Source organism: Citrus clementina, unplaced genomic scaffold (genome assembly GCF_000493195.1).
Source record: "Citrus clementina cultivar Clemenules unplaced genomic scaffold, Citrus_clementina_v1.0 scaffold_5, whole genome shotgun sequence".
NCBI classification, from domain to species: domain Eukaryota; kingdom Viridiplantae; phylum Streptophyta; class Magnoliopsida; order Sapindales; family Rutaceae; genus Citrus; species Citrus x clementina.
Genome location: NW_006262201.1, coordinates 32,017,442 through 32,089,530, shown reverse-complemented (window position 1 = coordinate 32,089,530; position 72,089 = coordinate 32,017,442). Strand labels below are relative to the sequence as shown.

Below are 72,089 nucleotides of genomic sequence, written 5' to 3'. Positions count from 1 at the left end.
ACCAAACAGAGCCTAGGTGCCTGGTGAAAATACCTGTCAAGTTGGCAGCGCGGCAAGTTTAAATTCATGGGAATTTTATTCCATTTGGCAACACTGTAACACCCTAGGCGAATCCCACATCGGCAAAGCACGTGAGAGATACTGGGTATATAAGGTGTGTCAACACCTTAATTGGTAAGACGCGTTTTGGGGTGTATGGGGACCCCAGAAACAAATCCGTGCGGGCCTTATTAAGGCCCAAAGCGGACAATATATTGTCAGGTCTAGATTGGGTCATGACAAACACGCTCGATATTTTTAGAAGATAATTATTACACATTACACAGTACGACAACTCTAGAATTCTGTGGAGTTCGATATGAATAGCTGAATCCGCAGCCAAATCAATAACCAAATGACACAAGTTTTGCTTGCCTATTCCAGTCAATTTGATTTTCTCCCAGATTGCCTTCAATCACAAATACCTATTTCCTAAATAGTAACATAACTTTAATCCTGTGGGCTTAGATCATAATCACTTCTGTATAGCATATGTCTAGGCTCGGTTTTATATTTCCTGTTTAGCCTCCAACGGCTAGCTCATTACTTGTATCCATGATTCAATAAAATTAAAGCAATTTCAGTACCAATATTAATTTCTTTAGATATTAAATTCTCTTATACATATATATGAGTCGTCTTGTTTTAATGGGGACGTCTTGATTTAATAAACTGAAGAGACAAGTGAAAAAAATTAAATAAATAGACTCCCATATGTTTTCCTTACCTTTTAAGTAACGACTCAAGATGGTAAAAGCATGCAAATGATTGATGGGCCAATTTAAGGCTAATTTTGGACAGAAAATGATTAGCTTTGAGGCCTTGGCCCAACTAGGACCAGCAATAGAATGATCTTCCGCGCAGTGAAATTGGCCTTACTTCAATTGTCACTAGTCAGCAGTCACGTAGAATTTTTTTTTTTTTTTTTTCTTTCATATAATATAAGATTTTTCATTCTGTTTAAACCAATCCAGTGCACAATTTTAAAGTGTCTCGACATTGGTAGATTAGGGCTTGCTTTTATATGCGGTATAGTTCCCCTATTCCACCTACACACACTGATACACACACACATATATATATCTGTCTATATTGTTTTAATTCCCAGTAACACAAACCCTTTTCGTCATAATAAGTGATTTGTTCAGTTTATTGTCTCAATATGTTGCGGAAATCACTCCAAAGCATTTAAGGGGATTATTTACTGCACTCAATTAATTAATCGGGTACGTACTTTATTTTATTGAAGGTCTTCTTTTAACATATTTTGTTAAAGATTCATAGTCCCTTTTCAATTAGGTGACTAAATGCTGAGTCCATTTTCACAGTTATTGAAGGGATTCTGACTAAAGTTGTTTCTTTTCTATAGGCATATGGTTCTCTTGTCAACTGGGGCAGCTTGGCCGTCATAGGTCATAATTCTACATAGTGATCTCCACTGTGTTATTGTTTTAATACACAAATTAAATGGTTTTATATGTGAATTTAATTTTGTAGGAGTTATATTACTGCACTGGTATAATAATAACACAACTGCCGGGACTATTTTTCATTCCAAGGTCCTCCAGGTGGCTGGCTGGTAAACTAGTAATATAATATTTTCATTTTTTTTTATTTTTCTGTCTTTAATTTTCAGGATTATACAGACTTCCCTCAGCAGATGTCAGGAAATGGATTTCTGAAATTGTTCCAGCGGAAATATGTTCATTCACTCATTGGGAGACTTAGAGATTATTTATCCATTATCCTGTGGTCAGTTAAAATCTTTTATATGCCTTTCCTGACTATCTGGAGGTGTCTGTGACTTTCTCTCCCATGAAAGTGCTATTTTTTATCTTTAGGCCAGTTAAATTTTTTTATATGCCTTTCCCGACTTATATAAACATTTCATTGGAAAAAGTTAAAAAAAAAAAAAAAATTTCAGGTTGGAGTTTGGACTCAATGTATTCCAAAGATTTGTAGGTGTCTGTGAATTTCTGTCTAATCATTTTAATAATTCCTATAATTGATGAAAATTAAAGAAACGAACAAGTTATTTAGACGTATGAAACTCTTATTATTAATTAAACTCAAATGACCATGGATGAAAAGTGTATTGAAAACTAGTCGAGCTACACTAATTGCCAGAATAAATTATTTTAACATGTAGTACCAACATGTTTTTCCATTATTGATTTGACAAAGGGTTATGATTAAATAGAATTTAGGCAAAATCTTGGTCCAGCTCCACCGTGCACTTTGCAGGCACATAAATTAATTTTGTAGAGGGTTCGTAAAACAAACAATGGTCCACGGAAACAAACTGTCTTTGAATTTTTGGACAACTGAAAATTGTCAACGAGGATACACACTTGAAAGAGTAATCTCATTAATAGAGCAAAATTTAGAATCTGATGAAAAGAATGGACCAGAACTAGCAACCATTCGGCCAACAGAAAATGCAGGCTGGGTTGGTGGAGGAAGTGTTATTGTATCACTCGCCAACATTACAACCACAGATGACATGCTAGGTCTGCGGGCTGGGTCTTCCTGACCGCACAACAATCCAATATGTATATATTTCAGAAGTTCAGCGCCCACGCATGACTGCTTGAGTACTGGATCCATCAGCTCCAGAGCTTCTCCTTTACACCATAATTTCCATGTCTGAAATGTCGCGAACAAAGATTAGTATCCTATCATTAATCATCGAGAAATCATTCTTCCAAATGAGTGATAAAGATAGTTGCATACATGCATGTTCTCAAGTATGAACTAGTTCAAACGGTAAAATCTTTTGAGTCAAAAGAAGAGATCTTTCAATTACCAATCATGTTAAGACTAAACTAAAAAAAGGCCGCATACATAAGTAAGGAGGCTGTGACCGTCCTCCGAAAGATAAAATCCACTGTTCCTTTTTCCACTTATAATCTCTAGAAGAAGAACTCCGAAACTAAAAACATCTGATTTTATTGAAAATACTCCTTCCATTGCGTATTCGGGTGCCATATATCCACTGTTGGAAATAAATGTCAAATAAATAAATGAAGTCAATCAACGCACATTATTTTAGATAAATTCTCAGTACTTAGTATGTGGTAAAATAGATTTGTACTTACTATGTTCCAACAACTCTATTAGTATTAGCTTCATTTTGATTGCCGCCAAAGATTCTTGCCATTCCAAAGTCTGATATCTTGGGGTTCATCTCATGATCCAACAAGATATTACTAGTTTTAAGATCTCGATGAATAACCCTGAGTCGAGAATCCTCGTGCAAATACAAAAGGCCTCGAGCAATTCCATTAATGATGCATATGCGTCTTTTCCAATCCAATTGTGCACCCCTAGTTGAATCTGAAAACCAAGGGAAAAGCACAATATGCACTTGAGTACTTTTTTTGTCATGCTTAATCTTTAAGGCGAGAAAGAAATAGAAAAAGTTATTGATTCGTGAAATTTTAATTTTATGTTGATTGATTTGATCATGTGTTGAGGAAAATTCTAAGACTCTTATCGATAATTATCTGTGGGATACAACTGAAAAAATAATTATTTATATCATATACTATTATAAATGTAAAGATGATATAAAATCTTTAAAAACTCAACACATATTAGATCAAGCTTTGGATCTAGATTCATTACTTGTGCTTGTTAGCTACTTCCCACAGACAATACATACCATAATAAATGCGTGTAATTGAAAGGCTTCATATGACATAAAATCAACCCAAAATCCTGCTCACAAGTTAGGAATCTAGAAGGGAAATATGGTGCACCAAGATCATTAATTTAAGCTTTTATCCCAGCGTCACGAATATGGCAAAGCACCTGAACCTAACGTCACGAATCCGTTTTATTTGCAGAACTTAGCTACCAGCGGCATGTGAAAATAAATGTAACCAAGACTGAACTAGATTTAGAAAGTTTTAAGAGGCAAACCAAAAAGGAAGAGATCAAGGCTTTTGTTGGGCATATATTCATAGATGAGCAGCAGTTCATTTCCATCTAAACAGCATCCCAGTAGTCTCACAAGATTTTTATGTTGTAATTTGGCGATTAAAGTAACTTCATTCTTGAACTCTTGTCGCCCTTGGCCGGATGATCTTGAGAGTCTCTTTACTGCAATTTCCTTCCCGTCCGCTAATATACCCTGGACGCAAATTTATATTGTTAACAAAACAAAAATCTAAATCGCTGGTTTGAGTTACATTCGATCAATACTTCCCATATCAAAATTCATTTGGTCAATATACTTTTTTTCAGTTGTTTTCCCTGAAAGTGAGCAATATGCAAATTCATGATTGTTGGTGAAATACAGATACACATTATAAGAATCTAATAAAAGCGTTGAATGCATGGGGAATGGAGAAGATTTGTCCACAACTCAAAGCACCTGGTCTGACAACCAGTTGTCATGAACTCACATGATAGAACTCAAATCTTACAAAACCGTTGTTAAGCGTAGGATATCTTGGGGTTGATGTTGTGCGCGCGAAATGCGGAATCAAGCGCACCAAAAAAATTACTGAAAAATAAAGGACACAAGAATTTACGTGGTTCGGTAATTAAACCTACATCCACGGAGGCAAGAAAGAATAATTGTTTATTTAACAATTAATAGAATACAATATTTGAGTAACGAATCTCACTTCCTAGAAACCCAAATATACCTAGTACTCTCACACTCTGCAGGAAAGATAAATTCCCCAGACACACTTCTCTCACTTCTCTCAAAAGCTTAGAAACTTATAAGCTTAACAATTTTGGGATGATTTCAAATGAATGAAATCCTTAGCTATTTATAGGAGAAATGAATTACTATGCAAAGAATAAAATAATTAAAAATATAATTTTTAATTATTATTATTTTCCAAATCCATCCCCTTTGTCCATTCTTTCTTTTCGGCTTGAAAAATCTCTACAATTGTTGGTGTAACCAACAATTTGTTGAATCGTGCTACCAACCTTGAAATTGGCAAGCTCTTCTTTGACTTTTCAACAATTCTCCACCTCGGCGAAGATTTGTTCAAATCTGAGCCGACTGACAGCACGGAATTAACCACAGGGCCTTGAGTCAGAGGACACGCTCTAACACTCATGGCATTACTGGTTTAATTGCTTAAATAAATTAAAGCAAAGTACCTTGTACACAGGGCCGAAACCACCTTCTCCAAGCTTATTTTCATGAGAGAAATGGTTTGTAGCCTCGAGTGCTTGACCTAATGGGAAGATTGGGAACTCTTGATGAGATCCCTCTTGCGCCTCTCCACCTAATGTATCGTTTGACTCGTCGTCCCCAATTCTACCTTCTCTCGTATAAAGTTCTTGTTTTTTTATTGCTTTCTTCGCTGCAAGACATATTAACTTTACTTTCTTTTTGGGGAAAAAAATAGATGAAAATGTTTCATTCTCTTGTCGCAAGTATAATTTTCCGATAATTTCATATTAGTTTTGGAACGACGTTGAAATCTGAACCTCAGGAATTATTCATTTTGGGGAAATTGATCAAATTTCCTTGCTGTTTTAAATTAATAAATTAATTAATCATTTTTCTTTTGCTTTAAAGTTAATCAAAACCCTTCTGTCATTGAAAAAATATCAGCTATCAATTTCTTTCTTTATTACTGTTTTATCCCTGTGAACTCCTACTTTGTTCAGCAAAAATTTCTAAGGCTTTTTTTTTTTTTGAAAAAAAATTGATGGATTTTGCAACAGTGGTGGTGAAATGATTTGGATCGATAAACAGTAGGAGAGTTTAGATCACTTTCTGTAACAATATTATTTTGTAGAGACAATAGGAATTGAGAGGCGCAAAATGTCAAAAACAAATTCTCCTTTTTTTTATATAACATATTTGTGAAAAGACAAAACAACCTTTGGAAAAATTCATTATTACCTTTATTTCTTCTCCTCCTGCACCAAAAAAAAGAACCCAACAGTATGAATAGAGTAATTGTTGGTATAATTGTGCCAATTGCAATCCATGTTGCTTTCTTTCCTTTGCCTCCTAGATACCAAAACCACATACTTGTTATTTTATTTTATTTTATCCTTCTGAAGTATTTAAAATTAGTAATGCAATAACTACAGATTTAAAGAGTGGCTATCTATCGAATTTGATTTATCTTAAACCAGGGATTGTATTACATTCTCACAAAAGAGTTCGAATAATTTTAACGAACTTAATTTAAAGGATAGTTATCAAATTTGATGTTAATTTCTAACGTGAAGAATGAAATTCAAAATTAGTTTACCTTTAGAGCTTGTTACAGAACTAGGAGACGGCGGAGAAAAAACCGTAGGCGGCAGTGTCCCGATCGACATATCATTATAAAACTGGTACAGCTCATATCGGAAGTTGCAACTGGGATACTGTTGAAAAGTCAGAAGCCAATGCCAACTTTGCAACAGCTAGCATGCAAACTTTGGAGAAGCAAAATCAAATTGAATTTGTAAGCCGAAAAGAAAGAATGGAAAAAGGGGATGGATTGAAAATAATAATAATAATTTATTATATTTTCAATTATTTTATTCTTTGCATAGTAATTCATTTCTCCTATAAGTAGCTAAGTATTTCATTCATTTGAAATCATCCCAAAATTGTTAAGCTTATAAGTTTCTAAGCTTTTGAGAGAAGTGAGAGAAGTGTGTCTGGGGAATTCATCTTTCCTACAGAGTGTGAGAGTACTTAGTATATTTGGGTTTCTGGGAAGTGAGATTCATTACTCAAATATTGTACTCTATTAATTGTTAAATAAACAATTATTCTTTCTTGCCTCCGTGGATGTAGGTTTAATTACCGAACCACGTAAATTCTTGTGTCCTTTATTTTTCAGTAATTATTTGGTGCGCTTGATTCCGCATTCCGCGCACAACAGATACATCACTCTTCCTCCTATCTTAATGCTACAGCATCCGTTCAAGGGTGAAATAGCTAAACGAAGACAGCTGCTACAGTCATCTCTTGACAAGTCCGGCGTGCACTGAACGAGGCTGTATAGCGTTTGAGAGGCTGTATAATTTTTCTTTACGGTCGCAAACATTTTGGTAGTACTTAGAGCCTGATTGACTGCTTCGTTCATCGAATTCCACACGAACTGGTCAAATGATCGACTTGGAGAATTTTCTACATTCCATTGGGAGAGTCTGACCGAGATGTCCAGGACTGAAAAGAAAGAAATGTTCAAATAACGTAAAAGGCACTCTTCGTACCCAATTGTATTCTCCTTTCCGGAAGGACAGAGTTGGGCTGTATCTGAGGTAGCAACACTGACACAATTTTGGCAGGTTTCCGCACCGAAATCACCACGGCAGAGAAAGAGACCGTAGACCTTGTTGGGTTCATGGCCTGTAGTAGTGTTGTAGAATCCTTTGGAGAATTTGTCGCTGCTGCCGGGGGTGGCGTTAGACCGAAGATTAGAGAGCAGGAGATTGAGGTTGGATTGGTAAGCGCTGTTTGGAGTAAAATTTGTGCTGGGGCAATTATGATAAATGTAAGTAGGCTTATCATCCGCCTTTGTGAGGCTGATTTGAACGCTTAGCGCGGTGACAAACACGAGGATCACATTCATATTCGTCTTGCGGATAGATCAATTTATTTATTTTATTATATCACCGGCCAGTTCTTTTCCTTTTTCTTTTCACTCCGGTTGCTTTGTTTTGTTTCTCTAATGTTCCTAGTCATAATTATCTGACACCTAAGAAATTTGACACGGGGATGAAGATGCGAAGGAGACTCCGATACCCAAAAGTCAATAAGTTAAGTCCTCGCGTTTCTGTGCGCGCGTGGAAAAAGAAATGAAGAATATCTCGGTCCTATTTACGGGAAGTTGGAAGAACTCTGGTGACTCATTTATTTTAATAATAATAAAAATATAGAAAAAAAGGAGAGGGAATAATAGAGGCTTCATTTCTCCTCTTTGTCACCCCATTCTTCAATTAGAAGTGAAGCGTTGAGTGAGAGAATTAAATTATTTTTTAATAAGCTTTTGAGTGATTAGTGGATAAAGGATTGAGTGTATGGGTAGTTGTTGTTGTAAAAATACTAATGCTATTAGTGTCAATGTGCAAGTGTACACAAAAAGTAATAAAGTAATAAAGTAATGAGTATTCAAGATCGTCTACACAGGAATTGATGTTATTAGATTTGCTACAGCAATCTCAACAGTGCAGATTTTGTGCTAAATTAAAATAAAACACTTAGTGAAACTATTATACTAATTAAAATAAAAGCACAATAAATAAAATGCAACAAAATAAATTATCACGTCAAACTCAAGAATAAAACCAATGAGAATATAGAGTAGTTGAGTAAATAAACTCTCTTTATGGTATTGACTATTTTTCTAATGTTTGACTCGATTGCTGCAGCATTTGCTACAGCATTGGGTAGAATCCTTATGTATCATCAGCCGTCGCATGTTGGATATCTTATATCTATATGCAACCTAAGAATGATCAGTTGTTATGCCAACATAAGATATAGCATTACACGCTTAAGTTCTATTTACCCTACAAAGTGAATCCCTATGTCTAGTTCATCACTAATTTTAGATTAAGCATGACCCTTTTGGGATAAGTTAAACTCAATCCATGAAACTCAATCTAAAACCAAGTATTGCTCTGATATGTTCCACTAAGATATGCTCTTTTGCGGCTATCTCCTAACTTGTATCATTAAATGGGCGATCAACCGAAATGATGAATAAAAATAAATACTATTAAAACAAACTGCTACAGCAAACATGCAGCAACACATATATTCAGTCAATAAACCATTAAGATTGTTTATCACTCAACCACAAATAAATTTAGTTCATGGTTTGCAAAAGAAAAATAAAGAATAAAGTTTCAGCCATGAAACACATCCTCATGAGTAAATAGAAAATACGAAAACAAGAGAAGGATAAGAAGGATTGAGCTCCCAATTGATCTCTGCAATTTTTTCTCTTGTATAGCCCTTAATCTCTCTCTTGAATCTTATTTTTCTTTTGTTTCTTTGTGCTTTTCTCCTTGGGTGATGGCCTTCTCTTTTCCTTATGATGTATGCTTCTTTTATAGTTGAAAATTAGGGTAAACAGAAGCCTAGGTCGCGCATAAGTCAGATTAGGAAACTGCAGAACGCAATTCTGCAATTATCCCATACAAAATTTTTTCTGTCGTTGTTCTAGGATTGCTACAGCAATATCTACAGCAACTGCACTGTTCCAGATTTATTTCAACTCTTTTGTAGCCATGTTCTTTCCTTATTTTTGCAAGCTTATTACATAACATTCCTTCCATGAATTATAAGCTTCTGAAAACCTACAATTATGCACACAATTTGAGTAAAAATTACTTTAAATCGAGCAAAACTTATTAAGATTGACTAAAATGATTATTTATGCAAAATGTAACAAAAAATGCAATAGAAACACAATTTTACTCTCTAAGTAGTATTGATTTAAGTTTAAAAGTGTCATGATAACTCTCATTTCATAGAGTTATCACACCCCTAAACTTAAACCATTATTTGTCCTCAAGTAATGACAATAACACTAACACTTCAATCACACAATCATTCAATAAATAACTTAGCTCTGTCATCAAATTTGTAAGGATTCTTCAACCCTTAGATCACATTCTTAATCATGCAAAATAGCCATAGTAGTTTAGTTCTAGACTTAGGCTTCATTCTATCCAGAGTGTGTGTGTGCCACTTTGATCAAGTTCCAGAGGTGCTACAGTATTACACAGACATATAATTTAAAGATAGAACACAAATATATTCACACATGAGGGAGTAGAATTCACAAATAAACTCAAACTGTGCTACAATAATTATACTTTTTTTTTTTCAGTTAAACCCTTCAATGCAACATTGAGCTTTCATGTGAGTGCCCATCACTTGTAATGACGACACCTAATTACTTACTCAAAGTACATGTCAGAGTTGCTGCAACAACACATCCAGGATGTTATATCTAAGTCTTACCTTTGGACGCCTTTGACTCAAGGCTGAACATGGGGCTAATGAACAGACCAGGTTACTCAGTATCCTAGGCAGCGGACCTCTTTATTTTCCATTCCTTCATCACCATTTTTTTTTACCTTTTTTTTAATTTTTTTATATATAATTGTTGCAGCACTGCTCATAGCTCTTGTTGCCTTTGGACTCAAGTTTGCATATGGGGTGCATACTCAACCCTAGTTACTCAGCAACTTAAACCATTGGAGCAGAATTTATTTCATAACAAGCACAGTTCAACAAAAAATTTCCCTCAAACTTGAGATATTTTCTACTCTTTTTTTTGTTTTCCTGGCTCTGCTACAACATTCTCATAAAACTCAACCAAACTCTAAGTGTCAGGACATAATTTCAACTTCCATCTATAATTATCTCTACTTGTCATTCTCATAAATATTAAATAACACTCAATTTATCTTCATTAGGTTTTCAAATCCATACACAAATATTAGATAACAGAGCTTCACACAACACACAACACAAACATAAACACATGTACTTAAAAACACAACCCCTCCAAACTTGAGTGGTGTTGTGCCCTCACGAGCACACAAAACAAAACCACATGAACCAGACATGCATACACTAAATAAAAGGACATGCAGAATGAATTAGAAAATTAAAACTAAATGAAAGAAAAGTTTTGCAAAAAGAAGTAAAATAAACTAGCGGGTAAGGGTACTTCCTTATTGCTGGAAGCACTGCTACAACATAGGATGTAAAGGGTCACTTTTTCTTTGATATACTTCTCAAACGCTCCTTATCATAAAATCTTATCAATCCATTTGCTACTGTAAAAGCAAGAAATGCCTCTGTTGTTTGAGAATCTTCTGTTATATATCATGCAGTAAATGATGCTGCAACAATTCATTCATGCTTTTTTTTTTTGCATTTTTTGGTTTTTTTTTTTTTTTTTTTTTTTACATGCTGCAATTTAACACAAAGACATAAAACAATAGATGCACACTTAAAATAACAACAAGAAAAATTCAATAATTTAAAAACTAAATTTAATGCTTTAAAGATTTAAAACAACTTCCCTTATTGGGTTGCCTCCCAATTAGCGCTTGATTTTAAGTCTTTCAGCCTGACCTTTCTTGTTTCCTCAACCTGGATCCTTCAAGAACCGATCCTTCCTTAGGTTGTTCACATCATCTCCCATATAGTGCTTCACTCTTGGCCCATTAACCTTGAATTCTTGTTGGTCTGGAGTGAATTCCCTTTGCTGGATTTGCCCGTCAATTTTGAAGGGTTGCTTCTCCCCTGACCATGCTATGTTAGCTGCTCCATGATCTTCATCATCGAGTTCTTTAATTGTTATAGTATTGATTTCTTTCTTATTGCAGCAACTGTGTAATCTTTCTATTACAACAAGGTTCACAACACTTATAAAATTACAATCTTCAATCTCATTGGGACTCTTCATGGCATCCAGCACATTGAATGTAACTTGCTGGTCATTCACCCTCATGGTTAATTCTCCTTTTGGAACATCAATTAAAGTCTTTCTCGTGGCTAAGAAAGGTCTCCCTAGAATGATTGGCACTTATTTGTCTGCCTCAAAGTCTAGCACAATGAAATCCACTGGAAAAATAAATTTATCCATCTTCACCAACACATCTTCAATCTTTCCTTCTGGATATGCATGAGATCTGTCAGCTGAAATACTAACTAGGCAATCCAAGAGGGGGGTGAATTGAGATTTTAAAATTTAAGCTAAGAAAACCACACAACAATCCAATCTAATGCCTTAATAAATTCGAAAACAATAAATTCAATGAAAGCACAATAATAAATGAGTAAGGGAAGAGAAAGCAAACTCAAGGATTTTTACGTGGTTCGGCAATCCCCGCCTACGTCCACGCCTCCAAGCACACCGGGCTTGAGGATTTCACTATCCGAGCCTTTCCAAGGCTTCAAACGTTTACAATTAACTTCCAAGGTGTCAATGAACCTTCACAACAAGAGATTATCCCTAATCTCTTAACCCAAGTGTATCCCAACACTTACAATCTTTTAACTTAATTTTACAAAAAGGATTACAAATGAATCTCTCTTACACAATGTGTTTGATCACAAGTGAAAGCTCACTGTGGGAATGAATGTGATGAATACAATGATTTAAAGCTCAATGAAAGTTGTATTCTCAATATTTTGCTCAATGATGATCGTTGGAATTCTTCTTGTTTGAATTTGAATGAGCTTATTTATAGATGGAGCTGAAAACTAGCCGTTATTGACTTTCTGCACACTGTTGGATCGCCGTTAACTAGATGTCGGATCGCCGTTTGACTGGTCAATATGACCGTTGGGCTGATTTTCAAATTGTCGGATCGCCGTTATCTAAATGTCGGATCACCGTTTAGGTGCATAGGCTAATCTTCAGTTCTGTTCGATATCGGCGAGCCGTTTATCAAAATTGTCGGATCGCCGTTTAGGTCCAGAGGCTAATCTTCAATTCTGTTAGATGTTGGCGAGCCGTTATCAAGATGTCGGATCGCCGTTTTCTACAGCGACTGCTATAGTGAATTATTTTGTAAAATAATAGTTTGAGCCCAAAACTTTATATAACTGTACTATAGCCCAAAACGTTATACATTTAGCAAATAAGTCCAATTTCAGAATTTCTAAATAATGCTTACTATTCCCAAAACTTTCTGAAATTATTATATAGCCCAAAATGCTATGAATACTTTTCAAATAAATCATTCTCCAAAATTTCAAGTAATACTTGTTGATTTCAAAGTTTTCAAAACTCTTTCAATTAAACCATAAACTTGAAAAACAAATAATTTCATAAAATCATTTTTCCATTAAATATAAAACCTTTAAAATGTGATAATAATGATTTATTTAAAATAATTTGATCTTTTAAAAACTTAATCATTCTTAATCTTGTTTGTTATCATCAAAATCAACATTATGGATACATATATGCTAACAATCTCCCCCTTTTTGATGATGACAAACCTTGAATGTATTTAAAGAATGATTCCACAAATTGCTTCCCCAAAATATAATCTTCTCTTACAATTTGCCAAGTAACTAAATTAACAAATTTAAATACATGCATTTTTCTCCCCCTTCATCATCAAAAAGAAAACTTAATTGGCAAAGAAAAAGAGTAGCAAATTTTTATAAATTTAAAAACATGTATTCTTCTCCCCCTTCATTATCAAAACGAAAACTTAAAGGAAAAGAATAAAAGTAGCAAATTTGTTACCCATGTTGTCCGAGTAGAAATTTTGATAGAATTTTCCCTTAACAACAAGCATCACTTCAAATACAAGTTTAGTAATATTACTCCCAAATTATTATAAATCATGATACAAGCCAACTTCCTACACAAATCATCACACAAAAATATCATGAACCATTATTCCATCAATTACCAAGTCAACAACTGATAACATCAATTTATCATATAAAACACCCATGTAATCAAATCATCATCATATCTCAAAATCATCAAGTCCTCACCATAATCACATATCAATTATCAAAACAATTACTCAAAATGCATATTATTCTCCTCCTTTTGACAACATCGAAATGATATATTATTTTGTCTCCCCCTTTGGACAACAAAAAAGTTCAAAATGCATATTATCCAAAATCATATTATATGCTCCCCCTAAATATATGGCCAATTTAAAATTTTAATCGAAATAATTTTATCCAAAAATATATCATATTTATCTCCCACTTCATCGTAAAAAAGAAAAGATAGATAGATGCAATCGAAACAAGATCATCAAAAATAATTCGATGACGATATTACCCATTTTGTGAGAGCAAAACTTTCGGCAAAGTCTCTCCTTAAAAATGAACAAATCCTCAAATACACAACATGGTTAAAAATACTTCCATATAAGCTTAAACAATTATAACAAACCAACAACTCCATCAATTCATCAAGCAACACACATATAATCATCAATCATCAAAATCATCAAGAAATCAATTTTAATAGTATTAATAACATTATTAGAGATATTAATAAATTTCATCATCCTAAGTTCATGCCGAATTTTTGAAAATTGTTCTTCGCAAAGAGTTTTTATTTGTTTACCAAATTAGCATGCAAAAGTTATAAGAACATATTATCAAATATCCAAGCTCCATAATTATTAATCACATTTTAGAAATCAAGACAATTAAACTTATCAAAGATCTAATGTGACATTTCAATATAACTTAAAAAATCTTATATACTTTTTCGATATCATTTAAAACAAGTAAGGCATATTCAACAATGCATCAATAAAGTACAAAAAATGCATTCATTCACTAATCATAGATTGCATAAGATCAAAGCTTCATTAAATACAATGTAATCATCAATGCACATTCTTTATCATCAAAACTTAAGTAAAACATAAGTACATAATGACAATATAAGATCATCAAAATCAACATAGCTATTAAGAAAAGCCATCATTATAAGTAAGAACAAGTGATCAAATTCATAAGTGCAATAAGTCATTTTTGCGAATTTTATAAATAATATAACACAATTAATGGCATATGAATTCACACATACATAAGAGATGGACAATGATAATAGACAATTAAGAAGATGAAATCAAAGACCATACAATCATCAAAATCAAACAAAGACATCATGATAAATCACTCAATGTTATACAAAATGATAATTCCATCATGTAAACATACAAGCATACTTTCACAAATTCATTTATCATGATTCATTCAACAAAATTAATATGGCAAGAATTGTTACCAAAACAATTAAATCATCTTGCCTCATCTTTTTCTCCTAGATCATACTCAAGTGATTATCCTCACAAGATTTCATCAAGGAACTTCTCCACCATTCCTTGATTGTGGTACCTACAAAGAAAATAGTCACGTTGTGTCCTTTGGTACCCAAAATACTATTGGGTCCTTGAGTGTTAGCAATGGTTCCTTTTGGAACCCAAACACATTTTACTCCATAATATACTTTTCTTTTAATAGGACAACCAAACTTCATGTGACCGTTTTGATTACAATAATGACATACAACTTGATTGTTAATAGATGTACTCTTCACAAAGTAATTCTTATAATACTTTTGTTTCAAATTTGGCTTATAACCAAGTCGTCTTTTATCAAACACACATTTTTGTGAATTAATCAAGTTATCCAACATCTTTTATCCATTTGTAAATTTTAAAACAATCTCATTTAACTCATTGATCTTCTTCTTAAGCATTTCATTTTCCTTTTTCAAGTCATCTATGTGATATTCTAGATGCTCATGTGAAGTGCTAGGTTTCTCATTTGATAATGCAACTCTATCATGCAATATTTTATTCTCTAATTCTAGGCATGTAATCTTTGCACATAGAGATTCATTTTCATTTTTGAGCTCTACCATTTTCTTTTTAAAACATGCATTCTTTTTACCAATTTTCATCCACTCATCATGCAATTCTTTAAAAGCATCATGTAATTCATCATAAGTAGGAAGATCATTTACCTCATCAAGTTCATCATCCGATTCATCTCCAATTGCCATAAGAGCTAGATTTGTCATTTCTTGATGCTCTTCATCATCACTTGTTTCCTCCTCGCTATCATCCCATGTGGCTACCATTGCTTTCTTCTTGAGCTTGTTGAGAAGAGGGCATTCCGATCTTATATGGCCAGGTTTCTTGCACTCATAACATTTGATTACTTCCTTATTCTCTTTTCGGTTCTTGAGGTCTCTAAATTTTCTTCGCTCACTGGATTTCTTAAAAAATTTTCTGAACTTCCTAGCCAGCATATCCATCTCCTCCTCATCCAGCTCGCTTTCCTCATCACTCTCATATTTCGAGGCTTTGAGATCAATGCTTTTCTTCTTCTCCTCATTGCCTTTTTCGGCTGCCAAGTCTTCCTCATAAGAAATAAGAGAACCAACTAAATCATCAATAGGTAAGATATTTAAATCTTTGGCTTCCTCAATGGCCGTCCTTTTTGGTCTCCATTCCTTAGGTAGCGACCTAATAATTTTCTTAACTTTCTCGCTATTTGAAAAAGTCTTTCCTAGGGCTCCTAGAGTGTTCACTATGTCCGTAAATCTAGTATACATAGAATACACACTCTCATTTTGTTCCATTTGGAACAATTCATATTGCCGAGTGTAACTACTAATTTTAGACTCTTTTACTTGATTCGTGCCTTCATAAACAACTTCAAGTTTGTGTAAAATTTCATCAGCACTCTCACAACTAGATACTCTATGAAATTCTTCCTTATCTAGTGCACAAAACAAGGCATTCATAGCTTTGGAATTTAGAGTAGCTTTTCTCTTTTCCAATTCATTCCATTCCTGTGAAGGTTTTGGAATATCTTCCCCGACTTCATTTTTAGTCAAAGGCATAAAAGGACCATCACACTGTCGGGTCGCCGTTAACTAGATGTCGGATCGCCGTTTGACTGGTCAATATGACCGTTGGGTTGATTTTTAAATTGTCGGATCGCCGTTATCTAGATGTCGGATCGCCGTTTAAGTGCAGAGGCTAATCTTCAGTTCTGTTCGATATCGGCGAGCCGTTTATCAAAATTGTCGGATCACCGTTTAGGTCTAGAGGCTAATCTTCAATTCTGTTAGATGTCGGCGAGCCGTTATTAAGATGCCGGATCGCCGTTTTCTACAATAACTGCTACAGTGACTGCTACAGTGAACTATTTTGTAAAATAATAGTTTGACCTCAAAACTTTATATAACTGTACTATGGCCCAAAACATTATACATTTAGCAAATAAGTCCAATTTCAGAATTTCTAAATAATGCTTACTATTCCCAAAACTTTCTGAAATTATTATATAGCCCAAAATGCTATGAATACTTTTCAAATAAATCATTCTCTAAAATTTCAAGCAATACTTGTTGATTTCATAGTTTTCAAAACTCTTTCAATTAAGCCATAAACTTGAAAAATAAATAATTTCATAAATCATTTTTCCATTAAATATAAAACCTTTAAAATGTGATAATAATGATTTATTTAAAATAATTTGATCTTTTAAAAACTTAATCATTCTTAATCTTGTTTGTTATCATCAAAATCAACATTATGGATACATATATGCTAACATCAGCAAGTTGTAAAGTCACTGTTGTTGGTCTACATTCACCAACTCCCAATTGCTTAAATACTGATAAAGGCATGAGATTGATGCTAGCCCCTAAATCACAAAGTGCTTTGCTACTGTATTTAGTGCCTATGGAGCATGGGATTGTGAAGGTTCCTGGATCCTTCATCTTCTGTGGTATCTTACTCTGAAGCATTCGGCTGCTCTCTTGTGCTCAAGCAACTGTTTCAAACTCTCCAAGTCTTCTTTTCTTTGTCAAAATATCCTTAAAAAACTTTGCATAGTTTGGCATTTGCTCTAGAACTTCCACAAAATGGATATTGATATGCAGCTGTTTCAGCACTCCTAAGATTTTGCTGAACTGCTTGTCTTGTTGTTGCTTCTGAAATCTTTGAGGGAAGGGTTGTGGGTGTCTAAACTGTTGTGCTGCAGCAGGTTGTGCAGACTGCTTCTCTTTTGCTTGACTCGGTTTTGTTGATGATAATGTTGTAGCTACCTCACCACTAAGTGCTGGATCATAACTTTCTGCAGATGCTGTAGCAGAACTGTATTGATTTGCATTTTAAAAAGTGAAAAATTATGACTCATTCTCTACTTGAGTGTCTTCTTTGCCTTTGTTAGACTCAATTCTTCTTTTTGGTACACCAACTGAACTATCAATATCCTTTCCAGATCTCAAGTTAATCACTTTGCAGTGCTCTTTCCCTTCTCTTCTTAGGTCCTCTGTGTTGCTGGGTAAACTGCCTTGAGGTCTGTTGCTTAATGCTGCAGCAAGCTGTCCAATTTGATTTTCCAAGTTTCTCAAAGATTCAGTATGACTTTGGACAACTGCTTCATTCTTCACAATATAATCCTTAATCAAACCTTCAAGGGAACTGAGTTGATCAGTGTTGATGCTTATTTTCTCTTGATTTTGTGGATAAAATCCAGGTAGTTGAGCAGGTATGTTCTATCCACTGAATGCTGCAGCAGGCTGATTCTGATTACTCCATGAAAAGTTCGGGTGTTGTCTTCATCCAGGGTTGTAAGTGTTTGAATATGGATTGTCCTGGTTTTGTCTATTGAAACTGCCCACATAATTTACTGAAGCTGGATTCCCAGGACAATTATCAAATAAGTGTCCTTCTCTACAATAAACACAAGAGACCTCGGCAACTAGGTTGACACTTGCTAGAGCAGTGGTCATAGTTTTCACCATGTTTGTTAATGAAGTTACTTGAGCTGACAATACTGTACCTCTTGCTGCGTTATGAACTCCTATTGTACCTCTTGCTGTAGCTTGTCTGATTGATGGCCACTGATAGTTATTGTTGGCTATTCTCTCCAAAATTTCATAAGTCTCATTGTAAAACTTAGATAACAAGGCCCTATTTGTTGAAGCGTCCACCATCAATCTAGTGCTTGGGTTGAGACCATTATAGAAAGTTTCCAACTATATATAGTAAGGAATACCATGATGAGGACATCTCCTAAGTAACTCCTTAAATCTCTCCCATGCATCACACAAGCTCTCATCTTCAAGTTGATGGAAAGATGTGATCTCGTTCCTCAACTTTGCATTCTTGGTTGGCGGAAAGTATTTCATCAAAAATTTGTCAGCCAAATCATTCCATGTAGTGATAGAATCTGGTAGTAGAGAATTCAACCATGCTCTTGCTCGATCTCTCAAAGAAAACGGGAAAAGTCTGAGTCTCAATGCTTCTTGCGATGCTCCAGTAATCTTGAAAGCATCACTTACTTCCAAAAATAACTTAAGGTGTAGATGAGGATCTTCGGATGGCAAACCATTAAATTGCCCCACTGTTTGAAGCATCTGAAACATCACGGGTTTGAGTTCAAAATTGTCAGCTTGAACGTCGGGTCTAACTATTCCCGGATGTATGGCCTGAGGAGTTAACACTGCGTAGTCTCAAATGGCTCTATCTCTATCGTTCGCCATGTGAACAATGTTGTTGTTCCCTGGTTGCCTTTGAACACATTGTCCATGCAAACCTTCATGTACATTGACTGGTTGTATCTCCTCTCTACAGTTCAAGTTTCTCAAATATTGCAAATCATCCATTGCTACAGCAGCTTGTAATTCCCGATGCTCTCTTCTCAATCTCCTTCCAGTTCTTTCAATTTCTGGATCAAACTAGAATTCAATAGATTTATATTTGCGCATGCAAGGGTTGCTAGATCACCTATGTCAACAAAATAAACAAATCAAAATAAAATTAAAAATTAGTACCGTTAAAATTAATTTCACAAATCACAATGAACAATCAATCCCCAGCTACGGCGCCAGAAACTTGTTGGTGTAAAAATACTAATACTATTGGTGTCAATGTGCAAGTGTACACAATAAGTAATAAAGTGATAAGTATTCAAGATCGTCTCCACAGGGATTGATATTATTAGATTTGCTACAGCAATCTCAAGAGTGCAGATTTTGTGCTAAATTAAAATAAAACACTTAGTGAAACTATTATACTAATTAAAATAAAAGTGCAATAAATAAAATGCAACAAAATAAATTATCACGACAAACTCAAGGATAAAACCAATGAGAATATAGAGTAGTTGAGTGAATAAACTCTCTTTATGGTATTGACTATTTTCTAATGTTTGACTCGGTTGCTGCAACATCTACTATAGCACTGGGTAGAATCCTTATGTATCCTCACCCGTCGCATGTTGAATATCTTATATCTATATGCAACCTAACAATGATTAGTTGTTATGTCAACATAAGATATAACATTACACGCTTAAGTTCTATTTACCCTACAAAGTGAATCTCTATGTCTAGTTCATCACTAATTTTAGATTAAGCATGACCCTTTTGGGATAAGTTAAACTCAATCTAGGAAACTTAATCTAAAACCAAGTATTGCTCTGATATGTTCCACTAAGATAGGCCATTTTGCGGTTCTCTCCTAACTTGTATCATTAAATGGGTGATCAACCGAAATAATGAATAAAAATAAATACTATCAAAACAAACTACTATAGCAAACATGCAGAAACACATATATTCAGTCAATAAACCATCAAGATTTTTTATCACTCAACCACAAATAAATTTAGTTCATGGTTTGCAAAAAAAAAATAAAGAACAAAGTTTCAGCCATGAAACGCATCCCCATGAGTAAATAGAAAACACGAAAACAAGAGAAGGACAAAAAGGATTGAGCTCCTAATTGATCTCTGCAATTTTTCCTCTTGTGTAGCCCTTAATCTCTCTCTTGAATCTTGTTTTTCTTTTTTTTCTTTGTGTTTTTCTCCTCAGGTGATGGCCCTTTGTTTTCCTTATGATGTATGCTTCTTTTATAATTGAAAATTAGCGTAAACGGAAGCCTAGGTCTCGCATAAGTCAAATTAGGAAACTGCAAAACGCAATTTTGTAATTATCCCGCACAGAATTTTCTTTGTCGTTGTTCTAGGATTGCTACAGTAATGGTTGCTACAGCAATATCTACAGTAACTGCACTGTTTCAGATTTGTTTCAACTCTTTTGTAGTCATGTTCTTTCCTTATTTTTGCAAGCCTATTGCATAGCATTCCTTCCATGAATTATAAGCTTATGAAAACCTACAATTATGCACACAATTTGAGCACAAATTACTTTAAATCGAGCAAAACTTATTAAGATTGACTAAAATGATTATTTATGCAAAATGTAACAAAAAATGCAATAGAAACACATAATTTACTCTCTAAATAGTATTGATTTAAGTCTAAAAGTGCCATAATAACTCTTAATTCATAGAGTTATCAGTAGCAAATTAAAATACTTGAGTACTTGTAATCTCTATTTCATTGGTATAGTTTTATCCTTATATTTTCGCTCGTAGACGTAGGAAAAAAATCAAACCACTTAAATTTTGGTGTCTCCTGTATGATTTTGTGTCTCAATTTTCTTAATTTTCTCAATTTTACTTTAGTTATATGTCTGCTGTAGCCATCAATTTCCTAACGAAAACTACACGACATTTATTGATTGAGACATAAGTAGACGAAAAACTTGTAAGAGTTTACTAATTTAGTTGATTTAGAGCTAGTGGGCCCAGACAAATAAGAACTTACCATTTGGCAGATTTAGAGGAATCAACTAATTTTTAATTTTAAAGCCAATGGATGCATTATTATGAAAATTGTAACTAGATGTTTGGAAACTGAGAAAATTCAAGAGAAAAAGAAGTAGAATGATCTAGATTTTACTTTTTGATTTTCACACTAAGTATTCTGAGCTTAATTTATATTAGCTAAGCTTCAATAATAACTTCGCTAACAATAATTACCTGAATCTAATAACATCCTATCATAAGTTCTATGTGGCAATTCGTTACAACTAATACACATGCTGTAAATTCACCTAACTCATCAGTTAACAGCTTGCCAGCTTGCTTATCCTTAACATCCCTCTTTAAGCTCATCCTAGTGAAGTAAGGTTAAGCTTATCGCACTAGTAACATAAATAACGATAGGCTAACGCTTGATTAGAATATCTGTAGTTTGATCAGAGCTAGAAACATAATGAACTTAAGAACTGTTGGTGGCAACTTTTTCCCGGATAAAATGAACATTTAATTCAATACGTTTTGTGCTATAGTGAAACTTGAGATTACATACCAAGGTTGTGGCACTTTGGTTATCATACTAAATGACTGGAATGGAGGGAATAAGAACAACAATCTCAGAGAAGTACCTCTAAGGCAGCCATTTCCAAGGCTCTGTACTCATATTCGGTACTTGATCGATAGATAACAGCTTGCTTTTTAGAGCATCAGAATACTAATATGGAACTAACAAACCAACAACTAACCTTCTGTCATTCCTGTCACCTGCCTAATCTTCATCACTAAAGTAATTTGTTTGTAAGTTACCCTAATGATAAAACTACAGTCCAGGGTGAATGGTACCTTTAAGATACTTGAGAACCCTTTCACAACCTTGCTAATGATTAACGGGTAGAGCTGAGAGGAATTGACTGAGTTTGTTAACTAAAAAACTAAACTTAAGTAAGTCAAAATAGCATACTGAATTGTTGTAATGGTGCTTTAATACAAGGAAGTATTAGAAAAATAATCACTTTGGTGAGAAGACTTCAGAGACCTTAAGACTTGAGGAGGGTGTGTTATCTTGCAGTCTTGCTTTGCTAAGTAAGTTAGATATACTTAGATTGAGAGAGATAGAGTCCTGATTAATTCTTGGTGACTTGAGTACTAAAGAAATAATTCAATTCTCTAAGATCTTTGAGTGTAAAAACAGACTGCAAGTCACTAATGACATGTTGTATCAGCTAAGTGTTTGAACCTGCGATGATGATATCACCTACACACATAAGAACAAGTAGCAAATATCCCTAAACTTTCTTAAAGATTACAGGAGCATATGATCTGAAGTTAATAAAATCCTAATGAGCTATAAGTGCCATTTTAAGTTAGTTAAACTATGCCTTAAGGCCTTCCTTGAGGTCGTATAAAGCTTTGTGTAATTTGTAAATATGATTAAGTCTAGTGTTATCTATAGAGCCCTCTGGTTGCTGCATATAAACTTTTGCAATAAAGTAACCAATAAAAATGCATTATTGATGTCAATTTGTCTTAGCACCTAATGATTTAGCATAAGCAAACTCAAAATAACCTTGATGGTAGAAGATTTAACAACTGGACCAAATGTTTCATTGTAGTCCAACCCTTGAGTTTGATGAAATCCTTTGGCTATATAAGCCTAACTTTGTAACTTAATACACTACCATGAAACACCCAGTTGTTGCCAAGTACTTGGTGTGTGATGTGGTGTCAATGTGTAAGTGTATACAACGAGTAATATAATGATGAGTATCAAGATCATCCCTATAGGAATTGACGTTATAAGACTTGCTATAGCAATCTTAACAGTGCAATTTTAGTAAACTAAATAAAACAAAAATAAATGATTTGAAATTAATGATCTAATGAAATTAAAAATGCAACAAACAGAATGCAGTAATGAAAAAGTAAAGTCAAACATAAAGATATACTTCAATGACAAAAGGGTAGTTAGGTTCTAAAATCATTTATTAGTTATTGACTATTTTATACTTGAGGCACATTTGCTACAGCATTTACTCTAGCACTAGACAAAATCTTTAAAGCAGAATCTCTAGATCGCATGTTTGATATCTTATGTTTATATGCAATCTAACAGTGATCAGTTGTTAAACTAACATTAAACATAGCATTATACAATATAGACTTTATTTGCCCTACAAGATAAATCCTTATGTCTAGTTCCTCATTAATTTTAGATTAAGGATGACCCCATTTAAATCGAGATTAACGCAATTTGGGAAACTCAATGTAAAACCACATATTATCTTAATTTATTCCATTAAGTCAGACCATTTTTAGAATCGTTCTTAACTAGTATCCACTAAATAGGTGGTCAACCGAAATAAAGATTTGCAATATGTAAAATCAAGATACAATGCTATAGCATATTTTAAGCAACATACATATAGACGTCAAATAACCATTAAGCTCATTCAAAACCCAACTACATTAAAGTTTAGCTCATGATGATCTTTAAAACAATAAAAACGTAAGTGTTTGCCATGAAATAAATCATTAAAGAGCAAATACAACAAGCAAAATACAATAATAAAGTTGAGATACAAAAGGACCAAAGTGTCACACTTTAGTCTTCAAGTTTCTCTCATCCTTCTCCACGAGATACACTCTGTTGTAGCTCAAACATTCTCTCTTTCCTTTTTTTCTTTTTGTGTGCGTGACGACTATTTGATGATGTCTTTCCTAAAAAATGTGCCCTTTTATATCTTAGAATTAAGGCAACCAAAAGGCAAGAGGACACATATTTTTTCTTAGCATTCTAGGACCACATTTCTTTTTGTGCCTGTTAGAGTGCAATTTATGCACTAGTTTTGTATTGTTTACTTCCCTTAATATCGATGTTTTGCACTTAATAATAATGTTTTACTTGTGTTTTACTTTTGTAGGTGCAATTCTATTGATTGGTGATAAAATTGAGCTAAAAGATTATGTTTAAGGAGGATTGTTCTCTTGGAGAAATTATGAGCGTCAGAAGAACTTTGTTGATAAGGCGTGGGCGCGTGCTGTCAACTGCGGACCTGCAGTTTTTAGTTTAACGTGTTTTGTATTTTTGGTTATTTTTGTAATTACGAATTTAATATTTCAGATATTAGTATTTTATTTTAAATAGAATTCTAAAAGAGAAGAGAGAGAGAGTATTTAAGGGAGGAATCTATTGTGAAAAAGGGGGGATTTGGATTGGAGAAAAAGAAAGAAACCCTAGATCTTAATTTTTCTCTTCTCTCTATGAAGAACTAAACCTATTTTTCTGGTTGAAGGATAATGAAGCTTTGATTCATCACTACTGTGAGATCTTTCTTGTGCTTTAATTGTTTTATTGCTTTTTGGGTATTTGTTTATTCTCTGAATTATTTTCATGATTATGTTTGTTAATTAGGTAATTGGCCACTATTTAATTATCAACTTAATCTATTGTCAATTAAAGGATTCATCGTATGAAGAATTTAATGTTTGTGACAAATAACATAGCAGAGAGTTGTGTTGTGAGAATAAACAATCTAATTTAAATGAATCATCATATGTGTTGATTAGGATTTGGGTCTCTCTGGTTTTTCAGGCTGTCAATTGATTAAATCCTATGATCGTATCTAGGGTTGTCTATTGATTAGAGAAATAACCAACGGTCGTACCTTGGTTATCGACTAGTTAAGGATAGATTGGCTATTAGAGGGTCTCAGTAGCTATAACCGGTCTATTCATAAGTAATAATAATCTATATTTGAATCAATGATCAGTAGTCGAATCAAGCTGAGTTAATTCCTTCAACCAGAGCTTTCTCCAATTTGAATCACAACTTTAATTTACATTCTCGTTATTTTAATTTGATTTTTATTATTGTCAACAATTCCCCCATTTTACGTTTTACGTTTCAAAAGGATTTAAATAATTACTGATCTCTGTGGACACGACCCTGCTCAATCACTATACACAATTTATTTAGAGTAGGAATTTATTTTTGTTGGCTTCGACACCCATCAGTGCCCCTACCATTGTTTTGTCTGCACATGACAATGGCAGTGCAGTAATGGTTGCAGCAGAATCTATCAGATAGTGAATGAATAGCTTGGATAGTTTTGTCTTTACTTAGTCCTAGATTGCTACAGTAAGTGCGACAATATTCTCTCTGGTTCAGACTTGTATTTGTTCATGTGCAGATAAGTCTTTTGTCCTTTTCAATAGGTTTGTTGCGGCAACAATGCAGTCCTTTTTCTCTACATTCATCAACAAAGCAAGTGCTTTTTAGTCACTTATAATAGTACACTTAATTAGAGCACAAAATAGTCTCAAACACATCAAATTGCTAAAACAAACTTAAATAGATACTTATGCAAAAAATAACTAAAAATTGGATAAAAATTATCATTTACTCTCTAAATGATACTAATTTAAGCCTAGAAATACTATGATAATTCTCATTTTATAAAGTTATCACTACTGTAACAAAATGAGTAGGCTAAACAAGAACTAAGTTTTGTTATTAATTAGGGCTTGATATTATTCTTTCATGACTTTATGTTGTTTAGAATCTACTATTGCAGCTGAAACATTAAAAAGCTCTATTGGTTTGACTAACCAAGCAATTATATAGGTTTACGCTTAAAAATCCCTACTTTAGATATGACAATGATTGAATGATGATAGTGAAATACAAGTAACGCAACCCAAGAGGGGGGATGAATTGGGATTTTAAAAATTATGCAATACAATTCCACTCCACCAAATTAATCCTAATACAATTCGCTCCAACAAATCAATCTAACACCTTAATGAAATAGAAAACAATAAATTCAAACAAGCGTAAAAATAAAAGAGTAAGGGAAGAGAAAAACAAACACACGGATTTTTACGTGGTTCGGCAATCTCCGCCTACGTCCACGCCTCCAAGCCAACCAAGCTCGAGGATTTCACTATCCAAGCCTCCCAAGGCTTCAAGTTCTTACAATTGACTTATAAGGTGTCAATGAACCTTTACAATCAAGAGATTATCTCCCCAATCTCTTTATCCCAAGTGTTTCTCACACTTATACACTCATAATTTGATAAGAAATGAAAATTACAACAAAAACTCTATTGAAGAGTGGATATGCAAATAATAGCTCACAATGATTCAATCTATGATGATTTGCGTTTTGGAAGCTCAATATATGTTGTATGATCTTATATTTGCTTGCATTGGTTCTTAGAATGAAGTTTAAGTTGAGTTTTTATAGTGAAAGCCCAAAAACTAGTCGTTATAGGTAAATTCCCGTTCCCAAGCGGTTAGCCGCTTGATTATCTGGCTAGCCGCTCAGGAACAGTGATATTACCGTTATTTTTGAATTTTGCTATAGTATACTGTTCACTAAAATTACACTTTGGCCCAAAACTTTCTATAATTATACTATAACCTAAAATGTCATAAAACTTTACAAATAGGTCCAATTTCAAAACTTCATAAGAATAGTTGTCTTTCCCAAACTTTCTAAAATTATGATATGGCCCCAAAAATTTTATTATTTTGCACAAAGGTCCTTTTACCCATATTTTTCAAAGTTCTCAAAACCTTTCACTTTAGTCCAAAACATTCATAAATTATAGTGTGGCCCAAAACATTTCAAGTGTTTATAAAAACGTCCAACTCCGAAATTTAATACTTATTAAAATCAAAGATTTCAAATCTTAGCATTTAAGTCCAAATTACTTAAATCCACAAAATACTTTACTTTATAAAAATAAAACATTTTAGTTTATGAAAAGTATTTAATTAAATTAATCTCTTGAGCTTCTCAAATGCTAAATCATGCATCAATTAAATCATACCGGCTTTACAAGAATTTATCACACTAATTTATTTGTTGAGCTCTAAACTTTATTCTTGATTTCGCCGTTTGTCCGTTGAGTGTCTTGAGCTTGATTTCACTTGATTCACTTGCATAAATATTACCCTTCAAAAACTAGTGAAAATGTAAAATACAATATCTATTAAATCACTTAATACATATGTTTGTTATCATCAAAATTACATTATGAGTAGCCCTTTAGGCTAACAATCTCCCCCTTTTTTATGATGACAAACATCTCATGTATTTTGACATTTATACTTCCCCTTAATACATGGCATATATAATTGAAGACATAAATCAAAATTAAAACAAAAACTCCCCCTGAATATATGATTTATGATAATTTGTAAGCTCCCCCTTAATATTTCAAAACCATGCATAAATACTTGAAATACAAAATACGTATTACATGTCTCCGAATTCAAAATACATGATCTCTCCCCCTTCATCATCAAAAATTGCTAGAGATTAATGCTAAGACCGATAATATATGAATGGATGATCGAGAAACATGAATATATGACCAATTAAAAATTTTAACCAAAATGATTTTTTTAAAAAAAAAAAAAACTTATCATATGTATCTCCCCCTTTAAAAAAAATAAAAGATAGATATATGCAATTTGAAACAAGATCATAAAAAAATAATTCAATGAAGAGATTACCCATTTTGTGTGAGCAAAAATTTCGGCAGAGTCTCCCCTTAAAAATGAACAAATCCTCAAATACACAACATGGTTAAAAACACTTCCATATAAGCTTAAACAAAACCAACTCCACCAAGTCATCAAGCAACACATAAGAATTAAGCATATAATTAACCAAAGAGTTATAATATTCCAAGAATCCGAAAACATTATCCAAATATAACATATCCGATGATCAAATAACAAGCATCATTAATCCACAATTAAAAACAACATATCTAAATATCAAACAACAAGATGTCATCCGCAAAGGAAAAACAACAATGCATGGAGAGATGTAGTGCAGAGTGACGAAAAAAAAAATAGAGTGCTAAGGAGATGGTGGATGTGATGAAGAGGATGGTGGTGGAAATCCAAGAGCTGCAAAAAGTTACTGCTGGCCATCAAGAAGCTGCTGCTGTTGAGCAAAGAGACGCTCTCGTTCGGAAATGGACTGAAGTTGAAAAGCTTCAAGCATAGATTGAAGTTTGTCTTGCCGCTCAGAAAGTGAATCCACTTTAGTTAACAGCTATTGCAACGGATCCTCAGAGTCAGCTGAAGTAGAGTGGGAAGGGCCCTCGGAAGGTGGAAGATGTGAGAGATATGGAGCACTAAGATCACAAAGCAAGTGTGGGGGACGGACATCGTTAAGGAAATGATGATCTGAAGGAGCAAGTTCCGTAACCTTTTTGTTTCTTTGATCTTTATGCCAGCTATCATCCCTCCAATAAAAACCCAGATTAGCGATTGAATCATCGCCTAATTCCATCGAATTCAAGGAGATTGACTCGGTTATAGGGACATGGAAATACTCTAGAATTCGGGTAATAATACTAGCATATGGAAGGGATCTTTTGGCTAAGCTGGGAGTACTAAGCATATGATGAAGGATAATATACCCAGTATTTAGCACCCTCTCCTCTAGAATGCAGTCCAAAATGGCTACATCTAAACGACTAACTTCATCCACATGACCAGCTCTAGGAGTAATCACATGATGAAGAACATAATGAAGGATTCGAGTTTGAAGAGGTAAGGCTTGAGATTTCAAAGGTGAGTTACAGAACGCAGTGGACAAATCACGCCATCGACAAATTTTTCGAACGGCATTTTCAAGGGAAAACCAAGGTTGTTTGATTTTGGCTCTAGCACTATACATTTCCAATCCCTCATTTGGAGTGCCAAGGATAGAATTTAGCAAAGCAACATCAAATTCAATGTGAACTCTCCCAACATTAGTAACAATTCTATTTGACAATTCCGTATCCATATTCGAATAGAAAACCTTGACTAAATTTTCATAGTAAGGATCATTAACGACCAACACATTCTTCCATCCCATAGCAATAAGTAAATCTTTAAGAGATTCATTACAAATTTCTAAATTCTCCATATTACTGAGATTGGCAAAATAAGGAGTAATGACCGACCTTGGCTTGAAATTGTCGAGAAAATGTTTCCGAAGTTGGAGTCGTGGAAAATGAATCAACATAAAGTCTGAATAATCTCCATGATCATCCTTACGCTTCTTGGCCACGTGTTTTCCCTTGGACTTGTCACCACCCGCCATTGTTGGAAGAAAAAAAAAGCTTAAAAATGCAATTTCGGGTTTAACAAAAATTGAGTGAAATGGATTTGTTTGAGGCAAGAAAATTAAGCCTAGAGATGAATTAAGCTAATTTATGATGTAGAGTGAATTAAAAATGGGCTAAAGGAAGCTTGAAAATGAAGAGAGAGAAACGGGTAGAGTGAGAATTTTTTATTTTGGGTTTTATGTGGAGAGTTGATGAAATGTTGTTTTGAGAGTGAAAATTGAAGGAGTAATGGATGAATAATGAGTTGGATGATTGATTTTAACAAGAAAATGAGTGAAAGATGAAGAAATTTAAGAAAGAAAATGGAGAATACTATTCACGCGTGAATGGAATGAGGATGGAATGATGAAGAACAAGTGAAGAAATCATGATGGAGAAGGGTTTAATGAAGATGAAATGCATGGGTATTAGTTTGAATGGTTGATTTGGGCATGAAAATGGATGAAAAAGGAAGAAAATGGAAGTGAAAAATGGATGGGTTGCTCACGGTTTTGAGTGAAAGAGAGAGCATGTGCAGAAAATTAACAAAGGAAGAAGAAGAAGCAAAAAAAAATATGCCCAACCCGTGACCAAGCGGCTAGCCGCTTGCTCTCGGGTTGGGGACATTTTCCAAGCGGCTAGCCGCCTGGTTGCTGTCAAGCTGCACTCAAGTTGATTTTCGGCTAATTTCGATTAATTCCGTGACCATTTTGTGATCCCGAAACATCTCAAGAGCCAATTTAATGCATGATTCATGATTTTAAACATCTAAAAGATAATTAATTCAAACAAATAATCCATCCAACAAGCATATATTCATGAAGCACATAAGCATTCAAAAATTAATAAATCAAACACCACATATATCTAACTTGCTCAAACACTTCATAAACATTAATAATTATCAAGCAAACGATTTTAATAGATTCAATAACATAAATAGAGATGTTAATGCGAAAATTTCATCATCCCAAGTTCATGCCGAATTTTTGAAAATTGTTCTTCGCAAAAGGGTTTTGTAAAAATATCGGCAAGTTGTTTTTCCGTAGAGATAAATTCTAATGCAATATCACCTTTTTGAACATGATCTCTCAAGAAATGATGCCTAATCTCTATATGCTTGGTTCTAGAATGTTGAATGGGATTCTTTGAAAGATTCATGACGCTAGTATTATTACACTTGATAGGAATTTGTTCAAGATAAATACCATAGTCTCTAAGTGTTTGTTTCATCCAAAGTGCTTGTGCACAACAACTACCTGCGGCAATATATTCCGCCTCAATAGTTGAGAGTGCCACTGAATTTTGTTTCTTACTAAACTATGAAACAAGTGAATGATCAAGAAAATGGCAAGTTCCACTAGTACTCTTCTTATCGACCTTGTGACCAGCAAAATCGGCATCCGAATAACAAGTTAAATCTATATGAGTTTCTCTAGGATACCAAAGGCCAATATCTATGGTTCCACTCAAATAACGAAAAATTCTTTTAACAGCAAGCAAATGAGATTCCTTGGGACATGATTGAAATCGTGCACAAAAACATACACTAAACATGATATCGGGTCTACTTGCGGTTACGTAAAGTAAGGATCCGATCATACCTCGATACTTTTTAATATCAACCTCTTTACCTTTTTCATCTTTATCAAGCTTGATTGTTGTACTCATTGGAGTATTCTTGGTATTTGATTCATCAATACCAAATCTCTTGAGCAAGTCTTTGACGTACTTAGCTTGGTTGATGAAGATCCCCTCATTGTTTTGTTTGATTTGAAGTCCAAGAAAATACTTCAATTCTCCCATCATGCTCATCTCAAATTCCTTACTCATACAAGAGGAAAATTTTTTGCACAAAGATTCATTAGCAAAACCAAAAATAATATCATCAACATAAATTTGAACAACAAGTATATCTTGATTTTTATTTTTAATAAAGAGGGTAGTATCCGCTCTTCCCATCGAAAAATCGTTATCCAACAAGAAATTTTTAAGCCTATCATACCATGCTCTAGGTGCTTGTTTTAATCCATACAATGCTTTTGATAACTTATACACATGATTTGAAAATTTCTCATTTTCGAAACCAGGGGGTTGTTTCACATAAACTTCCTCCATAATATAACCATTTAGGAAAGCACTCTTGACATCCATTTGAAATAAAATAAAATCTTTATGACATGCAAATGCTAACAACATCCTAATGGATTCTAATCTTGCTACAGGTGCAAATGTTTCATCAAAATCGATTCCTTCTTCTTGGTTGTATCCTTGAGCCACTAATCTAGCTTTATTTCTTACAACCACACCGGATTCATCCATTTTATTTCTAAATACCCATTCCTATAATGGATTGATGTTCCGGTTTAGGAACCAATTCCCATACTTTATTTCTCTCAAATTGATTTAACTCCTCTTGCATTGCCATAATCCAAAACTCATCATTTTCCGCATCCGCAAAAGATTTTGGTTCAATTTGAGAAATAAATGAAGCATGCTCACATGTGTTTCTAAGTGATGATCTAGTTGTTATACCTCTTGAAGGATCACCTAATATTAAATCCTTAGGATGAGAGGAAACATACCTCCACTCCTTGGGGAGTGTTTGAGAACTACCTTCTTATTGCTCTAGCTTCATATTTGTTTGTTCTTCTTGTCTATCCTCTTGATTTTCTTGTGGTGCATGCTCTTGATTCTCTTTTGATAATTCTTCTTGTAACTCTCCATCTGCATCATCATTAACAACTCATTTCTCCGCAAATGAGGGGTTAGATTCATCAAACATAACATGCATGGATTCTTCCACAACTAAAGTTCTTTTATTATAAACTCTATAAGTTTTGCTTGAGTTTGAATACCCGAGAAAGATGCCAACATCAGATTTTGGATCAAATTTACCAAGATTATCTTTTGTGTTAAAAATAAAACATTTGCATCCAAAAACTTTGAAATAACCAATATTGGGTTTTCTATCTTTCCAAAGCTTATAGGGAGTTTTATTGAGATGAGATCTAATCAACACTCGATTTAAAACATAACAAGCGGTGTTGACGGCTTCGGCCCAAAACTATTTTGGTAATGCATTTTCATTTAACATGGTCCTAGCCATTTCTTGAATAGACCTATTCTTTCTCTCAACAACTCCATTTTGTTGTGGAGTCCTAGGTGATGAAAATTGATGCTCAATGCCAAAATCATTATAAAAATTTTCAAATGCATGATTTTCAATCTCTCCACCATGATCACTTCTAATACAAGTAATAGAATAACCATTTTCATTTTGAACATTTTTACAGAAAATTCTAAATGCATCAATGGCATCATCCTTATTAGTTAAGAATAATACCCATGTGTATCTAGAATAATCATATACAATTACAAATGCATAGAATTTGCCACTTAAACTAACATATCTAGAAGGTCCAAACAAATCTATGTGAAGTAATTGAAGAGGTTTTGAAGTAGAGATATGATTCTTGTTTTTTAAAGAAGTTTTGATTTGTTTTCCAAATTGACAAGCTTAACAAATTCTATCCTTTTGAAAACTAATTTTTGGAAGACCTTTAACTAAATCATTTTTCAAAATTTTTGAAATTAAATCCATGCTTGCATGTCCTAGTCTTCTATGCCATAACCAACCATCATCATGCAATGCCGAAAAACATTTATCATGAGTAGATGCACACTCTATATCAATCGTGTAAACATTGCCACATCTATTTCCCATAAACAAAATTTTCCCATCACATGCATTCTCAATAACACATCTTGATTTATCAAAAGCAACTTTATAACCTTTGTCACATAGTTGACTAATGCTAATCAAATTGTGTTTCAAATTTTCAACCAAACACACATTTTCAATAAGAGTTGAAGAAACTTTACCAACATTACCAATTCCGAGAATTTTTCCTTTTGAGTTATCTCCAAAGGATACATCTCTACCATTTTCGATTTTGGTAAAACTTGAGAACCATGCATAGTTTTCGGTCATATGCCTAGAACATCCGCTATCCAAGTACCATTTATTTTTCTTTTTCTTCAAGCCCTGCAAAGAAAATCTTATGTCTTAGGTACCCAAACGTTTTTGGGTCCTTGAGCGTTAGCAACGGTTCCTTTTGGAACCCAAATACATTTGACACCATAATATGCATTCCTTTTCACGGGACATCTATATTTCATGTGACCATTTTGATTACAATAATGACAAACAATCTTATGATCACTTGTGGAGGTAGCTTTAACAAAATAATTCTTATAATACTTCAAGTTAGGCTTATACCCAAGTCCTCCTTTATCAAAAACACATTTTTGAGAGTTAAGCATGTTATCCAACATCTTTTACCCATTTGTAAATTTTAGAACAACATTACTAAGTTCAATATTATTTTTCTTGAGCATTTCATTTTCCTTTTTCAAATCATCTACATGTGACTCTAAATGCTCATGTGAAGTGTTAGGTTTTTCATTTGATAATGCAACTCTATTATACAAGGTTTTATTCTCTAATTCTAATCCTTTAATCTTCTCATTCAATGACTCATTGCATTTTTGCATGGCATCCTTTTCATTTGTAAATTCTAGCAATTTCTTTTTAAGGCATGTATTCTTTTTACCAATTTTCATTAACTCATCATGTATTTCTTTAAAAGCATCATATAATTCATCATAGGTTGGATCACTTACCTCATTGAGATCATCATCATCTCCTATTGCCATAAGTGCTAGGTTTGATACTTCTTGCGATTCTTCTTCATCGCTATCATCCCAAGTAGCAACCATAGCTTTCTTCTTGAGTTTGTTGAGAAGTGGGCATTCCGATCTTATATGGCCGGGCTTTTTGCATTCATAGCATATGATTACCTCTTTCTTCTCCTTTTGGTTTTTGAAGTTTCTAAATTTTCTTTGGTCACCGGTTTTCTTGAAAAATTTTCTGAACCTCCTTGCTAGCATAGCCAACTCCTCATCATCCGGCTCACTTTCTCCATCACTCTCATATTTTATGGCTTTGAGTGTAATGATTTTCTTCTTTTCCTTATGTCCTCTTTCGGCTGCCAAATCTTCCTCATAAGAAATAAGAGAACCAATTAAATCATCAATAGGTAAGATATTCAAATCTTTAGCTTCCTCATTGGCAGTCCTTTTTGGTCTCCATTCCTTAGGTAATGACCTAATGATTTTCTTAACTTTCTCGCTATTTGAAAAGGTCTTTCCTAGGGCTCCTAGAGTGTTTACTATGTCCGTGAATCTAGTATACATAGAATACACACTCTCATTTTATTCCATTTGGAACAATTCATATTGCCGAGTGTACCTACTAATTTTAGACTCTTTCACTTGATTCGTGCCTTCATAAACAACTTCAAGTTTGTGCCAAATTTCATTAGCACTTTCACAACTAGACACTCTATGAAACTCTTTCTTATCGAGTGCACAAAACAAAGCATTCATGGCTTTGGAATTTAGAGAAGCTTTTCTCTTTTCCAATTCATTCCATTCCCGTGAAGGTTTTGGAATGTCTTCCCCGAATTCATTTTTAGTCAAAGGCATAAATGGATCATCACATACAACTTCCCAAATTTCATAATCTAGTGCTTGTAAATAAATTTTCATCCTAGTTTTCCAATACGGGTAGTCATTTCCATCAAAGAATGGTGGCCTAGTTGTGGATTGTCCTTCCCTAAAGGTTGAATCATTTTGGGTTGCCATGGATCTTTTACTCTAGACGGTTAAGTCCTAACAAGAGAACCAAGCTCTGATACCAAATGAAATACAAGTAACGCAACTCAAGAGGGGGGGTGAATTGGGATTTTAAAAATTATGCAATACAATTCGCTCAACAAATTAATCTAACGCCTTAATGAAATAGAAAACAATAAATTCAAACAAGCGTAAAAATAAAAGAGTAAGGGAAGAGAAAAACAAACACACAGATTTTTACGTGGTTCGGCAATCCCCGCCTACGTCCACGCCTCCAAGCCAACCAAGCTCGAGGATTTCACTATCCAAGCCTCCCAAGGCTTCAAGTTCTTACAATTGACTTACAAAGTGTCAATGAACCTTTACAATCAAGAGATTATCTCCCCAATCTCTTTACCCTAAGTGTTTCTCACACTCATACACTCATAATTTGATAAGAAATGAAAATTACAACAAAAACTCTCTTTAAGAGTGGATATGCAAATAATAGCTCACAATGATTCAATCTATGATGATTTGCGTTTTGGAAGCTCAATATATGTTGTATGATCTTATATTTGCTTGCATTGGTTCTTACAATGAAGTTTAAGTTGAGTTTTTATAGTGAAAGCCCAAAAACTAGTCGTTATAGGTAAATTCCCGCGCCCAAGCGGTTAGCCGCTTGATTATCCGGCTAGCCGCTCAGGAACAGTGATATTTCTATAATTATACTATGGCCCAAAACGTCATAAAACTTTGCAAATAGGTCCAATTTCAAAACTTCATAAGAATAGTTGTCTTCCCCAAACTTACTGAAATTATGATATGGCCCCAAAGATTTTATTATGTCGCACAAAGGTCATTTTACCCATATTTTTCAAAGTTCTCAAAACCTTTCACTTTAGTCCAAAATATTCATAAATTATAGTGTGGCCCAAAACATTTCAAATGTTTATAAAAACTTACAACTCCGAAATTTAATACTTATTAAAATCAAAGATTTCAAATCTTAGCATTTAAGTCCAAATTACTTAAATCCACAAAATACTTTACTTTATAAAAATAAAACATTTTAGTTTATGAAAAGTATTTAATTAAATTAATCTCTTGAGCTTCTCAAATGCTAAATCATGCATCAATTAAATCATACCGGCTTTACAAGAATTTATCGCACTAATTTATTCGTTGAGCTCTAAACTTTATTCTTGGTTTCGCCGTTTGTCCGTTGAGTGTCTTGACCTTGATTTCACTTGATTCACTTGCATAAATATTACCCTTCAAAAACTAGTGAAAATGTGAAATACAATATCTATTTAATCACTTAATACATATGTTTGTTATCATAAAAATTACATTATGAGTAGCCCTTTAGGCTAACAGATAGATAGTGATTGTGGATGAGTTAATTAATGAACTGGTGAAGATGTTTATTCTATATATAGAGAGACAACAAGCAAAAGTGAAGGTAAAAGTGAGTGGATGGACTATTGTGGAGGTATAAGAGAAAGTGGAGGACATTTGTTATTGAAGATTGAGATTTGTACACATCAGTTGAATTTTAGGAGAAGAAGAAGATTCATTTGGAAATAAAGAATGAGAGTGTTGTTGAGTGCTAGAAAGTGTATATTTATAAAAGAGAAAATCGTCATTTTACACTCAAAGTCTCACTAACTTCCTTACTTTTATGTATTTAAGTCCCTTGTGATTTAATTATGTGTGTTTTATTATAATTAAATATTTTATGTATTTTAGAGGCATCATGGTCATTTCACAATGAACGAGAGATCAGATAGCAAAATGGATAACAATTCTGAACTCAGGACAGTCGAAAACCTTAAAAAAAGCATAAAAGGATAAACGACATTGTTCACATGTACGGTACTGTTCACGACACTGTTCACATATACAGTACGATAATGTGGCATTGACTAATGATGTGGCACTAACCAATGACGTGGTGGCATTCTATTGGATGAATGATGTGGCATTGACTGCTTATGTGGCGTTGATTAATGACTTGGCGTTGACCGATGATGTGTCACGATCTTATTGGACTAAAGAGTTGACTAGTGACGTGGTAGTATGTTAATGGATCGAAAAACGCGCGTATGATACATGCATATACAGGGAATGACAACCTTGATGACGTGTTCCATCCAATCAGAACTTGCCAAGTGTCGCAATCCTTAGCGTCCAAATTGTTTTAATTCAATAGCCATGATTTACTGATTGTATCTATAAATAAGGGGCTCCCCCCTAATTTGAGACCCCTGAATCCATTTTTGAGCTCTATTTTCTGTAATTCCTTCTCTATCTTGTATTTTCTACGTATTTTAATAAATTTCTATTTTACCCCTAGTTCAATTATGAGTAGTTAATTTTCTTTCAAGCTTGGGTTAAAGGTGAAGCCTCAACATGTTTTATGGGCTTAATTTGGTAAATTTACTTTCTCTTCCCCTCTGAATTATGTGGATATTTTGATTTTTCGTCGACAAATAGTAATAATCTTGCCTAAATATTGCACTGGTTAACCGTTTCCATAGTACAAGGCTATTATTATTTGACACGATAAGCCCTTAGCACCATATTTATTAGAGTGTGGTTCATGAGGAGTGGAAACTCCCCTCATGATTTAATTGACACTAATAAGGAATATTAAACCAATGGTGCATGTTGAGTGCAGATCCAGAGACCAAAGCACTTTATTTTAATAGTTTTCACTTTAATTGATTCCCACCATTTTCATTTAAATTTTAGGATGATCTAAATCACTTCCACCACAAATCCAACTACCTACTTAGAAAATTATTTCCACACACAATTAAAATTCACCTCATCGTGGGATCGACACTTGTCACCATCGATCTATTCTACAATAGATTCGTGCACATGCGAGTTCAATAAAATTTTCCTAATAAGTGACATTTTGAACATGAAGAGAGACAAGAGGCATCAACTAAAAAAAAAAAAAATCAACTCTGGATTCAAAAGGAAAGCAAGGATCATCAAAGACAACATGATTACTAATATAGATTCTTCTTCAAGAATGAAGACACAAATAACCTTTATGAAGTGAATTTTAACCAAGAAATATAATCTACTTATTCTGAACTCAAGTTTTATTATGACTGTATGCTTTGAAATAAGGAAAACAAGCACATCTAAACAATTTCATGACAGAATAATTAGGTTTCTTTCTACATAATAGTTGATTTGTTACCTAAAACAGGGGTAGGAAGTTTATTAATGAGATAAGTGGTAGTATGAAAAGTATGCCACCAAAATTTTAATGATAAGTGTGGTTATACTACAAGTGTAAGTACTGACTCCAAAATTTTATTTTGATGGTGAATGCAAAGATGCCTAGATTGTATTCATTATTCAATAAGATCACATGTAAATGATCTAAACTCTCCTCTCCAATATATTTGAAGATATTTGATCTTAGTATTAAGATTGTTCTCTATCATGTGTTGAAATTTAGCAAAAGATTATAAAGCTTTGGATTTAACAGTAGGAGGACATATCCAAGTGAATCTAGTGAAGTCATCTACGGTAAATAGGTAATATTGATAGTCTAGAGAAGATAAGAGTGGAGCTCATTGTTGTGCAAATTTTAATGAACTCGCAAGCGCACGAATCTATTGTAGTGTAGATCAATGGTGACGAGTGTCGATCCCACGAGGAGGTGGATTTTAACTGTGTATAGAATTAATTTTGCAAAATGGGTTGTTGGAATTGTGGTGGAAGTGATTTAAATTATCCTAAAACTGGAATTGAAATGGTGATAATAAATTCTAAGACTGGAATTGCAATGGCGAGAGTAAATTGAAGAGAAATCTATTGAAATAACGTACTTGGGTATCTGGATCCGTATCAACATGCATCATGGGCTAAATAATCCGTATTAATGCCAATTAAATCATGAGGGGGGAATCCACACCTCATGAACCACGCTCTAATCAATATGGTGCTAAGGGCTTATCGTGCCAAATAATAATAACCTTATACTAGAGAGCCGGTGTAACCAAGGCGGTATCTAGACAAGATCAGTATTATTTGTCGACGATAAGTCAAATCATCCACAAAAACTAGAGGGGAAAAGAAAATAAATTTACCAAATAAAGCTCATGACACATGTTGAGACTTCACCTTCAACCCAAGCTTGAAAGGAAATTAGCTACTCATAATTGAACTAGGGGCAAACTGGGAATTTATTAAAATACAAAGAAAATACAAGATGGAGAGGGAATTACAGAAAATGGATCCCAAAAATGGATTCAGAGATATCAAATTAGGGGGGGAGGCCCCCTTTTTATAGATACATGGAGTAAATCATGGCCATCGGATTAAAAACAGTTTGGACGCTCAGGATTGCGCCACGTCATCAGTCAACAGTCCACGGTTTGACCACGCGGATGAACAGTAACACGGTTTGACCCGGATGAACAGTAACGCGGTTTGGTTGAAAATAATCCTGTGTGATGCATGCACCGTACGCGAGATTTTTCGTCCACTGATATGCTGCCACGTCACCATCAACAGTACATAAGAAGTTTAGTCCAACAGGATCGTGACACCTCATCAGTCAATGCCACATCATCGGTCAATGCCACGTCATCGATCCGTCTATGTGAACAGTGTCGTGAACAGTAACGTAGACAGTACCGTACACGTGAATAGTACCGTACATGTGAATAGTGCCATTTTTCCTTTTATGCCCCTCCTAAGGTTTTCGACCGTCCTGAGTTCAAAAGTGATGTCCGTTTTGTCGTCTGATCTCTCCTTTATTGTGAAATGACTATAATGCCCCTAAAATACATAAAATACTTAATTAAAATAACACACACGTAATTACATCACAAGAAGGTTAAATACATAAAAGTAAGGGTTGTTAGTAAGACTTGAAATGTAAAATGACGGTTTTCTCCTTTATAAATATGCATTTTCTAACACTCAACACACCCCCCAACCAGCTTATTGCTAGTCCCTAGCAAATAATGCGAAAACAAAATTCAAATTCAAAATGATTTTTTTTTTTTTTTTTTTTTGGAAACACTCGTGTTTATTCAATCAGATTAATGATAGCAATCAAATAAAAGTATAAGCATTATCTTCAGTCTAAAGCAACATCACACCCACATCAACCATCCACATGAATTAGCCCAGTAGACTTTGTTATAGCTACTTTCAAGAATGACATGTCAAACCCCAAAATCTCACTGGAAGTAGTGACACTCTCACAAAGAAATTAAAACCCAATAAACATAGTCACTCCAATGAATGGTAATTGAGAGAGAAAATAATAAAGAAATGATATCACATGCTCTCACCAAGATGAAATAAATATGCCCTCAGCTTAGAAATAATACGATCTCAAGTCAAATAAAATGTTAGTCAACCCACTTTATTTATCTTTTTTTTTATTATGCATCACTACATCTTTTTAGCCCATATAACTAGCTTCTACTTCAAACTATAGTTCCCTAAAATCAAGAAGGACTTTTATTAGGACGTAACGTAGGCTAGGGATATGGCTAACAAAGAAAGGAAATAAGGAAAACAAAGTGTATGTTTGAGAAAAATGCAGAATTTTTTTTTTTTTTTTTGGAACTTGCAAGGTGGATTTCACCTATTATTGTTATTTTTATTCTTTTAAAACAACAACTTTTGTTTTTGTTTTTTCTTTTTTCTTTTTGCTTTTATTTGGCATAACTTCACTGAACAACATAATTATTTACATTTTCTCAAACATAAATAGGTGATGGAACTTAAAAGACATTGGGTAATACTCCAAATCGGAGTGGGTCAAGATGATAAGTTGACAAAGAAAAGGTTTTTGTTCTTTTTTTTTTTTTTTAAAGGCTCAAAAGGGGTAACTATGGATATTTAATAAAAGGGATGGCTAGAAAGGCTCAAACGGATCAAAGATGGCCTTTCCATCGTCTTTTAGGGCTCTAAATAATTATCCATATCTACTAGTTAGATGGGCCTCCCAATGTAGCAACACACATTTTTTTCTTTTTTCTTTTTTTTAATTTTACCATATATTTTTTTTAAAGGGTTAACTTAAAAGAAATCTAGAGATCGTGTATAAAATAATAAACTGCTAAGCTGTATAGAGAATGGGCAAAAGGGTTACTCTCCAAGAAAATGATAGGCGCAACAACTCACTTGGCACTTATTTATGACATGTTCATTCCTTCAAGCAACTCATATTTGTCTCCGACATCAACATGTAAAGTAGCAAACATAGCGTAACATCACTTAAGACCAAAGATAATACAAATACTAAAATTTGAAATTAATCATGTCATCCAATGTTAAAACAAATAACACAATTTTTTTTTTTTTTTAAACAACATTCTACCCCCAACCTATTCTAAACATGAAAGGAAAATATGCATGCAGAAATGTGAAAATGATGTAGAAAAAATTAATTAGAAAAAGAATTTTTTTTTTTTTTTAACTAAGAAGATGCGTTTCTAGAGGCACTACACTCCATATTCAGCCATCTTCGACTCAAAAATTTGAAAATATATATTTATAAAGGAGAAAGAGGAAGAAAACGGTTTTTTTTTTTTTTTTTTTTAAACGATGAAGATGCGTTTCTAGAGTAACTACACTCCATATTCAGCCATCTTCAACATAAAATGTTAGCAACAGTTAGTTTCTACAACAAAAAATCAGTAAAAACTTAACCAAGATTCCACAATTGTCGACTATTCCCTCCCCCCAACCAGAACGAAACATTGTCCTCAATGTTTTAAAGGAAAGAAGTAGAGTTTAGAAGACATCACCTGGGTGGTGCAACACAGAAGAAAATATTTACAGGCGGAGAGTTAAATCTAATTTGTACTTCTTACTGCGGCTACTGTTACTATCATTATTTGGTCGCTCCAACACAAAGGTCCAGGGGTCTGGCTCCGGTTTATAAGCTTGTAACATATCAAGTAGCTCATTAGCAGTGTGAGCACAAATAAAGAGTTTTTTCACATTAGAAGGAATGAAATAGTTTTTTATTGCATGGTTAAGAAATGCGATAAAGCCATCATAAAAGTTATTGACATTTAACAAACCGATAGGTTTCTGGTGGATGTGCAGATGGGCCCAAGATGCTAGTGTCATAAGTGCCTCTAGTGTTGCAAGATCTCCTGGAAGGAAAATAAAAGCATCAGCATGATTAAGCATTTCAGTTATTCTTTCTTGCATACCTGAGACGACTAACTCTTCTCCAGTGGATGAGTCAGACGAACTGCCCAATGGTTTTAGGACTCTTGGGATGATGCCTAACACTTGACTTCCTCTGATAAAAGCTGCTTCTGAGACCATTTTTGATAACCCTCGGTTACCTCCTCCATACACCAAGTGTAATTTTCTCGCTGCTATGCTTCGACCAAGATCTATGGCTGCCTCCACGAACTCTTTATGTTTGCCATAGGTAAATCCAGAAAGCACACAAATGTTCTTGAATTGTCTATTGGGAGTAGCTGCCATTGGAATATTTCTCAAAAATAATTTGTGAGTATTTGACAAAAGAAATCACATTTAAGAGTCTTGGTGATAGTGGGTCACAGTTGTGAATGAGGTAACATGTCAGTGTCAAATAACGCGTGAAGCACATGGCTCGCGAGTCAAAAAGGAAACAGTAAAAAGGAAAAAGCAAACAGTAATAAAATTATTAAAGACAATAATGCAAACAATAAAACAACAGTGAAATGAAATAAAATAACAGTAAAGTAAAAGGATATGTACACATAGTTGCGACTGTGGCTCACATCTTCCTCTGGTTTTACGTCCAGAAACGGCTTGAACGCCCTCTATGGGTCGAGGATCGGCTTCCCATCCAGTTTTCTTATAAACTGACAAACAGGGTCGTTTATAGTCAGATTCCCGAGACTATATCGTGCATGCTCTTTCTGGAATAATGGCCATAACCGGAGAATCGCTCCTTGCACATATCCACTGGGATGCGTTTCAAGAGACAAAAGGATATCATCCAATGACTCCTTATTCAAGCCATCCCTAATGAATTGAATCTTATCTTCCCTGTTATCAGACACTATTCCTAAAGAACATGGGTTTCTATCGCAACTCATTCTGGCACACTTATGACAAGCAACAGAAATTCTTCGAGCTCGTCGTTTTCTTGCATAATTTCCTTTACCACAACCAGGCATGAATGCAATAAATCTTGGAGGTAACTCACCTGCCGATCGTACTTTAGCCTCGATTAACCAACGGATGTCAGCAGGTATGTTATTCTTCATGAGTAATCGCATGCGTTCGGACCGAGCTTTATAGATCGTAAAGAGGGCATTCTGAGGAAGTGAAGGGAATCGCTTGTGAAGCTTCGCTAGAATCTCGTTTCTGTCCATACTTTCGCCTCAGAATGTCAGTTATTATGGGAAACTGAAGTAACCGACTTGATTGTCACGGAGTACCGTTATCCGCCACTTCACCGGGGTAACAAACTAAAGCACACAAACAGAAAAACAAATTAAAACACACAAAGAAAATTAAAATCGTCCTCTTATTGAATTTACCTCAAGCTCCAACTGGATGTCGTAAACACTTCTCTCAATGTCTCTGAGTTGGCGTTCTAAACCCTCAACATAGGCTACTAACTCTGGTGGTTGTAGAGCCCAAATGCGATGTGTTTTACAAAATAGAATCTGCTTTTTGAGATGAGTTTTGACACGTTGAAGTGGTTTAAGAATGTTCAGGAGGAACGGTCTAAGCAAGGTACTCATGATTAAAAATGATAAGAGAAAACTTAATGGTAAAATAAACACACTTATGCAAAAACAATTTCAATTAGCAAAAGAATAATAATAAAAAGAAATAAAGAAAAATCAAATCAACGAAAAGAAGAAAAAAAAAATCAATTCAAATTTGGTGGGTCACTCAAATTTATTTCGGTGTCTTCTCCATGTGGTTGGTATTCTAGATATGGCTTTAATCTTTGACCATTAACTTTAAACGTGACACCATTCTTTGGGTCCTTAATTTCAATTGCCCCATGTGGAAAAACAGTATGAACAATAAAGGGACCAGACCATCGAGAGCGTAACTTACCTGGGAATATGTGCAAGCGAGAATTGAATAAAAGCACTTTCTGACCTGGAGTGAACGATTTTCTCATAATGTGCTTATCATGGAAGACTTTCATTCGTTGCTTGTAAATCTTGGCATTTTCGTATGCATCATTGCGAATTTCTTCAAGTTCTGTCAGCTGTAATCTTCTTTCTGAGCTGGCTTGCTGCATGTCAAAGTTGAATTTCTTGATGGCCCAATATGCACGATGCTCGAGTTCCACAGGTAGGTGGCAAGCTTTTCCATACACTAGCCTGTAGGGTGACATCCCAATCGGGGTCTTGAAAGCCGTTCTATATGCCCATAATGCATCATCAAGTCTTAATGACCAATCTTTTCTGTCTGGCCTCACCGTTTTTTCTAATATGTGCTTGATTTCTCGATTGGAGATCTCAACTTAGCCACTGGTTTGCGGATGATACGGGGTTGCCACTTTGTGTGTGATTGAATACTTTGTCAAAAGAGCTTTGAATGCTTTGTTACAAAAGTGGGCACCACCATCACTAATTATCGCTCGAGGGAATCCAAAGCGCGAGACAATGTTGCTTTTCAAAAATCCTATCACCACTTTGTGATCATTGGTTCTACATGGAATTGCTTCTACCCATTTTGAGACGTAGTCAACACCAACCAATATGTATTGATGGCCAAAAGAAGGGGGAAAGGGTCCTATGAAGTCAATACCCCATACGTCAAAAATCTCAACCACTAAAATTGGATTTAGTGGCATCATGTTCCTTCGTGTAATGCTCCCCATTCGTTGACACCTATCACATGAAGAACAGAAAGTGTAAGCATCTCGAAATATAGTTGGCCAATAGAAACCACATTGTAAAACTTTAGTCGCTGTTTTCTTAGCACTGAAATGGCCTCCACAAGCTTGTTCATGGCAGAATGAAAGGATATTCTGAATTTCACTTTCAGGGACACATCGTCTAACAATTTGGTCTGCACAATACTTGAACAAATATGGGTCATCCCAAAAGAAATTCTTTATTTCCGCAAAGAATTTAGCCTTGTCTTGCTTGGTCCAATGCTCTGGAAATTTACCTGTAACAAGATAATTAACTATATCAGCATACCAAGGTAATACTTCCACACTCATTAATTGTTCATCTGGAAATGACTCATTTAATATTAATGGCTCTGTAATTGTGTCAAAATGGAGACGAGAGAGGTGGTCCGCCACAACATTTTCTGTCCCTTTCTTATCTTTGAATTCCAAGTCAAATTCCTGCAAAAGTAACACCCAACGAATTAGTCTAGCTTTTGCATCTTTCTTTGTGAGAAGATATTTAAGAGCAGCATGATCTGTGAATATAATTATTTTACAACCAATGAGATAAGATCGAAATTTCTCTAATGCAAACACTACTGCTAGCATTTCTTTTTCAGTAGTTGAATAATTCAACTGTGCATCATTCAATGTCATACTAGCATAGTAAATAACGTGGGGAATTCGATCAACTCTTTGTCCTAATACTGCTCCTACTGCATAATCAGATGCATCACACATGAGCTCAAATGGTAAGTTCCAGTTTGGGGCCTGAATGATGGGTGATGATGTCAACAATTGCTTTAATTTTTCAAAAGCCATAAGACATGAATCATTAAAGATAAAAGGTACATCCTTAGCAAGTAAATTGCATAAGGGTCTAGAAACTTTGCTAAAATCTTTAATGAAACGTCTATAAAAACCAGCATGTCCAAGGAAAGATCTTACTTCTCTGACTGTTTTAGGTGGAGGAAGATTAGAAATGAGATCCACCTTGGCTTTGTCAACCTCAATACCTTTGCTTGAAATGATGTGACCGAGAACAATACCTTGTTTTACCATAAAATGGCACTTCTCCCAATTCAAGACTAAGTTCTTCTCGGTACATCTCTGCAGAACTAGCGTTAGATGATGTAAACATTGATCAAACGAGTCACCAAAGACAGAAAAATCATCCATAAAGACTTCAAGGAATCGTTCAACCATATCAGAAAAAATGCTCAACATACATCGTTGGAATGTAGCAGGTGCATTACATAATCCAAATGGCATTCTCCTATATGCAAAAGTGCCAAAAGGGCAAGTGAAAGTAGTTTTCTCCTGATCTTTTGGTGCTATGGGAATCTGATTATATCCTGAGTAGCCATCTAGAAAGCAATAAAATTCGTGGCCTGCTAATCTATCAAGCATTTGATCGATAAATGGTAAAGGAAAATGGTCTTTACGTGTGACAGAATTCAACTTTCTATAATCAATGCATACACGCCATCCTGTAGTTACTCTAGTTGGTATCAATTCATTATCAGCATTGGTAACTACTGTGACTCCTGACTTTTTGGGGACGACTTGTACAGGACTGACCCATGAACTATCAGAAATTGGGTAAATGATACCTACGTCTAATAGCTTAAGGACTTCTGTTCTAACAACTTCTTTCATATTAGGATTTAACCGACGTTGCATTTCCCTAGTAGATTTAGCATTTTCATCAAGGTGAATGTAATGCATGCAGTCTACTGGGTTTATACCTTTTATGTCTGCTATGGTCCATCCTAATGCCCCTTTGTGCTCTTTTAAAACATCCAACAACTTACCTTTTTGTTCGTCATTTAGGGATGATGAGATGATTACCGGCAGAGTACTTTCTTCTCCCAAAAATGCATATTCCAGAGTGTTGGGTAATGGTTTGAGCTCGAGTTTCGGTGGTGATTCTGATGATGGGATGAGTTTCTTCTCTGATGGTGCTAGTTGTTCAACTCTTGACTTCCATTTATTAGTGTCCATGGATGGTGCTGAGTCAAGTAGGGCGTTGACCTCATCGACCGATCTGTCAATATCAAAATCCAAACCAAAGTGAGTTAAACATGTTTGTAAAGGATCATCACTAAGGTTTGAAATAAAAGTATTATCGACTATTGTTTCTATTAAATCCACATCAACAATTCCATCATCTGCACTGTGAGGTTGTTTGGCAATGTTGAAAATATTTAGCTCCATAGTCATGTTGCCGAAGGACAATTGCATATTTCCGGTCCTGCATTGAATGTGAGCATCCGCAGTCGCCAAGAAAGGTTGGCCTAGAATAATGGGGATGTGCTTCCTTGAATCCTGTATTGGTTGAGTGTCAATTACAATGAAATCAACAGGAAAATAAAACTTGTCTACCTGGATAAGCACGTCCTCCACAATACCACGAGGTATTTTCGTGGACCGATCTGCAAGCTGTAACACCACTGGAGTTGGGTGTAATTCTCCCAGTCCAAGTTTCACGAATACTGAATAAGGCAACAGATTTACACTAGCTCCTAAATCCAACAAAGCATTCTCAATTGTGTGGTTCCCTATGCTACATGAGATAGTGGGGGAGCCTGGGTCTTTGCATTTTAAAGGAATTTTATGTTGGAGTATAGAACTAACGTTTTCTGTTAAAAATGCCTTCTTTTGAACATGCATATTTCTCTTTTTAGTACAAAGGTCTTTAAGAAACTTGGCATAAGATGGAACTTGCTTTATAGCATCAAGTAAAGGGATGTTAACACTTACCTGTTTGAAGATTTCGAGAATCTCACCTGTGGATTTTCCCTTCTTTCCTTTCACTAACCTCTGAGGAAATGGAGCTTTGGGAACGTATTCTCGTGGGTTGGTTTCTTCTTTTTCCTCCGGTGGTGAGTCCTCAGCATTTACAGGTACAATTTGATTTTCTTTTGTCACCGGCATCTCCACTTTATTGTCGACTTCTTTTCCTTTTCGCAAGGTCATGATTGCTTTGACCTCTCCATGCTGTTGTGGTGAACTGGTACTTGCTTCATGTACTCCTTTAGGATTAGGCACTGGTTGACTTGGAAATTTTCCTTTCTCAACAGTCATTGCCAAGGTCTGAACTGAAGAAGCAAGTTGTCCCACCATCTTCTCGAGGCTTGAAACTGATTGAGCTTGTGAGTTGAAGCCCGCTCTCAACTCATTTCGTAGTCCATCAATGGTGCGATTCTGTTGCTCAATCGTGGAGTGAGTAACATTCTTGAAATTCTGGAATGCATCCTCCCATGGTCTGGGTTGAGAGTAGTTCTGGTTCTGATTGTATGGTCTGAATGGTGGCTGAGAGGCTTGAGGATTTTGAGGAATTTGTTGCAGTGGTGGAGCTGGAGCTGTTGGTCCATTCTGTTGGAATCCTTGAGACCATGAAAAATTGGGGTGATCTCTCCATCCAGGGTTATATGTGTTGGAGTATGGGTTGTAATTAGATGGCTTTCTCATTACACCTATGGCATTGGCTTGATCGGAGTATGAGTCATGGTCATGTGGTTCTGTTGATTTAGCAGTCGACAACGATGCTATTTGTCGAGCAAGACCTTCAACCATCTCCTTGACTTCTTTGATTCCCGAAGTTGACTCGCCAATGTGAACCTCATTCACTCCTTTAATCCTTCTAGTATTCCTGAGTGATCGACTCCGTTGTTGGGAATTATCCGCTTGTCGCTGGAAGAATTCCCAAATCTCTGATGCACTTTTTGACATTAGCTCTCCTCCACTTGTTGCCATTAGCCATTCTTGCACATTCGGCAATAATCCCTCCAAAAAGTATTGGCATTGGTGCCATTTCTCGTACCCATGATGTGGACACTTCAAGAGTAGCCCATTGAATCGCTCCCATGTTTCGAAAAACTGCTCGTCCTCTCTTTGTGTAAACTCTGAAATTTCCCTGCGAATAGAATTGGTTTTATGCACTGGGAAATATTTATTTAGAAATTTTGTAACCATTTGTTCCCATGATGCAATGCTATTAGCAGGCAAAGTATTTAACCATGAACGAGCTCTATCCTTTAAAGAAAATGGGAATAATCTAAGTTTAACATCATCGTCTGAAAAATTTTCATATTTAAAAGTTTGACAAATGGCATGAAAATCATTCAGATGATTATATGGGTCCTCATTTTCTAGGCCATAGAATGTGGGGAGACAATTTAGCACACTAGGTTTTAGTTCAAAGCTCCTAGCAGCTACATTTGGGTATCTTATACATGATGTGCTCAAATTAGCTAAGGGACTAAAATAGTCCTTAAATGGCCTCTCCTGTGGTGCTTGTAAATCCATTTTATTTTTAACGTGTTTGTGTGTGCGAAGTGTTTTTACTAATTCAAGGTCTATAGGTTCAAGATTAGGTAATAATGACCTACGACCATGCATGCAAAATAAAAATAAAAATAAAGATGGGAACAAAACAAATAAAAATAAATAAGAGGGAGAAATTACGATACTAACCTTATTGCGCTATTACAACCTTACTATAAAAATACACAAAAATAAATACGTGAAATAAATTAACTAAAAATTAAATTAATAAGATAAACAAAAATTACAAAGAAAAATAAATTAAAAATTAAATTACAAAATTTTAAAGAAGAGAAAAAGAAAAGAAATACTAACCTTTAAATGCAGATTCACTTTTTTTTTTCTTTTTTTAATAAAAAATACAAGAAAACAATTTAAAATAAATTATTCACAAAAATTAATTCTATGAATTAAAATTACTTACCTCCCCGGCAACGGCGCCAAAAACTTGTTGTGCAAATTTTAATGAACTCGCAAGCGCACGAATCTATTATAGTGTAGATCAATGGTGACGAGTGTCGATCCCACGAGGAGGTGGATTTTAACTGTGTATAGAATTAATTTTGCAAAATGGGTTGTTGGAATTGTGGTGGAAGTGATTTAAATTATCCTAAAATTGGAATTGAAATGGCGATAATAAATTCTAAGACTGGAATTGCAATGGCGAGAGTAAATTGAAGAGAAATCTATTGAAATAACGTACTTGGGTATCTGGATCCGTATCAACATGCATCATGGGCTAAATAATCCGTATTAATGCCAATTAAATCATGAGGGGGGAATCCACACCTCATGAACCACGCTCTAATCAATATGGTGCTAAGGGCTTATCGTGCCAAATAATAATAACCTTATACTAGAGAGCCGGTGTAACCAAGGCGGTATCTAGACAAGATCAGTATTATTTGTCGACGATAAGTCAAATCATCCACAAAACCTAGAGGGGAAAAGAAAATAAATTTACCAAATAAAGCCCATGACACATGTTGAGACTTCACCTTCAACCCAAGCTTGAAAGGAAATTAGCTACTCATAATTGAACTAGGGGCAAACTGGGAATTTATTAAAATACAAAGAAAATACAAGATGGAGAGGGAATTACAGAAAATGGATCCCAAAAATGGATTCAGAGATATCAAATTAGGGGGGGGAGGCCCCCTTTTTATAGATACATGGAGTAAATCATGGCCATCGGATTAAAAACAGTTTGGACGCTCAGGATTGCGCCACGTCATCAGTCAACAGTCCACGGTTTGACCACGTGGATGAACAGTAACACGGTTTGACCCGGATGAACAGTAACGCAGTTTGGTTGAAAATAATCCTGTGTGATGCATGCACCGTACGCGAGATTTTTCGTCCACTGATATGCTGCCACGTCACCATCAACAGTACATAAGAAGTTTAGTCCAACAGGATCGTGACACCTCATCAGTCAATGCCACATCATCGGTCAATGCCACGTCATCGATCCGTCTATGTGAACAGTGTCGTGAACAGTGTCGTGAACAGTAACGTAGACAGTACCGTACACGTGAATAGTACCGTACATGTGAATAGTGCCATTTTTCCTTTTATGCCCCTCCTAAGGTTTTCGACCGTCCTGAGTTCAAAAGTGATGTCCGTTTTGTCGTCTGATCTCTCCTTTATTGTGAAATGACTATAATGCCCCTAAAATACATAAAATACTTAATTAAAATAACACACACGTAATTACATCACAAGAAGGTTAAATACATAAAAGTAAGGGTTGTTAGTAAGACTTGAAATGTAAAATGACGGTTTTCTCCTTTATAAATATGCATTTTCTAACACTCAACACTCATCCCCATAAATCAACATGTAAAAACTCTAAAGGTTGAATGGTGGTAGTTTTTGTGGAGGAAAAGAGATGCATATGATATTTACCAAATTGACATGCATTACAGAAGTCTAGTTTGATATCATTATTCACATCAAAATCAGAATTGATCTATTTTGTGATTTGTTTAAGAGCATGAACTGTAGGATGACTCATTATCTTGTGCAAAACAAACAAGACTTTTAAGGCTTCATTATTGAATTAAATAATAGTTGTATTTGTCAACCTTCCATAGGAGTGTATAAATATTATAGTTAACTAACTTATAGTTAACTAACTTAGAACAAAAAACAAACAAGACTTTTAAGGCTTCATTATTGAATTAAATAATAGTTGTATTTGTCAACCTTCCATAGGAGTGTATAAAATATGAAACTCTTAAGTGATTAAGCATTGACACTAGAAAGTGTTGGAACTGGAAGTAGATTTTGAGGTGACAAACAAAACATTGGGCCTGTTATTATTAGAAGCTACAACATTAGAGACTGCAGTTAGACCTTCAACTTGATATAGTTCTCCTTTAGCGATCCCCTGAAGCAAAATGGTCCTTGTTTTCTTGGTTTTAACAAAACAAAATGTTTTATGAAATTCAATAAGAACATTATTGTTAACAAAAATTTTAGGACACTTAAAAGGTTTTTGGAGATTGCAGGAACATGCAAGATGTTGCTAAGATAAATATTTGTTGTAGAGAGTGCACTTAACATAGCATAACCAATATGTTAAATATCTAAGCCCATACCACTTCTTATATGCAATTTATCTGTCCTAAGATAAGTAAAATAAGATGTGAAAATACATGCATCTTTGGTTACATGATTGGTTGCTCTTGATTCAATACACCACAGTGGCTCAACAACAAGTCCTTAGTTAGTTAGAAGACCAAATGAAGTAAAAAATCCAGTATAAAAATCAACTCTGCCTATAAGAGTATTAGGCAATAAAGTATTTGATTACAAAGAATGATGTCAAACCAATATTGATAAGGTGGATCCTCTTGCTACAAGAGTTTGACTTAGAGATCAAGGATGGAAAATGGACCAATAACCAAGTAGCAGATCATCTCTCAAGGCTAGAACAGATGCAAGCACCTTGACCAAATAGGACATCACAGAAACATTCCCTGATGACCAACTACTAATACTACAGCATGCACAGATGATGCAGCAATCTAGACTCCTATAGTATGCAGATTTTGTTAATTACTTGGTGAGTGGACTGTTACCACCTGATTTGAATTATCAGCATAAGAAGATATGTTTCCAAGATGTCAGAAGCTATCAGTGGGATGAGCCATACTTGTACAAGATGTGCTCAGACCATATGATTAAAAGATGTGTATCTGATGAAGAAATTCCATACATACTATATTCGTGCCATGCTGCAGCATATGGAGGACATTTTGGAGGTTATAGAACAGTTGCCAAAGTTTTATAATCAAGTTATTACCGGCCCTTTATTTTTAAATATGTTTATGAGTTTGTCAAATGATAAGTGTCAAAGAACAGGGAACATATCTCAAAAGCATGAAATGCAATTAACAAGCATTTTGGCTGTGGAGCTCTTTAATGTATGGGGGATAGACCTAATGGGACTCTTCCTACCATCTTTTGGAAACTTATATATTCCAGTTGATGTAGATTATGTGTCCAAATAGGTGAAAGCTATAGCATTGCCAACAAATTATGCTAAAGCCGTGGTGAAATTCCTTCAAAAGAATATTTTCTCAAGGTTTGGGACTTCAAGAGCTATCATTAGTGGTGAAGGCACTCATTTTTGCAATATGATATTTGCTACAGCACTGGTTAAGTATGGAATTAAGCACAAGATTGCTACAACATGTCACCCATAATCTAATGATCAAGCAGAAGTGTACAACTGAGAGATCAAAAGGATTTTGGAGAAAGTAGTGAACCCACTAGAAAGGACTGGTCACTCAGATTACATGACTCACTATGGGCCTACCATACAGCATACAAGACACCACTGGCATGTCTTCATACAGAATTGTTTATGGCAAAGCCTGCCATTTTCCATTAAAGCTAAAGCACAAAGCATATTGGGCATTAAAACAACTAAACATTGACATGCATGCTGCAGCAGAGCATCAAAAATTCCAACTTTGTGAGCTTGAAAAATTAAGGTTGTTCTCTTATGAAAATGCAGGGATTTACAAAGAAAAAACAAAACAATGGCACGACAAGCACATTCGGCAAAGAAATTTAATTATGAGCCAACAAGTTTTACTTTACAATTCAAGATTAAAACTTTTCCCTGGAAAATAAAAACTAGATAGTGCAGACCTTTTAGACTTATCAACATTTATCCTCACGGTACTGTAGAAATCAAGGACGAAAAAATTGATTAGAAATTTATGGTAAATGGTCAACAAATCAAACATTACATTGATGACGTCTCGTTTGACTCAATAGATGATGTAAGCCTCACCGATCTAATTTGAGTATTTAGGGAAGGTCAGGCTGAAGGACCTAAAATCAAGCGTTAATTAGGAGGCAACCCAATAATTAGGGAGGTTATTTGATTTTTTTTCCTTAAATTTAATTTTTGCATCTTTTTCTTTATGGTTATCTCATTTTGATTAATTACTTTCTTTCCATGTTTCACTGCACTTTAATTATTAAAAAAACATTTGTGGGCCAAGAAGTTGAGACAAGTTGCTATAGCATTACACCTTACATGATAGTGGACAGTGTTTCTTATCAAACGGGAAACTTTACTGGATAGTGCTGCAGGACAAGATTATCAGTTGTAGCAACAATTCTTACCATTACAGTGTCACAATTATGGAAAATTTTCTTTTACTGAGTGGGAATAAATTTTTTACAACTGGCTTAGTAAATCAAGAAAAAGATGCGAAGGGAATACATAATCCCTAGACTCCCGAACTGATATCCTTTTCTTATTTAAATTGAATATGTTTTAACTTCAAAATCTTATTTCTAATTTTATCTCCGTAAATTAATTTTTCTTTTATTTCTATTTTTACCATCACTTATATATTAGAGTTTTATTGTACCAATTGGAATTTAACTCAAAATTTTTCTCCTCTCTCAGCAAGAGTCCTTAGAATTCATGATTCTTTTTACAGCTTAAGCCTTTGTTATCCAACAAATCTATTTCAACTGCTCCAGCAATGACGAGATACAAGAAGATGGCAAGCCGTCTAAAGAATCCATCACGCTTCCAAGGCTACAAAGCTGAAGAAAAGTTTGAAGAATTTATCGAACCACGAAACATTTTAGAACAAAAGGGGTTCCAATTCCCGCCACAACTTTCTGGAATAATCTACACTATCCACATTATTGTAGCAAAAATGGGCTAGTTGGAATTTTATAAACATCCAAGGGATCTTTTACTGCCGATTGTCAAGGAATTTTATGCCAAAATGTTGGGGTAAGAGCAACGAATAATGTGGGTAAGGAACACTCAAGTCTCTTTAGACCCAAGAGTAATCAATACTTTTTACAATTTACCTTCTAATGTTGATTGTGAGTACTCAAAAATGATTGGAAGCATGACCCCCAAGAAATGGAATAGTATGCTCAAAATCCTTACTGTAGATGGGAGTTCTTAGGAAATGAGGAAGGTAGAGTAATAAATAGGATTGATTTGAAACCGATTACCAAAGTTTGGGTAAAGTTTTTGAAATCTAGATTGATGCCTACAACACACACCACCACCGTGTCCCAGGAAAGGTTGATTCTTTTATATGTTATTGTTAAAGGGTTGCCAATTGATGTTGGGACAACTATCGAGAGAGATTAGAGAGTGTGCTATAAAAAAGCACAAAATTGCTACCTTATTGTTTCCTTCTTTTATCACCAGCATATGTCTTGTGTCGGGAGTGAGCATAACTACTAAAGATGAACGTATTAAGAATGAAGGAGCTCTCACTACTCGAACCATAGAAAGAATTACTAGAGAATCTGTTGTAGGTACACTAGAGCCTATTGTTGTAGTAAATGCAAAGAGGGTCATTGGGGTCGAAAGAAGGTTGCAAGAGCTTAGTGACAATATCAGTCAATGTGTAAAGGCACAACGGAGAGAAAATAATAGATTTTGGATTTGATGCATCTTGAAGACCACTTGTATCAATTTGCTCTCAACATGAAAAGCAAAAACATAGACTTTCCTGACACTTTACTACAATAATTTAACTTCCACCCAACATAATAAGATGCTACGACCACTCAAACAATAACCAGTGAAAAGGAATTAGAGTCAACAAACAATGACCAACTAGCACCAAAAGAAACAGAAGGTACTGAATTAGAAACTAACAGCTCACTAGGAGAAGAAGAATAAGAAGGGGCCCAAAGGGGGAGAAAGATGAGGTAGCTCAAATGGTGCCTCCTAAAAGAAGACAAAAACACATCATCGGAGATGATGAAGATGAACCAGAGGAGGAGCAAGATGTTGAGCCCTTAATCCCAGTCCTCTCTAGCAAGGGTAAAGAAAATATTATGGAAGAAGACGACTCAAAGAAAGATCCAGAGGACATTGATGCAGAACTTGAAGTAGCTGCCACAAGGGTTACTAAAATAGTTATAAAGAAGAAGAGCCTCTTAGACATCATTGCTTAAATCACTACTGAGGACTCTGCTACAGTAAAACCTGCTCCAGCTGCTCCACACTAAACGCCAACCAAATCTCCTCCCATAGCCCCCAAGGGATCTAGCAAATGTAAAGAGGCCACCTCTGGAGGTGCTACAACACTAGAAGAACCAAAGCACAAGCGGGCAAGAACCATTCAGCCCAAAGCTAGTGTACCTATTGGAACACCACTAATAAGTCCATCATTAAGCCAGAAGAAAAAGCAACCCACTATCCCACCACAAGGTTTGCCCAAGGACCGCTTGAGGAGTTCCACCAAAAAGTAGTGACCTTTCAACTCGTGCTGTAGCAAACCATCCAACAATAGAGAGTACCCCTGTTAGCCCAATCTAATTTCTTTCAAGTTCTGAGACTTTTCTTTTGTTTTTAATTGTTTTGCTTTTCTTTCGTGCCAATGTATGCATGTGTGGTTTGTTTTGTTTTGTGTGCTTGTGAGGACACAACACCTCTCAAGTTTGGGGGGGGGGGGGGTTGTGTTGGTGCATGTATTTGTGTTGTGCATTGTGTGTTTCGTGTTATGCGTAACTCTGCTATCTAGTAGTTGTGTATGGAGTGAAAAACCTCACGAAGATAAAGTGAGTTTTATTCAATTTTTGAGATCGCCAAGTAGAATTAATTCATGGATGAGGGTTGGAATTTTATCCTAACACTTAGGGTTTAGCTGAGTTTTATGAGAATGTTGTAACAGAAGCTAGAAAATTGAGAAAGGTAGCAAAATTTCAAGTTTGGGGGAAATTTTTTGTTGAATTGTGCTTGTATAAATTTAGCTCTAATGGCTTAAATTACTGAGTAACCAGAGCTGAGTATGTACCCCATATGCAGACCTGAGTCCAAAGACAATAAGAGCCATGAGCATTGCTGTAGCATAAAAAAAAAATAGAGAGATAAGGTCTTATGTCTAGGATATTGAGTAACCAGGTCTGTTCATGAGCCCCATATTCAACCATGAGTTAAAGATGTTTATAGATAAAACTATGTCGTGAGCATTGCTACAGCAACTCTGATTTGTACATTAAGTGAGAAATTGGGTGTTATCACCACAAGTGATAGACATTTATATAAAAAATCAATGATACATTGAAGAGAAATCTAAAAAAAAACCCGAGAGAGAGAGAGAGAGAGAATATTTTGCTATAGCATAGTTTGAACTTGTTTGTGATTTCTATTTCCCTTATGTGTGAATGTACTTGTGTTCTACCTCTAAAGTGTATATAACAGCAGTGCAATGTTGCAGCATCTCTGAAATTTGATCAAAGTGGCATACATACACCCTGGACAAAAGGATGCCTAAGTCTATAATTGAACTACTATGTCAATTTTGCACCAGTAAGAGTGTGATCTAAAGGTTGACGAATCCTTGCAAGCTTGATGGCAGAGCTATGTTACTAATGTGTGATTGTGTGATTGAGTATTAATGTTATTATCATTACTTGAGGATAAGTAATAGTTTAAATTTGGGGGTGTGATAACTCTATAAAATGAGAGTTATCATGATATTTTTAGATTAAATCAAGATTACTTAGAGAGTAAATGATGTGTTTTTATTGCATTTTGATGATAGTTTGTATTAACATCCATTTTAGTTTAATTTTAGTAAATTTTGTTTGATTTCGAATAATTGTGTGCTTAAATCATATACATAAGTGTAGGTAATTGGAAGTTCGAATCTCAAGGAAAGGATGTTGTTGCAATAGCTTGCAAAAAAAATGAAAAAACATAGCTGCAGAAGAATTGAAATAAGTTTGGAACAATGCAGATGTTGCAGCCATTGCTATAGCAACCATTGCTGTAGCAATCCTGGAGCATTAAAAGAGAAGATTTCGTGAGAGACACTTAACAGATTACGATATGGAGTTTCTAAATCTAGAAGATACGTGCCTTAGACTTCCAGTTGCCCTAATTTTCATATATAAAAGGAGCACACGCGCAAAAAAAAAACAAAAAGAGGCCATCAACCTAGAATAAAAACCGAAAAGAAACAAAAGAAAAGACAAAATCGAAGAGCAAAATCAAGGGCTGCGTCAGAGGAGAGTTTGCAAAAATCAATCGGGAATCCAGTCCTTCTTAGTTTTCTCTTGTTTTCTTGTTTATTTTTTAATCATGAGGATGTATTTGATGGCTAAAACTTTATTGTTCATGTTTCTTTTATATATTATGAACTAAATTTATTTGTGGTTGAGTGATAAACAATCTTGATGGTTTACTAACTAAATATATGCGGTGCTGCATGTTTGCTATAGCATTTTGTTTTGATAATATTTATTTATATTTATTATTTCGGCTGACCATCCATTTAATGATACAAGATAAGAAAGAGCCATAAAAGGGTCTATCTTAGTGGAATATATAAGAGCAATACTTGGTTTTAGGTTGGATTTCCTGAGTTGAGTTTTACTTAATTCCAAAAGGGCCATACTTAATCTAAAATTAGTAATGAACTAGGCATAGAGATTCACCTTATAGGGTAATTAGAACCTAAGCATGTAATGTTATATCTTATATTGGCATAACAATTGGTCACAATTAGGTTGCATAAAGATATAAGACATCTAACATGCGACAACTGAGGGTACAATAGGATACTGCCCAGTACTGTAGCAGATATTGTAGCAACTGAGCCTAAAATTAGAAGAAATAGTTAAAACCATTAAGAGAGTTTAATCACTCTACTACTCCATGCTTATTGGTTTTATCCTTGTGTTTACTGTGAGAGTTTTATTGTAACGCCACAAATTTCCATAATATTAAATTATGAAAATTGGACTTTCTTTGAGAATTATGGGTGGCCTATAACCCTTATTAAGAAAGGGATACTAATTATAAATAGAGGTTATTTATGAGATAATTTTGGAAAAAAGGTTATTTTTCCTAATTAAATAGGGTTTCTTAAGACTCCCTATAAATTCACACTTTTTTTCCCTTCCATAACCCTAAGTCCACGACATTTATTCTTCTTCTCTGCTGCTCTTTACGCTCCTACCCAAATCTTAGGATTCAAACCTTTGTTTAGGAGAGAATCAAAGCGACGGGTAAGTTATTCTCCCTATTCTCAACAGATTTCTAATTACTCTATCTAGGGTTTATATTGGCACGATTCTAGATGGTTATAGATCATAATGCATTATTTAGAATGTATTTAGGCTTTGTTTAGGGTTTTGATTTATTATGAGTTTAGTTAATCAATCATTGACGTATTAAGCACAGGATAATTCTGGACAGCATGAGTATCTCGAATTTAAACCTATATTTTCTGAAGGATTTTTCTTCTAAAATTTATATTTCTGGAAACTATACATGTAGGCTTCTTGAGTAAATTTTATTTCATTAAATTCGACTTCGTTTTCAATTTTATATGTATTTTCGAAATAGAAACCACTGCACTGGAAAACTGCGATTCCAGCATTGCGATCGGATTCACAAGATTATTTGTACCACCAAATGAACTCTGAAAATTCTGAAAGTTTATATGTAGGTTAAATTATGTGTCTAGGAATCCCAGTTTTAATTTCATAATTTTCTGATTAGTATTTTATTTTATAAAAATCACAGAACCCGTTCTGTTTGGTTTACGTTATGTGAAAACAGTTTCAAAATTGTTGAGACATAAATAGTTTTGAAAATGTTTTTGATGTCGAATCCTCTTGCAAATTTTACATGGGGTACTCATGGATGTCCATAACAGTTCCATAGAACATTATGTCGTTATGAGTTATAGATCAAGAGTTAAAATTCTGAGAATCAGACCTGTACGGGTATGAATTAGAAAGTCAGATTCTTAGAATAAGTTATTAATTGTCATATCTTGTATTTCTTTAAGGTGTTGGAGGTGATTGAGGCTCTTAGAGGCTTAGAGGCGTGTTAATTCAAATTCTTTAGTCGAGATAAGTAACTTCATTCCTAGTATACTGGATATGTATAAGTATTTTGATATTATTAGTATAAGTAAAAATATTTTTATACTACTTAGAAGATTAATGGATTTTCATAACAAAATTAGTTTTATGTAAATGTTTTAAAGCCTAAATTCTTTTTAAGAAGGTATTTTATAAATTCTTTTAAATATGTAAATTATTTTATGACATGACTACCTTTTATGATTTTATCTATAAAATACTTTGCAAGCCTAAATTATTGATATGGACTTTTATGAATCTGATACGAATGTTTTGTACCCATGTTTGATTTCAATTATTGATGATTGCATGAGATTCCTAATGTTTTGGCTTATTGTCCATAGTTGTTATGATTCTGATTCTGATCGTAATATATGATATATCTGTCTGGACCAGTACTGGGTTTCTGTTCTGAGTGTGCACACGATATTCTGATTCTGTTTCTGGCTAGGTCACCGGGACTATAGGTGACACTATGTGACATGAGCTAACATTTTGTTTTCTGTATACATATTATATGATGCTTCGTAAGTAAATATGCTTTTGGATATTCTGAATTATTAAGAATTTATGTTATGTTATCGTGATATATCGTTTTATGAAATTTATGGATTATGATATATGTTTTAAACAAAAGAAGGCTTGCAATATTTTTGTATCGATAGGCCTAGTATGTTAGGAATTGTTTTACTTACCGAGTTGACGGCTCACCCCTCGTCATTACCTTTTGCAGATTAAGTTTCTTTTGAGAGGTGCGCTTAGCTTTGGAGTTAGTAATTTTTCATTTCCGTTTGCCATTTGATTAAGAAGAGGAATAGACTCATATTTCTATTCAGTTTATTTCTGTTATGAACTTGTAATTTAGAGTTTGAGACTTTTGTTGTCTTTATGTTTGGGAGAGATTATTTAGTGTTAGACGTTTGAATTTGTGGATTTATTTGATTATAAATTTGAGGTATTTCAGTTTGGAATTTGATGAGTAAGGATTACGATCTGTAAGTAAACTCCTTCTTCACGTGCTCCGCACGTGTTAGTTTTGGGGTGTTACATTTATTTATTTTATTTTATTTATTACATTTTAGTTATTTTATTAGTTTTAGTAATTTTCTCATTTTAATTTGAAACAATCTGCACTGTTAAGATTGCTATAGCAAGTCTGATAACATCAATTCCTGTGGAGGCGATCTTGAATACTTATCATTATATTACTTGTTATGTACGTTTGTACATTGACACCAATAACACAAGAAAAAGTTACAACAACCACCTTATGGCCTAAAACCACCTCTTCATTGCTTATGAATAAAGTCCTAATTGAACATATTTCTGCATTTAAAGGCTTTATATCCAGGTATAAAATAAATCTGATAGATGATTTTGCTATCACACCGTTGAATCAATCCTCAAATCCCCCAAAATTTCCACTATTAAAACTCCTTTGATTGTTGTTACTAAGCTTATTTGAGTTCTATCCTCTCAAAGCAAAATTAGCTAATATATCATGTAAATTTCATTCTGTGTCTTTTCTTTACTTATCTCCATTCTAGTTTTATGACTAAGTATCAATGAAGATACTTCTTCAACAATGATACCTTTTCCATCCTAACAAGTATGTTTGTGACAAGAGACTTATAGTTTTCATCCAAGCCAGTATGCAAATGCATGATAAAATCATTTAAAAAAAGAGGATTAATGTCAATAGCTAGGCTATCTGTAAATTTCTTCATCTTGTTAAAGCAGTCACTGATGGAAAGATCTTCTTTCTTCATGACTTGAACCTACATTTTCAAAGGCATACAATGAGTCTTAGATTGAGAAATGAACATTTCTACAAGCTTTTCCTAAAGATTAAGCAAAGTGCACTGCCAACCACAATGATAAACACATTATCCACCATAGAAAATAGCATCTAGCTTTGTAGAAGTTTGTTGGTTTTCTTCTAGTCATTGTAGCTATGTTTCGCATATTGTCTTGAACTTTCAACTTCATATCTGCATGAATCACCTTCAATTTCAGTGAGAAACCGATTTGGATCTCGAGAATCCCGTTAATGAAACCTCGAAGGCCATTGACAATGATCGATGCATGAACTTAAGCTTTCCACACAAGGTAATTTGTTCTATCAAGTTCAATTGGCTGAACAAAAGAAAAGGAAATTGAAGATGATGTTGAATCGCTCGAGTTGGTCATGTTTGTTTGCTCTGACTTTATTGGAACTTTCTAACTTTTTTGTTTGCTCTGACTTTATTGGAACTTTCTAACTTTTCATAGTGGGCATTCTGAGTTCAACTTATGTCAGCGGTGCTTCACTAACAACTTTACTAACAATGACCACCTGAATCTAGTAACATCCTATCATAAGTTGCCACATGGCAATTAGTTAAAACTAATTCACATGTTGCAAATTCACTTGACACGATAGCTAATAGCTTGGCAACTTGCTTATCCTTAACACATAGCATTAAAATAGATAGTTCCACCACAATACCAAGCAGTCCTAGCAAAAGTAAGTTCTTATTCATTTGGGTGCACAACCTTAACATATTAAGATGTGATGCATAACCTACATAAGTTTTTATCATTTTAGGCTACATTTGCTGAGGAAGGACAACTATGAATAATATAAATTTTTAACATAATCACCACTTTTTAACCATTATAGTAGCAATAAAATGTGATAGAGAGACTACTTTTGAGGATTTTAGATCCAACACTAATCTTTAAATAGTATTTTATAGCACTTTGGGGATGTTTGGCACCCCTCCTTACATGGAGTTGCATCGCATTATCCATGCAACCCCATATTTGGCTGTAGCAAGTGGCTACATCAATTAAACCCAACTCCCAGCCAAGTTTAGCTAAGGCAGTAGTTGTCGTTTTTAACTTTATAATAATAATAAATAATTATAACTTTTTAATTTAATATAATATTATGTTATGTGTTAATTTTTATTATATTAAAAATATAAGTAAATAATGTATGTTGAATTCCATTATAATAATTCATATATAAAATTGATTAAATTTAATAAGTTAATATAACTAATAGTAAATACTTGAACAATATATAAAAATAAGAACATAACATAATATTAATTATAATTATATTATAGTAATTAATAGATAAAAAATGATTATTAATTAACAATTCAATATAACTAATAACAAAAATTTAATTATATCTATTTATATAATGGAATACAAAAGACAATTAAAAAAAAATCTATAAGCTATATTTCCTATGAGCTATTCTTAAAATTAATAATAACTTAAATAATGATATAATATATTATTACATATACTACATAACTCTTACTTGATTTATTTAGTACAATTTATTTTGTTAGTAAATATGTTCCAAATATTATATCACTTTGTTATTATGTGATTATCCTGTCATATGTACAAATTTTTATTTTATCATCCTAAGTTGACTTTTGAATTAATCTTATAGGCTTTAACTATTTATTTATGATGTTATATTATTTGGAGATTATTTGATTAAATTATTTACTTCAATCTTTATTTCACAGGTTGTATATTTCGAAAATACTTGGAAATAAATCATGCTGCATAAAATTTAAGGTTATAAGCTTCGATCTTTACAAAGAATTATGATGTTTTTGAACATTTAAACTAAAAAAAGTTAAATTTCTAAAATGTAAGACTTCTATATTTAGTATTTTTCTAAGTACTAATAAATATTATTTTTTAAATATATAATTTAAATTAATCACAAAAAAATTAATACGTATAATGCAGTACCAACATGGTATAATTAAAAATTAATACAATACAGTGTAGCACCAAAAGTTGTATAGTATTATTCTAATATAGTGTTAATATAATACAAAATAATACAATATATCTGCATTAAAATAATACAATACAACATAAAACATATAATGTGCTAAACACAATATAGTAATAATAGAATGTGTCAGAGACATTACTTTTAAGGCTTATCCTTAAAAAAAATATAAAATATTATTTCAAATTTGTGGAAAGTGAGGCACCCATTCTAAATGAAAAGGCTATGTAGCTAAATTGATGTAACATAGGGATAAATTGAGTGAAACACGAGGATCATATTTATCTTGTTGAAGATTTGATTATATCAGATTATCAGTTCGAACTATAATATTTGATCTACTCATTATACTTCATCGGCCCCATTAATCACTTTTATGCTAATTTTGACCCTACTATTTCATAGATTGACCAAAAAATTATTGCGATTGCTTATAATGTGACATGCACCAAGCCACCAATTGTGTAAGATAGATTGAGCAACGTATTCAAAGAGCGGATTTTGTTTTTTTTCAGACGTCGAAAGTTGTATTGTTTTGAGAATACAGGCATATTATATGATGAATCAGTCAATTTATTAAAATATGGAAACATTCGCTGTGTGATGTTTACAAGTGGGATATATTATCTGTTAATTTTATTTCGATATGCATTACTTCACTCTACATATTGTCTGAGTTTTCACACATACTCGTTTAAAAATTAAAAGGATAGAATCAAAAAGAAGAAGAAGTCTATGTCATCTACGTTGGTAACGTGGCAAGTTTAGATTCGTGGGGACTTTGTTGCATCAGGCTGCTCCCAACAAATCTGACACGTGGATCTTATCACATTCATTGCCTTTGACTTAACTATTCATTTTTGTTATTTTGCAGGTGGGTCATACTCATCTGGTGCTGAGTCTGGCATCATGGCCCATTCATGGAAAGCTCCATGCATAGCTGCTTTTGGTATCATCTATTAATTTACGACAAATTAACTATGTCTATAAAATTCTTTGATGATCAAGTAATGCATATCGAAATAAACTTAATAGATAATATGTCCCAGTTGTAAACATCAAACAGCGAATGTTTCCATGTTTTAATATGCATAATTGACATTAGACTGTGGTATTTCCAAATTGACATTGTATTATAACTGGATAGCATGGTCAAGCCTAAAATTTGTATTTACGGATTTATTCAATAATTTGGTCGAGCTTCTCCAAATTAATTTCTAAGTGTCTTTGTTTTATCACTGTCCAATAAGAAAAAAGTGTGAAAATGTCTTTTACCTATAATTTTTCTCATCGACGCTGAATCACCGATAATTTACTGTAGCTAATAGATTTTAATCAAGCCTTTTAATATTTTATCTTTTGTCGGTTTGTTGACAAAAAGCCTACTATACTGTACATGTAATCTTATCTTCTTATCTTTTTATAATCAAGCCATAATTGTAAATGTGAATTCGTTTTATATATATTGAATATCATTCCGCATGCGTTACTCAATTTTGATTCAAAAATGACAACTAGAGGAATGCTAGGTGCAATATTAAGTGGAAAATTAGCAATATATTTGGAATAAGAAAGGTGAGTTTATCTTAATCCTAGTCTAAACTTTAATTTTTTTTTTTAATTCATGATCAATTAACTTATCAAATCCTGAAACAGACAATGTGGCTCTCTGAATTATTTTGCATCCTAGGCTGGCTAGCTATAGTATTTGCCAAGGTTCCTTCTCCGGCTTTTCTTTCTTTCCCAATAGTTGTCAAATAATGGAATTGCTTTCCTCCATTAATAAATTGACTGATTCATCGTATAATATGCCTGTATTCTCCAAACAATACTACTTTTGACCCTTGAAAAAAAAATTCCTTTCTTTGATTACGTTGCTCAATCTATCTTACACAGTTAGTGTCACATTACATGCAATCGCAATAATTTTTTGGTCAATCTATGAAATAGTTGGGTCAAAATAGGCAAATGGGTTATTGGGCTTCTAAATATTTTGTCCAAATCCAAGCTCTTGGGCCATTAACCAATATATTTGGTATAAGAAAGGTGAGTTTATCTTAATCCTAGTCTAAAATTTAATTTTTTTTTAATTCATGATCAATTAACTTATCAAATCCTGAAACAGACAATGTGGCTCTCTGAATTATTTTGACCCCTTCAGTTTCCATTGACTATCCATTTTACTAAACAGCAGCCGTAGGATCTGTGACTTTTCTTAATTAGTGATTTTTTCCCATCAACTTGAGATGACATGCATTTCATTTTTCTTTATGATTGTCAACGAGATTAATCTAAGCAAAGATTAAATCCTGTGATTGGAGATTTTTCAATAACTAACCCTTTATTACTGAAGGAGTGAATTAAGTTTGTAAAGAACAACAAAGATTAATTCAATGAACCAGATGAGTTACGGATGTATGACAATTAAATAAATATCATTAGTTACATAACTTTAATCCTGTGGGCTTAGATCATAATCACTTCTGTATAGCATATGTCTAGGCTCGGTTTTATATTTCCTGTTTAGCCTCCAACGGCTAGCTCATTACTTGTATCCATGATTCCATAAAATTAAAGCAATTTCAGTACCAATATTAATTTCTTTAGATATTAAATTCTCTTATGCATAGATATGAGTCGTCTTGTTTTAATGGGGAAGTCTTGATTTAATAAACTGAAGAGACAAGTGAAAAAAATTAAATAAATAGACTCCCATATCTTAAGTAACGACTCAAGATGGTAAAAACATGCAAATGATTGATGGGCCAATTTAAGGCTAATTTTGGACAGAAAATGATTAGCTTTGAGGCCTTGGCCCAACTTGGACCAGCAATAGAATGATCTTCCGCGCAGTGAAATTGGCCTTACTTCAATTGTCACTACTCACTAGTCAGCAGTCACGTAGAATTTTTCTTTTTTTTTCATATAGTATAAGATTTTTCACTCTGTTTAAACCAAACCAGTGCACAATTTTAAAGTGTCTCGACATTGGTAGATTAGGGCTTGCTTTTATATGCGGTATAGTTCCCCTATTCCACCTACACACACACACTGATACACACACACACACATATATATCTGTCTATATTGTTTTAATTCCCAGTAACACAAACCCTTTTCGTCATAATAAGTGATTTGTTCAGTATATTGTCTCAATATGTTGCGGAAATCACTCCAAAGCATTTAAGCGGATTATTTACTGCACTCAATTAATTAATCGGGTACGTACTTAATTTGATTGAAGGTCTTCTTTTAACATATTTTGTTAAAGATTCATAGACCCTTTTCAATTAGGTGACTAAATGCTGAGTCTATTTTCACAGTTACTGAAGAGATTCTGACTAAAGTTGTTTCTTTTCTATATGCATATGGTTCTCTTGTCAACTGGGGCAGCTTGGCCGTCATAGGTCATAATTCTACATAGTGATCTCCACTGTGTTATTGTTTTTAATACACAAATTAAATGGTTTTATATGTGAATTTAATTTTGTAGGAGTTATATTACTGCACTGGAGTAATAATAACACAACTGCCGGGACTATTTTTCATTCCAAGGTCCTCCAGGTGGCTGGCTGGTTAACTAGTAATATAATATTTTCATTTTTTTTTATTTTTCTGTCTTTAATTTTCAGGATTATACAGACTTCCCTCAGCAGATGTAAGGAAATGGATTTCTGAAATTGTTCCAGCGGAAATATGTTCATTCACTCATTGGGAGACTTAGAGATTATTTATCCATTATCCTGTGGTCAGTTAAAATCTTTTATGTCTTTCCTGACTATCTGGAGGTGTATGTGACTTTCTCTCCCATGAAAGTGCTATTTTTTATCTTTAGGCCAGTTAAATTTTTTTATATGCCTTTCCCGACTTATATAAACGTTTCATTGGAAAAAGTAAAAAGAAAAAAAAATTTCAGGTTGGAGTTTGGACTCAATGTATTCCAAAGATTTGGAGGTGTCTGTGAATTTCTGTCTAATCATTTTAATAATTCCTATAATTGATGAAAATTAAAGAAACGAACAAGTATTTAGACGTATGAAACACTTATTATTAATTAAACTCAAATGACCATGGATGAAAAGTGTATTGACAACTAGTCGAGCTACACTAATTGCCAGAATAAATTATTTTAACATGTAGTACCAACAAGTTTTTCCATTATTGATTTGACAAAGGGTTATGATTAAATAGAATTTAGGCAAAATCTTGGTCCAGCTACACCGTGCACTTTGCAGGCACAGAAATTAATTTTGTAGAGGGTTCGTAAAACAAACGATGGTCCACGGAAACAAACTGTCTTTGAATTTTTGGACAACTGAAAATTGTCAACGAGGATACACACTTGAAAGAGTAATCTCATTAATAGAGCAAAATTTAGAATCTGATGAAAAGAATGGACCAGAACTAGCAACCATTCGGCCAACAGAAAATGCAGGCTGGGCTGGTGGAGGAAGTGTTATTGTATCACTCGCCAACATTACAACCACAGATGACATGCTAGGTCTGCGGGCTGGGTCTTCCTGAACGCACAACAATCCAATATGTATATATTTCAGAAGTTCAGCGCCCACGCATGACTGCTTGAGTACTGGATCCATCAGCTCCAGAGCTTCTCCTTCACACCATAATTTCCATGTCTGAAATGTCGCGAACAAAGATTAGTATCCTATAATTAATCATCGAGAAATCATTCTTCCAAATGAGTGATAAAGATAGTTGCATACATGCATGTTCTCAAGTATGAACTAGTTCAAACGGTAAAATCTTTTGAGTCAAAAGAAGAGATCTTTTAATTACCAATCATGTTAAGACTAAACTAGAAAAAGGCCACATACATAAGTAAGGAGGCTGTGACCGTCTTTCGAAAGATAAAATCCACTGTTCCTTTTTCCACTTACAATCTCTAGAAGAAGAACTCCGAAACTAAAAACATCTGATTTTATTGAAAATACTCCTTCCATTGCATATTCGGGTGCCATATATCCACTGTTGGAAATAAATGTCAAATAAATAAATGAAGTCAATCAACGCACATTATTTTAGATAAATTCTCAGTACTTAGTATGTGGTAAAATAGGTTACTTACTATGTTCCAACAACTCTATTAGTATTAGCTTCATTTTGATTGCCACCAAAGATTCTTGCCATTCCAAAGTCTGATATCTTGGGGTTCATCTCATGATCCAACAAGATATTACTAGTTTTAAGATCTCGATGAATAACCCTGAGTCGAGAATCCTCGTGCAAATACAAAAGGCCTCGAGCAATTCCATTAATGATGCATATGCGTCTTTTCCAATCCAATTGTGCACCCCTAGTTGAATCTGAAAACCAAGGGAAAAGCACAATATGCACTTGATTACTTACTTTGTCATGCTTTAAGGCGAGAACGAAATAGAAAAAGTTGTTGATTCGTGAGATTTTGATTTTATATTTATATCATAAACTATCATAAATGCAAAGACGACAAAATCTTTAAAAACTCAACACATAGTAGATCAGCTTTGGATCCAGATTCATTGCTTGTGCTTGTTAGCTACTTGCCATAGACAATACATACCAGAATAAATGCATGTAATTGAAAGGCTTCATATGACATAAAATGAACCCAAAATCCTGCTGACGAGTTAGGAATCTAGAAGGGAAATATGGTGCACCAACATCATTAATTTAAGCTTTTAGCCCAGTGGCAAAGCACCTGAACCTAACGTCACGAATCCGTTTTATTTGCAGAACTTAGCTACCAGCAGCAAGTGAAAATAAATGTATCCAAGACTGAACTAGATTTAGTTTTGAGAGGCAAACCAAAAAGGAAGAGATCAAGGCTTTTGTTGGGCATATATTCATAGACGAGCAGCAGTTCATTTCCATCTAAACAGCATCCCAGTAGTCTCACAATATTTTTGTGTTGTAATTTGGCGATTAAAGTAACTTCATTCTTGAACTCTTGTCGCCCTTGGCCGGATGATCTTGAGAGCCTTTTACTGCAATTTCCTTCCCACCCGCTAGTATACCCTGGACGCAAATTCTATTGTTATCATGTATAAAACAAAACAAAAATCTAAATCCCCGGTTTGAGTTCCATTTGATCAATACTTCCCATATCAAAATTCATTTGGTCAATATACTTTTTTTCACTTGTTTTCCCTGAAAGTAAGCAATATGCAAATTCATGATTGTTGGTGAAATACAGATACACATGATAAGAATCTAATAAAAGCGTTGAATGCATGGGGAATGGAGAAGATTTGTCCACAACTCAAAGCACCTGGTCTGACAACCAGTTGTCATGAACTCACGAGATAGAACTCAAATCTTACAAAACCGTTGTTAAGCGTAGGATATCTTGGGGTTAGAAAACCACAACAAAGCCAAAATTAAGACAATAGAAGGATGACAGCACGGAATTAACCACAGGGCATTGAGTCAGAGGACACGCTCTGACACTCATGGCATTACTGGTTTAATTGCTTAAAAAAATTAAAGCAAAGTACCTTGTACACAGGGCCGAAACCACCTTCTCCAAGCTTATTTTCATGAGAGAAATGGTTTGTAGCCTCGAGTGCTAGACCTAATGGGAAGATTGGGAACTCTTGATGAGATTCCCCTTGCGCCGCTCCACCTAATGTATCGTTTGACTCGTCATCCCCAATTCTACCTTCTCTCGTATAAAGTTCTTGTTTTTTTATTGCTTTCTTCGCTGCAAGACATTAACTTTACTTTCCTTTTGGGGAAAAAAATAGATGAAAATGTTTCATTCTCTTGCCGTAAGTATAATTTCCCGATAATTTCATATTAGTTTTGGAACGACGTTGAAATCTGAACGTCAGGAATTATTCATTTTGGGGGAATTGATCAAATTTCCTTGCTGTTTTAAATTCATAAATTAATTAATCATTTTTCTTTTGCTTTAAAGTTAATCAAAACCTCTCTATCATTGAAAAAATATCAGCTATCAATTTCTTTCTTTATTACTGTTTTATCCCTGTAAACTCCAATTTTGTTCAGCAAAAATTTCTAAGGCTTTTAAAAAAAAAATGATGGATTTTGCAACAGTGGTGGTGAAATGATTTGGATCGATAAACTGTAGGAGAGTTTAGATCACTTTCTGTAACAATATTATTTTGTAGAGACAATAGGAATTGAGGGGCGCAAAATGTCAAAAACAAATTCTGTATTTTTTATATAACATATTTGTGAAATGACAAAACAACCTTTGGAAAAATTCATTATTACCTTTATTTCTTCTCCTCCTGCACCAAAAAAAAGAACCCAACAGTATGAGAAGAGTAATTGTTGGTATAATTGTGCCAATTGCAATCCATGTTGCTTTCTTTCCTTTGCCTCCTAGATACCAAAACCACATACTTGTTATTTTATTTTATTTTATTCTTTTGAAGTATCTAAAATAAGTAATGCAATTAACCACAAACTCACACGTCAAAACTATCTATACAAATTTAAAGCGTCGCTATCTATCGAATTTGATTTCTCTAAAATCAATCATAAAATTAACCTAATTAAATCAGGGTTTGTATGACATTCTCACCAAAGAGTTCAATTAATTTTAACGAACTTAATTTAAAGGATGGTTATCAAATTTGATGTTAATTTCTAACGTGAAGAATGAAACTCGAAATTAGTTTACCTCTAGAGCTTGTTTCAGAACCAGGAGACGGCGGATAAAAAAACACAGGCGGCAGTGTCCCGTTCGACGTATCATTATAAAACTGGTACAGCTCATATCGGAAGTTGCAACTGGGATACATCACTCTTCCTCCTATCTTAAATCCACAGCATCGGTTCAAGAGTGAAATAGCTAAACGAAGACAGCTGCTACAGTCATCCCTTGACAAGTCCGGCGTGCACTGAACGAGGCTGTATAGCGTTTGAGAGGCTGTATAATTTTTCTTTACCGTAGCAAACATTTTGGTAGTACTTAGAGCCTGATTTACTGCTTCGTTAATCGAATTCCACACGAACTGGTCAAATGACCGACTTGGAAACTTTTCTACATTCGATTGGGAGAGTTTGAACGAGGTGTCCAGGACTGAAAAGAAAGAAATGTTCGAATAACGTAAAAGGCACTCTTCGTACCCAATTGTATTCTCCTTTCCGAAAGGACAGAGTTGGGCTGTATCTGAGGTAGCAACACTGACACAATTTTGGCAGGTTTCCGGACCGAAATCACCACGGCAGAGAAAGAGACCGTAGACCTTGTTGGGTTCGTGGCCTGTAGTAGTGTTGTAGAATCCTTTGGAAAATTTGTCGCTGCTGCCGCGGGTGGCGTTAGACCGAAGAGTAGAGAGCAGGAGATTGAGGTTGGATTGGTAAGCGCTGTTTGGAGTAAAATTTGTGCTGGGGCAATTATGATAAATGTAAGTAGGCTTATCATCTGCCTTTGTAAGGCTGATTTGAACGCTTAGCGCGGTGACAAACACGAGGATCACATTCATATTCGTCTTGCGGATAGATTAATTTTTTTATTTTATTATATCACCGGCCAGTTCTTTTCCTTTTTCTTTTCACTCCGGTTGTTTTGTTTTGTTTCTCTAATGTTCCTAGCCATAATTATCTGATACCTAAGAAATGTTACACGGGGATGAAGGTTCGAAGGAGACTCCGATACTCAAAAGTCAATAAACTGGTGCTAAGGAGACTGTCATATTCAAAAGTCAATAAGCTAAGTCCTCGCGTTTCTGTGCGCGTGTGGAA

At 34.3% G+C, this 72,089-nt stretch overlaps 2 protein-coding genes and 2 non-coding genes across 4 annotated transcripts; 2 read left to right on the top strand and 2 right to left on the bottom strand.

The window, feature by feature from the left end:
- Positions 1-2,373: 2,373 nt before the first annotated feature.
- On the bottom strand, positions 2,374-7,596 carry LOC18042858 (cysteine-rich receptor-like protein kinase 15). Its single transcript, XM_024184859.1, has 8 exons — positions 6,898-7,596; positions 6,279-6,388; positions 5,921-6,031; positions 5,167-5,372; positions 3,964-4,174; positions 3,138-3,375; positions 2,884-3,034; positions 2,374-2,685 (listed from the first exon to the last, which is right to left on the bottom strand). Exons 1-8 carry the CDS (start codon positions 7,593-7,595, stop codon positions 2,374-2,376), a joined length of 2,037 nt encoding a protein of 678 aa, XP_024040627.1. The 5' UTR covers position 7,596.
- A 10,968-nt stretch (positions 7,597-18,564) lies between these two features.
- Positions 18,565-18,671, top strand: LOC112098701. The gene has a single exon (XR_002905810.1). It is a non-coding gene; the product is annotated as a small nucleolar RNA R71 (small nucleolar RNA).
- Positions 18,672-48,668: 29,997 nt separating this feature from the next.
- On the top strand, positions 48,669-48,772 carry LOC112098635. The gene has a single exon (XR_002905745.1). It is a non-coding gene; the product is annotated as a small nucleolar RNA R71 (small nucleolar RNA).
- Positions 48,773-67,699: 18,927 nt separating this feature from the next.
- Positions 67,700-71,870, bottom strand: LOC18041116 (cysteine-rich receptor-like protein kinase 15). The gene is given in 8 exon segments (XM_024184858.1): positions 67,700-68,011; positions 68,210-68,360; positions 68,461-68,698; positions 69,180-69,359; positions 69,362-69,389; positions 69,869-70,074; positions 70,611-70,721; positions 71,023-71,870. Coding segments are annotated over 8 exon segments (2,034 nt in total). The 5' UTR covers positions 71,831-71,870.
- Positions 71,871-72,089: the final 219 nt, after the last annotated feature.

What these genes read in the sequence shown, in the direction of transcription:
- LOC18042858 (XM_024184859.1), bottom strand. Translation starts at nt 7,595, where the DNA reads ATGAATGTGATCCTCGTGTTTGTCACCGCGCTAAGCGTTCAAATCAGC. An exon ending in GGAAGAGTGATGTATCTGTT is followed by an intron (nt 6,389 to 6,897) that starts GTGCGCGGAATG and finishes ACAGTATCCCAG; the next exon opens with TTGCAACTTCCGATATGAGC. An exon ending in CAGGAGGAGAAGAAATAAAG is followed by an intron (nt 5,373 to 5,920) that starts GTAATAATGAAT and finishes TATGTCTTGCAG; the next exon opens with CGAAGAAAGCAATAAAAAAA.